Here is a 71370-nt window from a genome sequence, read left to right as displayed (position 1 = left end):
CTGCTCTTCTCTCCACTTATTGCAACTTTGTCATTGTACTCATGTTGTAGTATAACTCAGGCCAAATACTTCTGCTTTGCTGCGCTCACCTTTTGTCCTTACCTGAGCTTACCTTCTCCATCCTGTGGTACCACAATAATAACCTGCCTGACCCACTCTCGCATTCCTTCAGTTGGAGACCTGTCTATCTCTGGTCTATGGAAAACTGGAAGCTTGAACCTGTGCTGGAAAAGTAAAAATACCCACATGAATACCTACCTAAGGGCATTTACCTAATTGAAGTCTTTGCTTCTAGAAAAACTGATCTTGAGCATAATCTGTTGCACTTAGCTGAAACTTGTTAAAATCATTCATCTGTGTCCTGCATTTGAGTTCCTCAGGTTGCACTTTAACAGTTCTTCTTAATGAGCCAAATTAGCATGGCCTGCTAATTTTAGCAACTTGAATAAAAAATAGAAAACAGTGTTCTGTTTTTTTTGTTTTTTGTTTGTGAAAGAAAAGAAAGAGTCCGTGCTGCAAAGTCTTAAAATACAGAATATCACTCTTACAACAGTCTGATGCACACCTGTTAAAGATGTCCACTGAACGTTTGCTAGCTAATTAGTCACTGGTCAGTTTGAGGAAACGGTTACAGGTACTGTGTGAGAGCAATGCTAAAAGAATGAGCAGCAGTATGAAGTTGGAGGCAGAGAACAGTAAAATAAACCATGATAATCTGATAATCCCCAAACACAACATAACAAATCTGAATCTATATGGCATGGGCATCTGCTGTTTTTGACCACAGCTGTCTCTTTGTTTGAGGAGGGATGATCACTTAAAGCCCCAAGCAAAGTCAGATCGAGGCTTATTTTGAGAACAGCAGGAAGTGCAGCATCACCATCTATAGGCTGGTACGGCAACGACACTCTTGAGCCTTAACAACAGCTGCTTTTTACACAGTGCCTGCTCACCCTGCAGACACACATTTTGCCCACAAACACTGCTTTCAGAATCAATTACTCACACACCACAGGTCACATAACAGTTCATTACTGTTCAGCTACCAGTGATTGTTCAATAGTGAGCCTATTACAGAGATAAACCTCTGCCAAGACAAGAGGAGAACAATTAAGACATTTTAATGATGTTTTTAATGTAGATGAAGAGATGAGTAAAAATAAGTAAATAAAAACAGATGACGTGGTTGAGAAAGAATAGGTGAAAAAGGTAGGAGAAAGATTGTAATCTGTTTAATAGAGAAGCTGGATTCTAAATTGTTATTGATCAGCTGTATTATATTAAACTTCCTGACCTTTAATCTCAGTATCTCTAATATTCTAATGATCAGTGCTGTTTCCTTTGTAGCAGAACAACATTTTTAAAACTCCTAAATGAAAGAAGCTGCATGTTTTTCTCCACTGACTCATACAGGTAGTTCAGTTCAGCAATCTCTTCGATGGCAATTCACTTGAGAGACAGTCTGCAGCGTTAAAGTCTCTGCTGTAGCTAATTAGGTCACACTTGACACACCTTTTCATATCTTTCTCCGTGGCAATTATTCTAGCAGAACACACTCGTGGTAAACAGAAAGTTTACTCTTCGACTTCCTCCAGTTTTTAAATTTACTTTTTCGTTCCTTCACTTTCTTTTTCCATTCAGGTCTCCAGATTCCAAAGTCTGCCTCCTCGGTGGAAAACCACCACACTTACTTTAGGTTTCATCAGATGAAAATTGAGTTGTTGGAAAGAACATGAAAGAAAACAACAAAATTGCAACAACACAAAAAAAAGCTTCCGAACCAAAGAATCACCATGCCCTCATATAGATAACATCCATGCAAATGTTGACCTCCTGCAGCATTTTTACAGAAATACAGAACGGTGGGTCATGAAATCATTTAATTTTCTTCCAGCCTGAATGCAGCATTGAAATTTCTCTACAAACAGTTGGTCTGGTCACAGTATACTCAATGATGGGTTTTAGTGTGCTCTGTAATGTCTGTTCTCTTACCATTGCTGGTATGGATTCCAAAATAAAAAAAAAATAAATAAAGTGTGCGTATGTATGTACATATATGTACTTGTGTGTGTAGATATATATGTATGTATATGTATGTGTGTTTGTTACTTGTAGTTATTACTGCCTGTTACCTGTGGTAATGCAATTTATAATTTATATATTCTGTATTCAGTAACTAAAAACCAGCAACAAACAACTTAAACATAAACAATCACAAAGAAAGAACAATACAGTATCCACATCTGAACCAAAGAGTAAAACAGTGAAATGTGGATTATTAAATATTAGGTCTCTCTCCTCCAAGTCTCTGTTAGTACATGACTTAATAATTGATCAACAAATTGATTTACTCTGCCTTACAGAAACCTGGTTGCAGCAGGATGATTATGTTAGTTTAAATGAATCAACACCCCCGAGCCATTCTAACTACCAGAAATCTCGAAGCACAGGCCGAGGGGGCGGTGTGGCAGCAATTTTTCACACCAGCCTATTAATTAATGAAAGACCAAGACAGACTTTTAATTCATTTGAAAGCCTGATGCTTAACATTGTCCACCCCAGCTGTGAAACTCAGAAACCAGTCTTACTTGTTATCATCTATCGTCCACCTGGGCCTTACACAGAGTTTCTGTCTGATTTCTCAGACTTTATATCTAATTTAGTTCTGAGCTCAGATAAAATAATTATTGTGGGTGATTTTAACATCCATGTAGATGCTAAAAATGACAGCCTCAACATGGCATTTAATCTGTTATTAGACTCAATTGGTTTCTCTCAAAATGTAAAAGAACCCACCCACCACTTTAATCACACTCTAGATCTTGTTTTAACATATGGCATCGAACCTGAACATTTAACAGTGTTTCCTGAAAACCCTCTCCTGTCTGATCATTTCCTGATAACATTTACTTTTACAATAATTGATTACACAGCGGTGAAGAGTAGACTTTATCAAAATAGATGTCTTTCTGAAAGCGCTGTAACTAAGTTTAAGAATATAATCCACCCACTGTTATCATCTCCAATGCCCTGTACCAACACAGAGCAAAGCAGCTATCTGAACGCTACCCCAACAGAGGTCGATTATCTTGTTAATAATTTCACCTCCTCACTACGTACGACTCTGGATACTGTAGCTCTTGTGAAAACTAAGGCCTCAAATCAGAAGTACCTGACTCCGTGGTATAATTCTGAAACACGTACCCTAAAGCAGATGACTCGTAATCTGGAGAGGAAATGGCGTGTCACAAATCTAGAGGATCATCATTTAGCCTGGAGAAATAGTTTGCTGCTTTATAAGAAAGCCCTCCGCAAAGCCAGAACATCTTACTATTCATCACTGATTGAAGAAAATAAGAACAACCCTAGGTTTCTCTTCAGCACTGTAGCCAGGCTGACAAAAAGTCAGAGCTCTTTTGAGCCAACCATCCCTTTAACGTTAACTAGTAATGACTTCATGAACTTCTTCACAAATAAAATTTTTATCATTAGAGAAAAAATTACCAATAATCATCCCACAGATGTAATATTATCTACAGCTACTCTTAGTACCATTGATATTAAGTTAGACTCTTTTTCTCCAATTGATCTTTCTGAGTTAACTTCAATAATTACTTCCTCCAAACCATCAACGTGTCTTTTAGACCCCATTCCTACAAAACTGCTCAAAGAAGTCCTGCCATTAATTAATTCTTCGATCTTAAATATGATCAACCTATCTCTAATAATCGGCTATGTACCACAGGCCTTCAAGCTGGCTGTAGTTAAACCTTTACTCAAAAAGCCATCTCTAGACCCAGCAGTCTTAGCTAATTATAGGCCAATCTCCAACCTTCCTTTCATATCAAAAATCCTTGAAAGAGTAGTTGTCAAACAGCTAACAGATCATCTGCAGAGGAATGGTTTATTTGAAGAGTTTCAGTCAGGTTTCAGAGCTCAGCACAGCACAGAAACAGCTTTAGTGAAGGTTACAAATGATCTTCTTATGGCCTCTGACAGTGGACTCATCTCTGTGCTTGTCCTGCTAGACCTCAGTGCAGCGTTCGATACTGTTGATCATAATATCCTATTAGAGCGATTAGAACATGCTGTAGGTATTACAAGTACTGTGCTGCAGTGGTTTGTATCATATCTATCTAATAGACTCCAATTCGTGCATGTAAATGGAGAGTCCTCTTCACACACTGAGGTTAATTATGGAGTTCCACAGGGTTCAGTGCTAGGACCAATTCTGTTTACATTATACATGCTTCCCTTAGGCAGTATCATTAGAAGACATAGCATACATTTTCACTGCTATGCAGATGACACCCAGCTCTATCTGTCCATGAAGCCAGATAACACACACCAATTAGTTAAACTGCAGGAATGTCTTAAAGACATAAAGACCTGGATGGCCGCTAACTTTCTGCTTCTTAATTCAGATAAAACTGAGGTTATTGTACTCGGCCCTGAAAATCTTAGAAATATGGTATCTAATCAGATTCTTACTCTGGATGGCATTACCTTGGCCTCCAGTAACGCGGTGAGGAACCTTGGAGTCATTTTTGACCAGGACATGTCCTTCAACGCACATATTAAACAAATATGTAAGACTGCTTTCTTCCATTTGCGCAACATCTCTAAAATTAGAAATATCCTGTCTCAGAGTGACGCTGAAAAACTAGTTCATGCATTTATTACTTCCAGGCTGGACTACTGTAATTCATTATTATCAGGATGTCCAAAAAACTCACTGAAAAGCCTTCAGCTAATCCAAAATGCTGCAGCAAGAGTCCTGACAGGGACTAGAAAGAGAGAGCATATTTCTCCTGTTTTGGCTTCCCTTCATTGGCTTCCTGTTAAATCCAGAATTGAATTCAAAATCCTGCTCCTCACATACAAGGTCTTAAATAATCAGGCCCCATCTTATCTTAATGACCTTGTAGTACCATATCACCCTATTAGAGCGCTCCGCTCTCGCTCTGCAGGCCTACTTGTTGTTCCTAGAGTATTTAAAAGTAGAATGGGAGGGAGAGCCTTCAGTTTTCAGGCCCCTCTTCTGTGGAACCAGCTTCCAGTTTGGATTCGGGAGACAGACACTATCTCTACTTTTAAGATTAGGCTTAAAACTTTCCTTTTTTCTAAAGCATATAGTTAGGGCTGGACCAGGTGACCCTGAATCCTCCCTTTGTTATGCTGCAATAGATGTAGGCTGCCGGGGGATTCCCATGATGCATTGAGTTTTTCCTTTCCAGTCACCTTTCTCACTCACTATGTATTAATAGACCTCTCTGCATTGAATCATATCTGTTATTAACCTCTGTCTCTCTTCCACAGCATGTCTTTATCCTGTCTTCCTTCTCTCACCCCAACCGGTCGCAGCAGATGGCCGCCCCTCCCTGAGCCTGGTTCTGCCGGAGGTTTCTTCCTGTTAAAAGGGAGTTTTTCCTTCCCACTGTCGCCAAAGTGCTTGCTCATAGGGGGTCATATGATTGTTGGGTTTTTCTCTGTATCTATGAAGCGCCTTGAGGCGACTTTTGTTGTGATTTGGCGCTATATAAATAAAATTGAATTGAATTGAATTCAGCCGGAAAAGGGTGGAGTGCCCACTCCGGGTCGGGGATGAGTTCCTGCCCCAAGTGGAGGAGTTCAAGTATCTCGGGGTCTTGTTCGCGAGTGATGGGAGAAGGGAGCTGGAGATCGACAGACGGATTGGGGCTGCGGCTGCAGTAATGCGGACGCTGCACCGGTCAGTCGTGGTGAAGAGGGAGCTGAGTGTAAAAGCGAAGCTCTCAATTTACCGGTCGATCTACGTCCCTACCCTCACCTATGGCCACGAGCTGTGGGTAGTGACTGAAAGAACGAGATCGCGGATACAAGCGGCGGAAATGAGCTTCCTCCGAAGGGTGGCTGGCCTCTCCCTTAGAGATAGGGTGGAAGTTCGGCCATCCGGGAGGGGCTTAGAGTAGAGCAGCTGCTGCTCCACATCGAAAGGAGCCAGCTGAGGTGGTTCGGGCATCTGGCAAGGATGCCCCCTGGGCGCCTCCTGGGCGAGGTGTTCCAGGCATGTCCCACCGGGAGGAGGCCCCGGGGCAGACCCAGGACACGCTGGAGAGATTATATCTCTCGGCTGGCCTGGGAACGCCTTGGTATTCCCCCGGACAAGCTGGAGGAGGTGGCTGGGGAGAGGGAGGTCTGGACCTCTTTGCTTAGGCTGCTACCCCCGCGACCCGACCTCGGATAAGCGGATGAAGATGGATGGATGAATTATGAAGGCTCTAATTGTTGGTTGCGAGCTGCCGCTTAGATGCTTGTATGTGCCCGGAGCTGTTGATGGGTCTGTATGCAATGATGGGCGTAGCTGCGGGAAGTTTATTGTTTTTTTTGTTGATGAGTGAGTATAGGGGTGGGATTTAATAAGTTTTCTTCGTCCCACTCCTTTTTCAGGCAATTTTTGTTTTTTGTTTTGTGTATTTTATGTTCAATATAGGTATTTGTTGTGCCTGAAAATGAATAAATAAATGAAATGAATGAAATGAAAGAAAAGGTCTCCGTTGCCTCTCTGAGATTTGCGCTTGACATTTGAGAAACATATTGCATTCTGTTTTTTATGGTTTCTGCAGTCAACAGACACGAGCTGTCTCTGACAGTTACACTTTTTGTTTAATAAAAAAAACATCACATGCAGGCTGTCTGTGGAAGGATAGAGAGGTAAATCTGTATCCAAATAAGTGCAATGGCATTACTATTAGGATCCTTTCCTGAATGAAAAGTGCCAGTGCAATAAAACATTTGAAATGTGTTATGGTATGTGCTTTAGGTATCAAAGGTAAAGGACTATCTGATGTGATTATTCTAATCGGTTATTCCGAAGTACCAAATCAGCATAAAGTAAAGCATAAAGTCGGCTAGCTTAGTCCACCGATTTCCAACCTGATTGTAAGTCCCCTCTAAGGGTCACAAGTAAATGTGGGAGGTCACAAGATGATTAATGGGAAAGGAAACAAGGGAACATAAACTGTTGCCGTACACATTTGTATTAATTTTTGAGAGTTTTTCTTACTGTCTACCACTGATTACCTTCATAATAGAAACACAGCTATGAAAGAACGCATTGTCACTTTCATAAAGTTCACTTTTGCTATACGCACATATACATCATCTTTCACAAGGCCCCATTAAGCACTGACCTGGTGACTAAGATGATATATCATCTATCTGATATTGGTATTGTACTTTTCCATCATGTGAATGACACACAGGCTTTGCTGCCAACGTGAATGGATCCATTCATTCTTTTGTCATATTTGAAAAATGACCACTCATCATAAAGACTTACTGAAACCTTGGGCTGCACTTAATGACCACTGAATGGTTCTCGGTGTGTCTGATAATTTGCAGCAGTATTCAAATTGACATGCACAACTTACTGCAACATGTTCGCCATTAATGATGACCAAGAGCTGTGCTTACTCTCTGCTAGGTGAACCTGAGTTCCAGTTGACATAATAGAAATCACTACAAAAAATGCACAGATAAGTGGAGAAAAGAGCAATATTTAGACTCATTGGTTAACAAAGTCCTGCTGGGAACCCTCAAGCTGATGGTTTTTGCCTCCACCAGAAAGCGAAGGACAAGCGCACTCATACACTAGCATTAGTCACCTGGTAAAGCATAATCATTTATCCTCCTTTGGGACTCTAATGGCGACCATAATTTATTAAATCAACACCATATATTACTTCAAATTTAAAATTAACATACACTCATCAGGAAAAAATGTTGTATGGTTAAAGGCTAAGGAGAAACAAGTTCTGTTTAAGTACAGACAAATGGACGTCTTCTCGTAATCATCAGAGTCGCCTCCTGATGGTCATTAGAAATAATACAGGTACTTCTGCATTAGCTTTACTTGTCAGACCCTGACGTTAGCAGTCTTTTAGGTGCAGTCTATGGGAGAAACCTAGGGCAGAGAAGTCTAGCTAGACAGCACCAAGGATGTAATAAGGAAGGTAAAATATGTTTTGTAATTTAAATGTTGAACCTATAGAGGCTGGACACAGTTGTGGGCATTGATAGTTATTTGTCTTTCTGAAGTAACCCCGTGATGGACCGGTGGCCTGTCCAGGGTGTATCTCGAGCTCTTTCAAAGCTAGGATAGACTCCATGAGTATGGATGGATGGATGTATTCCTTTAATATTTAGGGGAGCTCAAATGTGTGCTCATAAACCAGACCGAATGGCTAATGATTACTGGTATCATGTCTTTATCTTTTATCTTTGCTGCTGTGCGGTGTGTAGCGCCCAGATTGTGAAAAATCCAAGTATTGACAGAGCTGAATTATCAGACAGACATTATCTACATTTATGTGAATGCTGAATTCTTCTGACAGGTGTAATTAGCGTCTATTGTTGCAGTGAAGAGAAGGCTGACAGATGATACTCGCGATAACACTGTTATCAGAGCTGTTAATGCAGTCATTATGTAAAAATGATAATGGCTTTTATTTGTCATTGCAGAAATCATTCAAAGAGGTTTTTCTTGCTAGAAGCTTGCTCATTAAGATGTTTTGCATTAAAGAGTTAAATAATGTGTATAAACACAATCATATTTCAGAGAACTGTAAAAAAAGACTGAAACATGAATATGTTATGAGCCTGAGAGCCATAAATCAAGCAAAAGACAATGTAAGTGTCATAATGTTGAATTATTTCAGAGAACTCTGTATGTTTGATCAATGCTTTGAATCTACCATGAAAACGCATTTCCCTCTTCAAATGCTCCCCGCAGAGCGTGGTCTCGCAGTGAAAAATAAGAGAGAAAGAGCGACAAGAGAAAGTTGGCTGGCAAGTACTGGCTCCCCTGGCGTCTTTTCCAGAACACAGCCAAGATGGCCATATTGTGTCTCTAAACAAATCGAATGGTTGGCACTGTGACAAGTCTGCCTCTGTGGTGTTCAGATTTACAGAGTCAGCACGACTGTGCTCCTTCATTCCCAGGTCACCACATGCAGCAGCCAGCAGGGAGTCTTGGTCGTGTTTACTCTACTGCTGGATGGCAACTGTCATTAGTCTTTTGGCTGCAACGTAAAAAAAATAATAAAAAAAGAAGGATTGATTACTTTGTTCAAAGTTTATAAACTAAATGCATCTCCGCTTCTTTCCAGTTCATTAAGCTATATTGTGACAAAAGGTTCCTGCTGGGTTGAGGCTGAGCTGTTTCTATATAATCGCATTTGTCCCCAAGCTTGAAGGTTTCACCGAACTCTTTCTGTGTCTGCACAGAAGACTTACAAACACTTTTCAGTGTGTAGTTTTGTTGCTTGCATTCACCAAATTCATTCATAAAATGAAAAAAATATTCTGCTAGAAAAAAAAAGCATGAATGGTTTGGTTGATAAAATGTCAGAAAACTCAAACAAATCACAAGATTTGTCCGGCCAGCATAGAGAGCCACAACACTGAATTAAAGCTCATATTAATTGCTTTACATTTTATAAAATGCTTACATTTTACAGTCTGCAGCTATTTAACAGTAAATTGTACTGAATCAAAGAAAAGAATAATTGATTCTAAAAGTAGTATTTTACATTTACTCATCAGTTAAACTACAAATCCTTTCACAGGTTTGGTTAGATTTAGACTACAGAAGGACTGGACTGAAAGAGCAACAATCTGAAACAATAAACCACTCTGAAAAAATCATATGTATATGGACCTTTGAGGACCTCTTATATATTGCCATTTTTTCCCGCAGAGGATAGTTTCATAATCATGAACAACTTGTTAGGTAATGACCAGGGTCACAGCTGAGATAAACTAAAAATCTTTAGTCTCCTGTGGCAAACAGCCCGTGCATCCACCCTTACTCTCTCCCCTGCAGACTTCATAGCTCTGTGAGTCACCACCAATAAAGTGACTGATGCTAAAAATGACTGGTGCTGTCATTTGTCTTGGGATGTCTCTATACAGCTTCTATAGATGGACCATAGAGGTTGTATCTTATTGCTGTACTGATTTATATTAGATTGCTTATAATTGTTCATATTATTTTATGAGCGCAGCTTTCATATACGCTGTGAACCCAAAACATGAGAAAATACTTGTCAAAGTCATCCAGTACAAGACCATAAACTTCCAGCTTATGTGAGCACAGAGCTGAATCAGCAGCTCTCTGACACTGCGTGAACAAAAACGAAGCATTAAACTTTTATTTGGTATTTATTACAGAACTGTTATGTTGGGGGTTCTGCTTTTGTGGTCACTCAGTGTATATTCTATAGTGAATAAATACAATTTGCCCACTTTCATAAGGAGACCATATAAAGAAGCTCATGCTGTCAGAGACAATTACTGCTATATATTCCCATATAAAGCTGTTATCTCTAAAGAGTCCAGAAACCTTTTTGTCTATGAAACAGAAATGGCTTCTCTCTCTGGGGCAGTGAATGTCTATTTTTTACGACAGCTCTGCAAAAGAAATGTCTCTGCAACACACACCTACACAAACAACATACACACACACCACACATTCCTATACACACACACACGGCAAGGATTTGACAACCTTAGACGCATACATCCATTACCGACTTCCCAACAACAGCCCTTTACAGGCAAATAAAGGGTATTTGTGTAAAAGCTGTAAAAACCTGTCACACCTCCAGTTATGTGTGTCAAGCTCTGAGCAAAAAGAAAGAAAGAAACATGTCCAGCGGGAGATAAAAGAATCGATAAAGGAAAGAGAGATAGTGAAGAGAGAGAGAGAGATTAGCCACATATGTGCTGTGTACTGACTGGGATGCAAGCAGGCTAATTGCTCGGAGACCAACATGAGGCACTGGGATGAGAGGATGAGGAGCGTCAGCCTGTTGGATCGATTGTGCTGGTGATGTGTGTGTGTGTGTGTGTGTGTGTGTGTGTGTGTGTGTGTGTGTGTGTGTGTGTGTGTGTAGGAGAATAATGATCAGTTACTAAGCACATGTACACAAATATGGAAACAGTATTCTGATCATTCACTTGCTTTAGTTACATCAAAGTAAAATTACCACAATGTATTTACATTTAATTTAATGCAGCCACTGCTGGTTGTTTGTCTGTCTATCTCAGCCAGGGCACACTTAAAATATATATATTTTTAATTTTCCTGTTTAAATAAAGAATAAAGGGGTTTTTTTAAACTCTCTATTGAAATATCTGAAAAAATATATATTTTTCTGTTGTCTATTAATTATATTAACTATAAATTTAGCCAGTGCAGAGCTACCTTGAGCTTGCATTATTCCTAATGGTCAGCAGGGGGCAAGTGTTCTGGTTTCAGCTCCCTTACCTGACTAGTGATGTGTCGGTCACGAACGGAATGGCTCTTAGAGCCGGATCTTTGACGTGAACGACGCGAACCGGCTCCTTATCGCGAGCCATGGGGTTTTTTTTCTTTCTCTCACCCTCTCTCTCTCGCACTTGTGCTTTACGCTGGGCAGGGGGCGGTAGTTACACTCAGTAGCACAGGAACAGAGCAGGAGGGAGAGACAGAGAAAGAGCCAGGGACAGCAACGTCACATTAGAAAGGTATAGTAATCATCCACAACTAGTATTTTCAGTTGCAGATGATAAAGGATTCAGAAAGTTTATTCATGCAGGCCCATATGACAGAGAATATGCATGTTCTTTTTGTTTTCACATTATAATTTATATTTAATTGTGTTGTGGTTTGCAGTGTTTTGTGTTGTTTCACTTTAAATTTGTAAAAGGAAAAAGCTGAAAATTTAAATAGTTAAAAGTTGAATTGTGAATAGTTGATTTTTGTATTATTTGATTTATTTATTACATTTTATGTGTTGAGCTTTTGTTACCTAGTGGCTACATAAGCCATCAAGTACCAACGACCGGATTTGGTGTGTGGTAATAACAGGTAAATGAACTTTTTTTTTTTTTTAAGGATTTGACTATATATGAATGCTTGTGTATAAATACACAAACAATACACATGTGCTTTCATGCTTTCAATTGTGTAATTTAAGTGATCTAGGTAGCTCTGTTTTGGAAGTTCAGTTCATGCTAGAAATGTGTTTTGGAGTTTGTATGTGCTTTTTGGAGTTTGTACGTGTTTTGTCTCTAGGCACCGCATATATTTATATATAAACATATATAAATAAAACCACTTTTTTTTTTACATTAGTAATTCCTTTTGTGCATAATTTTATATTATTGATAATAATAAATTAATTAAAGCAACAAAACAACCTGAAGAGCCGGTTCGGAGTCGAAGGAGCCGGATCTTTTTAGTGAGCCAAACCGAAAGAGCCGGTTCTCTAAAAAGAGCTGGAAATCCCATCACTATACCTGACCCCGGTAAACGCTTTTCTCAGGATTTCAGTTTCGAACGCTACTTTCAAGACTTATTTACAGCATTATGTTAATTTTGTAAACTATACGGCCTCATATAGAGTGGAAAATGATAAAGAATCACTTGCACATGAACTTTGGGAGTTCTTTCATTTTGCTGGTAACATACAGCCTGCTCTGAGAGATTGCTCTTCATCATAGAGGGCCCACAGCTAGAGACATGTGGTTCGCTTGTACATGGGAATTTCGGCTCTTTTTAGAGAACCGACTCACTAAAAAGAGCCGGCTCTTTCGGCTCCCAACCGGCTCTTCAGGTTGTTTTGTTGCTTTAGTTAATTTATTATCAACAACAATATAAAATTATGCACAAAATGAATTACTAATTTAAAAAAACAAACGTGGTTTTATTTATATATGTTTATTAATAAATATAATAAACTTTTATTTATTCAATACACATAAAATGTAATAAATAAATTATAAACAGAAAATCCAACTATTTACATTTAAATTTTTAAATATTTAAATTTTCAGCTTTTTCCTTTTAAACAAATTTAAAGTGAAACAACAGAAAACACTGCAAACCACAGCACAATAAAATATGTGCAAAAAATATGCAAAACAAAAAGAAGATGCACTTTCTCTGTCATATAGGCCTGGGATGATTTTTTGGGAGAGTGTTTTCCTCCTTGGAATTGCATACATAAGATTCACTGCATGAATAAACTTTCTGAATCCTTTATCATCTGCTACTGAAAATAGTTGTGGATGATTACTATACCTTTCTAAAGTGATGATGTTGTCTCTTGATGTTGTCCCTGGGTCTCTTTCTCTGCTACCTCGAGTGTAACTACCGCCCCTTCCCCTCTGCTCAGCGCAAGCACAAGGCTCATGTGCAGAGTGAAGCAGAAAAAATGTGCGGCTCGCATCGTTCACTTCAAAGAGTCGTCTCTAAGAGCCATTTCGTTCATGACCAACACATCACTATTGTACACCCACTGCAACTGGATGTATGTACTTTGATTTCATCCGACGCAGTGTGTGCTCATGAGTTCATAATAATCCAAGAGATTTTTGGCTACACCCGTAAGCTAAGAAAATGGTGAAAGAATAATGGAAATTCCGAAAAAGTTGACATGTGGGAGTCCAGGCGGATCAGTCAAGGCCCAGTGTTTCTGACATCCAAATATTTGCATTGATGAATTCTTTCTGTTGTCACACAAAGGTCCTTACAGAGTTCACTTGTACATTTTCAATCAGACTAGCTTGCTTTTTAAAGGCTTATGGTGGACTCTTGTTGTTTATGTTTAACTGTATTGACATGTTGTAATAGTATTTTAATTTCATAACAGTGACAAGCAAGGGTGTATCTGGGCTAAATGCTACCATCGCCTTATTGTCATAAAAGCAGGTCAGACACATAATGCTGCGCCTTACGACTTTGCTTGTGCATACCTGGTTACGATGACAATGAATTGCCAAAGAGGTTTTTAAGCTTTTAATTAGGAACTGATGCCACGGACCAAAAGTAAAATTATAAAATAGAAATTGAGGGAAAAAACTCTTGAAAAAATTGAACTTACCAAGTGAAAAAGACCAGAAGGGCTGGTGCTTGAGCACCACCTGGGGTCCATCTGAAGATTTTCATTGGGAGTGACCAGAAGAGAAAGGACTAGAATTAGTATATCACAGGGACACAGAGAGGCAAGGCTGAGATGGATTGGGCATGTGCAGAGGAGGGATAGTGCATATACTGGATGAAGGATGTTGAAGACGGAGCTGCCAGGCAGAAGAAAAACAGGAAGGCCACAAAGAAGATTCATGGATGTAGTGAAGAAGGACTTGCAGAGGATGCTATGGCAAACCCTGAAAGGACCAACAAAAAGAAGAAAAATGTTTTAAAAAATCTATTTTTTAACCCTAAAGTCTCAAGTATTTAAAATGAAAGTTTAATACAGTAACTGGTAACATGGTGATGTGACTGTTTTGCTTGTAAAGAGTGGACCGTGCAAAACTACAGATTGAACGTAATTGCAGGTAAAGGTCAGGCACGTAGAAATGTATTTAAAAACATATAAAAGAATATAAGTAAAATGAACATATAAAAAGTAAAAGTACTCTTAATGGCCCTTTTTTCAGATGGTTTCACTTATGTGCACAATTTGTGGGAATGCATTTTATGTAAAACCTCAGTTTTTACAGTAACCCGTGAGAAGCTGAAAGTGGAATAAAAAAATATTTATTTTCCTTCAAATGTAGTGGAGCAAAAGTACAAGAATGCAAATGGCCTCTGATCACACATTGGCACACAAATGGTGACAGAATTGCTATGCAAGACGCCGACCTTCCCAGTGGGAGGATCTTGGGGTTCAATTTCTTGCTCAAGGACACTTTGACAGGAGGAGGTGTTGTCTCCTCAAGTACTCCAACCCTGTGATTAATAGACAACCTCCAGAGCCGAGGTTTCCCCACAAAGTAACAAGTTTGGTTGGATTATATTGGACGGCTTTACCTCCTTCACCTGTGACAAGTGACCGGCACCACCTCTGTCAGATGACAATGGAGATTTAAAAGTCATGTGATGAAGATGACTCTTGAATATTTGTCAAAGACAAGTAAAATGTGAGCTGTCAGTGTCATTTTTTAACCACCAAGCAGTAGGCCTAGACAAAAAAGCATCATTTACACTGCCACCATGAGCAATGAGAATTGGTTATAAAATATTCCACTTGTCATCCTCATCCACTTAACTCCATTTCACACATGGATCAGTTCTATCAGTGGCAGCTCGTCCTCATTTAAAACCATTAATGACTTTCCTGCAGAGAATTTAGCAGGATGGATGAGATTACTTTGTCATTTTTGCACGTGTGTATGCGTGTTGGTGTCCTATTCATTTGCTCACATATCTATTTGAAGTAAGTGTTTAATTATTGTGGTGTTTGAGCCCCTGCTACAATGTGCTCTGTCAACATTTGTATTGAAATGAATGATGAAAGATTTAGCACATTAAAAAAAATCACATTAATATTGGCTTTTCCTTTTGTATCCGTTTAGGAAGACCCTGATTGTTATTCATCATCACTTACCTCCATCTCATGCTTAGCTCAGTAGTGGCAATAGTAAAGAGGATGGGGAGATTGGGAGTTTGGGGGGAAGTGGGGCGGTTGGGGTAATGACAGCACACAAGCTACAGCTGGGCAAACATAGGAGGTGCATTGTGTAAGCTATCTAGTGTGTCACTGCCTCTTAGTGGTGGCTACGAAAGCTGCATGACTGATTCATCTTTATTAAAAGCTCATCCCCTTCCTAGTTTCTGCGACTACGTGTGCTTCTGTTAATTAAAAGACCATCAAAAGGGTCCTTTGGATTCCTAATAGAAAAAAATAGAGCATATGCTTGAGCTCTGGTCCTGTAACCATCAAACTCCCAAAAATAATACATATGTTGTTTATATGTACACCACAGCATTTGTAATGCCTGTCTCTCTATATATATATATACACATAACAATACTCTTAAACAGGGGTGTCAAAGTCATTTTAGTTCATGGACCTCGTAAATACATTAAAAGCTTGGGCGCGGCTCCTTGGCTAAACAGTCTTACTGCATCGTGATTTCTCAGGCAATTGAAAACGTCTTTGTCAATAAGAAGGCTATAAAGCTCACAATGACTTAAACCTCTGGTTATTAACAGCTCAGGCCACCATTCTCATGGCTTGATCCACGGATAACACCTTGAAAAATGATGCTTTCTAATATAAGAGGATGGGAAGATCAAAATTTAGGCCTTAGTTCTCTGCAGTTTCACACGTTGGCAAGCGGTCCAACAGACCAGTTCTATCACATGGACTATTGATTGATTGATTGATTGATTGATTGATTGATTGATTGATCATACTTTATTCATCCCGAGGGAAATCGGGTTAAGGCTGCCAGCCGTGCCAGCGCCATCTTACCCTTCCAACCATACATACATTACACAAACATCACATGGGGAAGACAGGTCAGAGAGGTATAACAATGGAAAATACACAACATGAGGAAAGACGAGGAGAAAAAAGATCTCCCCCCAGACTGAGCTCCAACAGGGAGATCAGTTTGAGAACAGAAAAAAAAGACCTCAGCGCATACAAAAAGCACATGACTATCAATACACCATAGAAACACAAGACAAGCAACAGGGGCGGGTCCGGTCCTGCAGCATATCTGCGCTGGTCCAGTCGACCGCCATCTTCCCCGGGAGGGGACAAGCATCAAAGGCATTTGGAAAGGGAGGGGGGATGGGTGTATATCAGTGTTGCACTCTCCTGCTCTAAATAAACAACATAAGAATAAATTCAAACTTTAGTAATGCAATAATCCTTGCAGGAAAATCCAGAAGGAAAAGTTAGAAAGTTAGAATGAGTCTAGAAGAAACCAAAATGTGCATGTGTATGATTTTGAATTTCATTATAATTTAATATATTGGAAATACAAACAGACATATAATTATAAAGGAAAATGGATAACACTGTAACAAAAACAAACTGGAACAGGAACCGTTGCCTGCGACCCATGCATGTAAAGAAAGTTGCGTTAATCCTATCAAATTATCAAACCAATAATCCATCAAAATATGGAGTGTGCTCCCTGTTTCTGTACTGCAGTCCTCTAGGATACGTCTATAGTTTGATTTATAGAGGCCCTGGGCTGTATGCGGCACATGTTCCTCATCATCAGTGTCACATCTCACATTAAAGAGATCAAGCAAGCGAGAAAGCGTTATTTATTTTTATAGCGCTTTTCACAGACAGGAGTCACAAAAATGCTTTACATCAGGCAGGAGTTTGCTGAGTGATGGAAGGAGAGATTCGGCTTTAAAGTCTTTGATGCATGTTTTCTTGCCATCATCAGCTGCTAAAGAGAACAGATGCTTTAAAGCAGCCCCATTATCCACGTGAGCTTAGATTGAAGACAGAACAATAAAGTGACCAAAACTTTTTTTGCATGGTGAATGCTAATTATGTATTCACTTCCTAGAACGGGGGGGTCTTAGACCTAAGGCGCCGGCCTCCTGTTACATTTCAAAAGACTCAAATTTTCAATTAATTTGCAGTGACCATCACAAAAGTATAATAAGCTTTTCAAATGCTACCAGCACCATCTCCTATTTTGATGAGTCTCTATTTGATTATCCCTTTCAAGATCATTCATTTTAGCAGGAGATGTAGCACCTTACTTTGATCCATGTCCTCAGGCACAAGAAACCTTGTAAAACCCAAAATTGTTTGGGCGGATCATAAAATAGGATGAAGGGATTCTCCTGTCACCGCGGGGAGTTTTCTTGGGTTTATGTAACACTGATGTGTTAGGAGAGAAATATCACTCTCTCTGTTTCAGCCCACTTCAGCCGGGATTAATTTTACCTTTCGGATAGAATGAAAAATGTACAGTACAAAAAAAAATTTAATTAGCAATACGCTTAATCTGAGGTTATTTAAATTCATTTAATTCAACTGAAACCTCTTATCCAGAGACATCCAAATGAGACGTGTGAAGTGGCCATCCATAGCACACCCTGTCATATTTCTAGCTGTTTTATGTTCCATGTTCTAAAAGTTTGGCCATCTTGGCTTTGTTCCATCATCGTAAAATTAATCATGTCCTGGTTTAAAGCCAATACTTTCTTTGTACTACTCATGCAGTTCATTTGATAACTGGTTCCTGGAAAATTGATATTTAAATCGATGGATTCAGTAAGAACTGTGCAGTGGATTAGAAACGATAGCTACAGATGTTGATCCGACAGATATTGATAATCAAATGTAATTATGGCAACGTGGCCAGTCAAAGAGAAAGTATATACATGTGTACAGTACAGCAGCACGTTCAGCAATATCACCTTACATCTGTACATTTCTATACGTCTCTGTGTAACACTCACACTTGACAGTTAAAGGGATGTGGGGGAGTGTCTGTTCCTGGGGGCATGTGAGATGACATTTGAGGCAACATTCCTGTGGCTGAAAATGGGTTTAATTTATCTTGTCAAAAGTATCAATAAAACCAATATATAACATTGTTCTGAGTTTCGTTATCACTGTCAGTATTAGCAGAGCTAACTCGCCACATGGTAAGAAACACTACAGGCACTGCTACTGAACGCAGGCATGCATGGAGCAATCATATCCTCAGTTTCATTACATTTTTTCATTGGGTATTTGTTTAGAATACCTTATCTGTAACATACACATATGTTACATACATGTTCAGTGAAGTAACTGAGACTCGATAGTAAAAAGAAGAGCTACGTCTACGTGTCGTAATGGTGACATTGGAAGAACCTTCAGCTTTCAGGCCCTTCTCCCAGAACCAGCTCCCAGTATGGATTTGGGGATGAGACATCCTCTCTGCTTTTTAAAACCTTCGTTTTTGGTAAAGCTTATAGTTGGGACTGGATCAGGCGACCCTGTATTCACTCTTAGTTGCTGCAGTAGGCCTAGATGGCTTGAGCCCTCCCATGATGCCCTGACTGTTTCTTCTTCACTCACCTCTTTCACCATGTGTTCATACACCACTCTGCATTTAATCACTAGTTATTTTTAATCTCTGGCTAGCTACCACAGTATGTTTTTTTATCCTCTACCCCTCTCCTCACCCCCAGATGGCTGCCCCTTCCTGAGCCTGCTGCTGCCCTAGGTTTCTTCCTGTTAAAAGAGAAGTTTTCCTTCCCACTGTTGCCAAGTGCTTGTTCAAAGGAAGTTGTTTGATCGTCAGGGGTTTTTTCTGTGTTATTGTAAGGTCTTTACTTTACAATATAAAGCCCGCTGAGGCAACTGCTGTTGTGATTTGGCGCTGTATTAATAAAACTGAATAGAATTCAAAAGGAAATAATGTAACCTTTTAAAATACTGACATGTAGCAGGTTATTATTTTTGATCATTGTTTCGATACAAAGTAATAAAACTCACATCTTTGCCTCTCCTTTGTTTGTCTCTCAGCTCTCAGTTCCTCAGGGTGTATCTTTTCTTTTCCCATAAGTGTGAAAGGTATATTTCTGTACATTCTTTTTTTATATCCTTTTTGGATCAGGTATACCCGTACCTGGCATACCTGTTAAGCAAGAGCTGGAAGTCGTTTGTCCTCCTGGATCCATATTTTCCATCGTTTCACAATTCATCAATAATATTGTCATCTTGTATTCCGTGTATACTATCAATAAATTCTGTTCGTGTGACCTCTGCTGCATGTCTGAAGGATCCATCCTCTTTCCCCATTTTCTTCCAAAGATTCCTTCCGATTCTTTCCTACTGGAACTCTCCTGGGAATCCTTTGGGTTTCCATGATTTTTTCCTCAACCGAATTGGGGGTCAGATTATAGACCGTGTCATTTGCTGTACAGATTGTCGAGCTCTAGGGGGTAACAGTAGGAGGTGTGATTCCTGATGTCGGTGTACTGACTAACAAGCTGCTTGTGCTGCATTTTTTTAATGTCTTTGATAGTGCAAACCCAAACACACTTAAGTTTTTAGATTGCTAGACTCTTGATTTATATAGTTCAACCCTATAGATATCAGATAAAAACACAATTTTCATAAAAATGACAAAATAATGACATGTCTGTACGTGTCATGAGGGGGGGGTTTGGAGTGCATGATCCTGTTCAGTATATCTGAGTTTACTCAAGCTACACTTTAACAGATGAAAACATCAGGGGGTTCACTGCCTTTTAAAAGACATACACTGCCCCCCAGTGGCTAAAGGTTTTTTATGACTTTACTTACTTCAAATAGCTCCAAAAACTGTTACCACCTTTAGAGGGCCCCCTTGTCAAAGGTATTGTAGCAGATTTCCCCTCCGTTTTCTCTGCCATACAGAAAGATCAAAATACTTCATATTCTAAAGTATGAGACAAACAAATTGTGTGATTGGGCTTGTTGTACTCAGCGAAGAAAGGATGAGATTTAGTGATGTGACAATATAAGAAAGAGCGTAAATGCCATTGTGTGCATTCACAAGCAGCAGGAGCAGATGGCATTTCAGAACCAATCACCATTTCAGATTCTATTGCCCAATCAGTTTTACATTTATATGTAAAGTAGCTTTCTGTTCCAGCAGACCAACAGATGGCTTGAAATGTAAGCTCAGGGACACTTATGTAAAGACTTTATGACTTCTGGTTTCCCATTCCAAACCAAAAACAGGTTTTAAAAATAGCAAATGGAGGCAATGGGCAGACATTACGACACGTAATGTGATTTTATCTCATGACAGTGGAGAAGACGTAGTGTTTAATGGCTTGAAATATTGGGTGCTCCACTCGAGAATGTAGTTTTATTTATTATTTTTGTTGTTTATTGCCACTTTTGATTTACTCCATATCTCAAATAGACAGGGGTACTCAGGAGAGTTAGAAGTATAAATAACATAAAAGGGCTCCTGGGCTGGATTTAATGCAATAGTCTCAAGGGAACTACATATGAATAGTTCATATGTATTTAAGTCCACAGGTAGTTATTAACTTGCTTTTGGGGGTGGTGTTTTAATATAATATGTATGTAATTTAAACTTTTTTACAGTGTATATATAAGTGTATGTGTGCGTGTGTGTGTCACACATGGTGACATGATGAAGAGAGCATTCAGAAACTATTTTTGTTTTATTTGTTTTTTTTAATATATTTCTATTTATTAGGTAGTTTATTATCTAACAGCAGAACGGTGCAGTTTAATAATACATCTTAATTTTCTTAATGTAATGTAATGTAAAATCTATGCAGTACACAAAGTACACAATGTGTAAAGTGCATTCACTGAATCAGAATTTCAGTGGCTCAGTGTAATTCCAGTAACTGGATCAAGTAAGTTACAATGCATAAATATAGGCTTACTTTTATTAAATTCCACCACAGTATGCTGTTGATTTGCACTGTTGCCTCATGTTGGGTAAATTGGCCATAGATTTCCATTTGTCAGCAGCCTGCAGTTGGTAGTTTATCCACCTTGGACAGACAGCTGACCTGTCCAGAGTGAACACTGCCTCACACCCTATGGTAGTTTAGATGGATGGATGATATTGTGAAATACCTTCAAATTTTTAACACAACTGGGCAACCGTTTCATGAGTTGCAGAACAAACAAATGGTGAAGGTACAGTTAAACTGGATACAGATTAACAAAAATATTTATGTTACCAGTGCTTTAACAGCTGTAATTGAGTGTAAAGCATGCACTTGATATATTGAAGCTGACATAACACAGAGAACTAAAAAATCTTGATATTTCAAATAAATTTGTCTAATTTTAATCTTGTCTACTGACCTAAAATAAATAAGCCAATGGACTAGGTTGTTTTTTTCTTTATGTAAACCCTATACCATCTTAACAAATGATGAAGTATCACCACAGTAAGTGCCTTCATTAAGGCACCTTTTTATATGCCTTTGCTCAGATATGTTTCTGCAGATAAAGGGAAGTCAACAAAGAGAAAACTGCTTCTTTCCTGCTTATTTTTTTCTTTTCTTCTTACCACATATTGAGATGTTCCAGTAGATTAAAAACTGATCAGTGGAAGACAAGTGAAGGAAAATAACTGCATACAAAGAGGAGCGATTTTGTTTGATGAACAATAAGTTTGAAAAAAGTAAAGAAAAAGAAGCCACTCATTTAATGGCCCTTTTCTTTGGTTTAATAAAACAATAAAACAGACATTCACATTGAATACAAATCAAGTCTACAAAGAAACAGCACTTCCTTTGCTAAAAAAAAAAGTTTTCCAGTTTCACTAAAAACCTGCTACATATACGTTTCTGTTGTGTGCTACATTCAGATTAGTCCTCTAACAAGCGTAATTTCTTTATATCAGAGTGCAGCAGTGCATCCCACTTCACACCTGCAATGCTCGATGAGTAAAAAGCCACATTTGTCATGTGCTTGGTCAAAGTTCCTTAAGGCATTTATATGTGTATATATATATATATATATATATATATATATATATATATATATTATAACCTGGATGTCCCAGGGTCAAAATGGGAGATGCCCCCAAGGGTGGTGGAGAATGACCAAGCTAAGATCCTGTGGGACTTCCAGATACAGACGGACAAAATGGTGGTGGCTAACCAACCGGACATAGTGGTGGCAGACAAACATGAGAAGACGGCCGTAATGATCGATGTAGCGGTTCCGAATGACAGCAAGTCAGGAAGAAGGAACACGAGAAGCTGGAGAAATACCAAGGGCTCAGAGAAGAGCTCGAGAAGATGTGGAGGGTGAAGGTGACGGTGGTCCCAGTGGTAATCGGAGCACTAGGTGCGGTGACTCCCAAGCTAGGCGAGTGGCTCCAGCAGATCCCGGGAATAACATCGGAGATCTCTGTCCAGAAGAGCGCAGTCCTGGGAACAGCTAAGATACTGCGCAGGACCCTCAAGCTCCCAGGCCTCTGGTAGAGGACCCGAGCTTGAAGGATTGACCGCCCACAGGGGCAAGTGGGGAATTTTATTTTATTTTTTTATGACATCTTCCATCTATGGCACGAAAAATTTAATTCTCTCCAAACCAGGAGCAAATTCCACTGAGGATTGTTCACATATCTTCACCAAACAGTTATACAGTCATAACCCTCATAGCCAAAATACTTTTGATTAAAAGTGTAGATTAAAAAGGCTGACTTTTTACATCTTTACATGGCACTCGTGCAGTCACCTTTTGTGCTATACATTCTCTTTAGCATGCACTGCACTGTGCCTAACATGCATGCAAAACAGCAGAATCACCAACAGAAAAAAAAACAGTGAAAGTAAAGAAAAAAAGAAAAAAAATCCTTCTCGCTTTAGAAATAAAATTATTTTCAATAGCCACAACAGACAACTTATTTACTAAACAGAACTATTGTCTTCATGCACAATGGAGAAGTAACACAAAATACAGTGTCTCTGAAAATACTGTTTACAGTTTGTGCAAACACAATAATGCTCCTTATACTGACTTTCTTCGTAAATGAGGGAACTCCCGGAAACTATGGCCAAGTGAGATCCTGCTTCCTGGCGAAGTTAGTCCAGTGTTGTCCCTGGAACTTGGTGAACAGCCCTGAATCCTGTAGGAAACTGAGTTGTAATAAACAGAATTAACGTGGCAGCCACGATGTTCACTGTGGGACATAAGAGGGCTATCGCAAATCTCTAAACGGTAGCACATGCAGGAACAGAGGGAGCTAAGGCTCGACTCCTGTCTGCTTCTGCCTGCCTTTATCTGGAAATGCAACCTGTGCCTGCAGGGGCTTTTTCGTCTTTCCTGATCCACCGGAGAAGAGATGAGGTTGGTGCGACTGGTTCCTTCCTCCATCGGGAGGAAAAGTGTGCTATGGCTGTGCACCATGTTGCTCCTGTTCCTCTCACTGTGGCTATCTCTGCTTTGTTCCCCTAAAACACCAAGGCCCAGGGTCCCATCCAAAAGGCCTCTGTCTCTCTTCATTGAAGCCCTTTCTTGTGCATCCCGTCGCTCATCCTCAGTGTTCATGGTGAGAAAACGGAGCACCACTAAATTAAGAAATGCCCCGATAACAGTTAATCCCACCAGAATGTACATAAAGCTGAAAGCGACATAGGGCGTTTTCTCCTGGAGGTCCTCTTTTTTCTGCAAAGCCACAAAGTCCCCAAAGCCAATTGTGGTGAGTGTGATGAAGCAGTAGTAGTAAGCATGGAAGAAGCTCCATCCCTCAAAGTGGGAAAAGGCTGCGGCGCCCACACACAGTGTTCCGATGCAGGACAAAAAGCCCACCAGGACCATGTTCTCCATGGACACCTCAGTGCGTCGAAAGCCCAGGCATTGTTTCAGCTTATGTAAGAGATAGCGGACAAATGTGTTCATCCTCTCTCCCAGGCTCTGGAACATAACCAAAGTGAGAGGAATGCCGAGTACAGCATAGAACATGCAGAAGATCTTTCCAGCATCTGTTCCAGGGGCTGCATGTCCATAACCTTAATGCAAAGAGATGGAAAATGTAATGACACTGTGACGCATCATGAAGCAACGCTTAGTTGGTAAAACATGGAGCAACTGTCTATTTTTAATCAACACGTCATTAAAACCAAGCCTCAAATATTGCATTCTTGCAGAAAAAATAATGTTGTGCTGTGAATTACGAAGCAAGCAAAGTGACACATCACCCGTCATTTCCAAAAACATAAAATAAAAAAGCAGAAGAAGCCTTACATTGACTTACCAATGGTAGTGATTACTGTTATGGCAAAGTAAAAAGAGCCAGCAAATTTCCACTGTCTCCCGGCGCGATGGGGCTCAGCTTGCAGCACTACTCTCTCGATTTCGCGGTAGTCGTCCTCGGAGAAGCGGTACTTCTTCTTCATTTCGTTGCGCTTCTGCTCCAAGATGCGCCGACGGGAGCTCTCCGACTCAGACTCCAGCGCGTCAAACACCGCGGCGCCCACCAGCAAGTAGGAGAACATGCAGAGGATGAGCGACAAGGTCCGGACGTTTTGCTTCTTCATTCTCGGCATCGGCACGAAAGTCGGAAGCACGAGCACGGTGTTACAGGTGGTACTGTTCTTCAGCTTAGACTCCACATTGGTTTTGCAGCCTGTTGCGTGAAATGTAATTTCACGAGGGGCGGGTGGGAAAATAACGCCTTTAACTCTTGACTGTGTTATGGTTCAGACGTCTTCTTTGTTTTTAAAACGCGCATATTTTCCTGTGCGTACCGAGAGCTATCGGCTCTCTGCGCCGTTATCTGTTTTAGTGGCCTCAGCTTGCCTTTTCGCATGCGCAAAACAATCACCAATAAAGAAGAAGAAGAAGAAGAAGAAGGAAAAATGTTTGTGTATATCTATATAACATAGATATATAAGACATAGCACAAAATAATAGTAATATTTTTCGCGGATGTTCAGTTATGTTATGTGCAGCAATTTCTATGCCTATTTAATATGAAGAGGTTTGCTCAGCACCATGGACAGCAACCAGTGGGATTTCACATTTGACCTGGCACTGTGACTGCACATACTAAGTGGAGGCTCAAGAGGCTGTGAAGCAGGGAAAAGGTTCAGGTGCGTTTAATATGACTGAAAATCTTTGCAGACACCAAATCTGGGGAACAACATAACCATTAAAAAAGTTTAAAATAAAAAATAAAAAAGCTCAAAGTTCTAACATCTGGTCGTGAAGTAAGTAATCCCCAGGTTAAACGAAAGTTAATTAAAATCCATTCAACTGTACTAACATTAAAATGAAAGCCTAATTTAAGCCTTAAATAATAAAAAATAAACATATAAAGGTCCTCATGAGCTAAAGACATGGAAACAAATAAAATATCAGGTAAGACAGTGTTTAGAAATCTGGCGTATTGGATTTGTTCTGTAAAATAGATCAGTAATAAAACAGCGAGAAAAATGAAGTAATAAAGATATCAACAACAAAAAAATTAAGGAATCAAGTTAACAGTAAAAATTAAATAAGACTGAAGGAATAAAGTAAATATATACATATATATAGTTTATCCCAAATTACAATGTGGTCAAAAATACAAACGGAAGTTAATACAATCTTAATTCCTTTTTTAAATCAGTTTCCTTAGAGCGTTACTTATGTGAGAGAGCTCTTGCGTTCATGTGCAGTGGCTAAAGAGAAAAAAAAAGCACTGCTATTGTAGACGCTTCTAGAAATTTTTCTGTAGGTGATGCTGGTTGCTATGGTTACTTGTACCAGTGGCACAGACTTGGACTATCAGTGAGGTTGACACTAATAAGTTAACAGTAATGAAGCCGGTTTCGTTAATAACGTTGTCACAGCATCACAACATAAATTATCCTTATTTAGACCTTTTTTTAAGTTAAGCAAGAAGAATCCTCTGTATGTCAGTACAGGGCAGCAGCAGGTGGATTATTGTGTGTGCTTTTGTTCCTGTCAAACAGAGCAACCTGCTCTCCGTGGTCCTGTTTTTGTGGCAAAATCAGCGCACTTACATCCCTGTTTTGATTCAAACCAGCGCTCCATAAATCAATTACATCTCAGCTGATAAGAGAGGAACACAAAGCCCCAACAGCCACCCATCAATCCAGACAGCTTGTATTCACATCGTTTTCAAAGCCCAAGGACCTGGAACAAAGCGAGAAGGCCCATCAATCCCCACAGAGTTGAAGGATAACTGTTTAGACTTAAACAGAAGCTTCATTAATCGAGTTATACCTGTTGTCTGTTTTCTCTAAGGTGTATTTTATTATAACCCCGCAGACCTACAAATTAATATGTCAGGAAAATATTAAGTAGACTATGGTGAGGTCATATTTATACACATTCAGCAGGATGCATTAAAGGCAGTGTTTTCCTTTGTTCCCTAAACAGTACTTGTGTTTTGCTTTTTTCAATCTAATATTTATGATACTACAGTATGACACATCACAATGAAAACTTGAAATCAAGTAGTACATGTTCAAGGGCTGGATTATACTGTGTTTGCGTCCATATTCATTACATTAATATTAACTTTCTGACAGCTGCCACATGACAGCTGGTAAGTTTATAAGGCTAAATTATTTGTGGAGAAAAATGTGAACATAAACAGCTATGCTATGCAGAGCTGTGCACTGTCCACGCACAGCATTTGCTATTTTTGTTTTGTTTTTGTTTTTGTTTTTATCTCACAAAGTCAGTTACACCCACAGTGCATGTGGTAGTTGGTAAGTGTATGCAGATTTTGCAAAACCTTGTTAAAGCTGCACATGGCATGCAGTGAAAAGAGAACCTCATGCCTGAAGGCCCATTTTTTTCCACTAAATAAAACCCATCTGTCAGCTCTACAACAACAAAAATGCAAATCTGTCAAAATCCTGGAGGAGAGATTGTAAAAATTAATCTCCTCTACAAAAAAAGAAAAAGAAAAAAAACCTTTCAGGGTCTTTTTGTTTAACAGGCTGCAAGGACAGAAGAAAGAAAATTATCTAGGGACAATACGTGTGATGCAAGAAGCAGCTAGACACAAAGACACGGACAGCTGTGGGTTTTTGAATCGAGATAATGAATTTCTTGTTTCTATAGCGTGGCGATTTAGGACAGCAAATAAGAAATTGTAGCAAAAAATCTAAATCAGATTGCTTGACAGCCTGGACATGTCATACTCTAATTTCTTTATGTCTTATTAAATATTTAAATTATGACCCTTAAAAAAAAAAGAGATGCTGACATAACCTTCTTATATAAATTCTATATGTGAGAGCTGTGTCACAATGAATTGATTGAGCAGAAGTCACATCGGTTAAATCAGTGTCAGCACAGTATAACATACTGTCTTTATCAATAAAGAAAATACACTGCAAGAATAAAACAGTGTGTTGATCTATATGTATATATAAAAAAAAACCACCCAGCACGCCCCTGCGGGCGGTTTATCCTTCAAGCTCGGGTCCTCTACCAGAGGCCTGGGAGCTTGAGGGTCCTGCGCAGTATCTTAGCTGTTCCCAGGACTGCGCTCTTCTGGACAGAGATCTCCGATGTTGTTCCCGGGATCTGCTGGAGCCACTCGCCTAGCTTGGGAGTCACCGCACCTAGTGCTCCGATTACCACGGGGACCACCGTCACCTTCAACCTCCACATCCTCTCGAGCTCTTCTCTGAGCCCTTGGTATTTCTCCAGCTTCTCGTGTTCCTTCTTTTTGATGTTGCTGTCATTCGGAACCGCTACATCGATCACTACGGCCGTCTTCTCATGTTTGTCTACCACCACTATGTCCGGTTGGTTAGCCACCACCATTTTGTCCGTCTGTATCTGGAAGTCCCACAGGATCATTCTCCACCACCCTTGGGGGCATCTCCCATTTTGACCTCGGGACTTCCAGGTTATACTCGGCACAGATGTTCCTGTACACTATGCCGGCCACTTGGTTATGGCGTTCCATGTATGCCTTGCCTGCTAGCATCTTGCACCCTGCTGTTATGTGCTGGATTGTCTCTGGGGCATCTTTACACAGCCTGCACCTGGGGTCTTGCCAGCCTCTATGGATCTTGTACTCAGAGCTTGTTCTTGTGCTGCCATGATTAGTGCCTCTGTGCTGTCTTTCAGTCCAGCTTTGTCCAGCCACTGGTAGGATTTCTGGATATCAGCCACCTCCTCTATCTGCCGGTGGTACATACCGTGCAAGGGCCTGTCCTTCCATGATGGTTCCTCGTCTCCCTCCTCTTTCTTGGGTTTCTGCTGCCTGAGGTATTCACTGAGCACTCGGACAGTTGGGGCCATCTTCCCAATGTATTCTTGGATGTTCCTTGTCTCATCCTGGACTGTGGTGCTGACACTCACCAGTCCCCGACCCCCTTCCTTCCGCTTAGCGTACAGCCTCAGGGTGCTGGACTTGGGGTGAAACCCTCCATGCATGGTAAGGAGCTTTCTTGTCTTTATGTCAGTGGCTTCTATCTCCTCCTTTGGCCAACTTATTATACCAGCTGGGTACCTGTTCACGGGCAGGGCGTACGTGTTGATGGCCCGGATCTTGTTCTTACCGTTCAGCTGACTCCTCAGGACTTGCCTGACCCTCTGCAGGTACTTGGTGGTTGCAGCTTTTCTAGCGGCCTCTTCATGGTTCCCATTCGCCTGCGGGATCCCCAAGTACTTGTAACTGTCCTCTATGTCTGCAATGTTGCCTTCTGGTAGTTCAATCCCCTCACTTCTGACTACCTTCCCTCTCTTTGTTGCCATCCGACTACACTTCTCCAGTCCGAACGACATTCCAATGTCATTGCTGTATAGCCTGGTAGTGTGGATCAGTGAATCGATGTCTCGTTCACTCTTGGCATACAGTTTGATGTCATCCATGTACAGGAGGTGGCTGACAACTGCTCCGTTCCGTAGTCGGTATCCGTAGCCAGTCTTGTTAATGATCTCACTGAGGGGGTTCAGGCCTATGCAGAACAGCAGTGGGGACAGAGCATCTCCTTGGTAGATCCCGCACTTGATGGTGACTTGTGCTATGGGCTTGGAGTTGGCCTCTAGTGTTGTACGCCACATCCCCATTGAGTTCCTGATGAAGGCTCTTAGGGTCCCATTGATCTTGTACAATTCTAGGCATTCCAGTATCCAGCTGTGGGGCATTGAGTCATAGGCCTTCTTGTAATCAATCCAGGCAGTGCACAGGTTGGTCAGTCTGGTCTTGCAGTCTTGGCTGATTGTTCTGTCTACCAGTAGCTGGTGTTTTGCACCTCTGGTATTCTTGCCAATCCCTTTCTGTGCCCCACTCATGTATTGACCCATGTACCTGTTCATCTTAGCCGATATGATGCCTGACAGGAGCTTCCATGTAGTACTGAGGCAGGTTATTGGTCGGTAGTTGGATGGGACCGGTCCCTTCTTGGGGTCCTTGGGGATCAGGACCGTCCGACCTTCGGTTAGCCATTCCGGGTGTCTCTCGTTAACTAGCAGCTGGTTTATTTGTGCTGCCAGACACTCGTGGAGTGCAGTCAGCTTCTTCAGCCAGTAGGCGTTGTAACGTCGGGTTGCGTTTAGTGGTTGAGAGGAGGCGACAAAACACTTAGCAGGGTAGCCAAAAGAGTACACACTCACGCTGGCGTTGGGAATTCCACAGTGTGTTCTTTAATATACCTTCTCTTCATCAACCATATAAGCCCGGTTGAACGGCTGCGGCTTAACAAACATAGCGCACAGTGTTCGTACAACCCATAACGTTGCAAACAAAGGTGTCTGGAGAGGTAAAACATGAAATCCGTCCCTCCTCATACACTAGCGTGCAAGCACATGTCCACACAATCACAGAGAGAGAGACCAGTGGCACAAACTGATGACACCATCAACCCTCGACTTGGGTGTCTTAAAGGGACACCACACCATAGTGGCTGTTACATATTCCCCCCGGGTTAACAAAGGCTGCCTTCAGCCGGACTCAGATGACCCTCCTCCCGCTACCCCCTTTCACCACACATAGCTACTTTAGGTAGTAAGCAGGTCGTGGAGGAATTGTTACACACCTGTACAGCATTGGTACAGTCCAGACTTAACCAGCCTCCATACATGGTCAGCAGGATAAGAAGTTAAAACCAAAACAGGGAAATGTACAGTGCAATATTGACAAACTGGCATACATGACAGTGTCCCACATGGTGAATGTCCATTTAAATAAATGTTAAAGAAAGAAAATAAACTTAGGATAGCCAGGACAATTACAGAATGAAATTCCCTTTTTCTTTCATTGCGTTTCTTCTACTTCACAAACTTGCAACAGACAGCATAATATGTGAAAACAGTACCAGAAAGTACTGTAGAAAACCTAAACAACAGTCATGTTACAACAGTAACCAACACGAAATACATAAGAAAAAAATGCAAATTCAGGAACTATGGCAAAGCTGCATCGAACCCATGCCCAGGAAACGCAGGTCCACGCACATCCAATGGAGCCACGACGAAGAGGCCAAACAGAGAACGGCGCCACAGTCCACAAACCATGCTGGAGCAGCTCCAGTCGTTGCCATGGAAATGCACCGCCGCGACCCTTTGATCCTCCCGACGTCCTCGTCCAGGCCAGCCTGGTCCGTTCCCGCGAAACATGGCGAACAGCCACTTTGCCGCGTCGTACCTTTTTATGTACCAATCATCAACTGCTCGAAGATACTGCATACTGAGGTCCAAGAGAAGATGTTCGGGCGCCATTTTGTAACGTCGGTTTGCGTTTAGTGGTTGAGAGGAGGCGACAAAACACTTAGCAGGGTAGCCAAAAGAGTACACACTCACGCTGGCGTTGGGAATTCCACAGTGTGTTCTTTAATATACCTTCTCTTCATCAACCATATAAGCCCGGTTGAACGGCTGCGGCTTAACAAACATAGCGCACAGTGTTCGTACAACCCATAACGTGGCAAACAAAGGTGTCTGGAGAGGTAAAACATGAAATCCGTCCCTCCTCATACACTAGCGTGCAAGCACATGTCCACACAATCACAGAGAGAGAGAGACCAGTGGCACAAACTGATGACACCATCAACCCTCGACTTGGGTGTCTTAAAGGGACACCACACCATAGTGGCTGTTACAGCGTGAACGATGTCGGGCCCTGGTGCTGCCCAGCTCTTCATACTGGAGACCCTTTCTTGGATATCTGCCACTGTGATGGTTACTGGACCCTGTTCAGGGAGGTCGCTATGGTCTGCCCTCAGATCCACTAGCCACTGAGCATTGCCGTTATGGGTTGTGTCCTTCTCCCATATGCTCTTCCAGTATTGCTCCGTCTCCAGCCTTGGTGGTGCTGTTCTCTTATTGTTCCCTTGCCACTGAGAGTACACCTTTGCTGGTTCTGTGGAGAACAGCTGGTTTATTCTCCTGCCTTCTATCTCTCTGGTGTACCTCCTCAAGCGGCTGGCCAAGGCTATATATATGTATGTGTGTATATATATATATATATATATATATATATATATATATATATATATATACATAAACACCCAGCACGCCCCTGCGGGCGGTTTATCCTTCAAGCTCGGGTCCTCTACCAGAGGCCTGGGAGCTTGAGGGTCCTGCGCAGTATCTTAGCTGTTCCCAGGACTGCGCTCTTCTGGACAGAGATCTCCGATGTTATTCCCGGGATCTGCTGGAGCCACTCGCCTAGCTTGGGAGTCACCGCACCTAGTGCTCCGATTACCACGGGGACCACCGTTACCTTCACCCTCCACATCCTCTCGAGCTCTTCTCTGAGCCCTTGGTATTTCTCCAGCTTCTCGTGTTCCTTCTTCCTGATATTGCTGTCATTCGGAACCGCTACATCGATCACTACGGCCGTCTTCTTCTGTTTGTCTACCACCACTATGTCCGGTTGGTTAGCCACCACCATTTTGTCCGTCTGTATCTGGAAGTCCCACAGGATCTTAGCTCGGTCATTCTCCACCACCCTTGGGGGCATCTCCCATTTTGACCTCGGGACTTCTAGGTTATACTCGGCACAGATGTTCCTGTACACTATGCCGGCCACTTGGTTATGGCGTTCCATGTATGCCTTGCCTGCTAGCATCTTGCACCCTGCTGTTATGTGCTGGATTGTCTCTGGGGCATCTTTACACAGCCTGCACCTGGGGTCTTGCCTGGTGTGATAGACCCCAGCCTCTATGGATCTTGTACTCAGAGCTTGTTCTTGTGCTGCCATGATTAGTGCCTCTGTGCTGTCTTTCAGTCCAGCTTTGTCCAGCCACTGGTAGGATTTCTGGATATCAGCCACCTCCTCTATCTGCCGGTGGTACATACCGTGCAGGGGCCTGTCCTTCCATGATGGTTCCTCGTCTCCCTCCTCTTTCTTGGGTTTCTGCTGCCTGAGGTATTCACTGAGCACTCGGTCAGTTGGGGCCATCTTCCCAATGTATTCTTGGATGTTCCTTGTCTCATCCTGGACTGTGGTGCTGACACTCACCAGTCCCCGGCCCCCTTCCTTCCGCTTAGCGTACAGCCTCAGGGTGCTGGACTTGGGGTGAAACCCTCCATGCATGGTCAGGAGCTTTCTTGTCTTTATGTCAGTGGCTTCTATCTCCTCCTTTGGCCAGCCTATTACCCCAGCTGGGTACCTGATCACAGGCAGGGCGTATGTGTTGATGGCCCGGATCTTGTTCTTACCATTCAGCTGACTCCTCAGGACTTGCCTGACCCTCTGCAGGTACTTGGTGGTTGCAGCCTTTCTAGCGGCCTCTTCATGGTTCCCATTTGCCTGCGGGATCCCCAGGTACTTGTAACTGTCCTCTATGTCTGCAATGTTGCCTTCTGGTAGTTCAATCCCCTCAGTTCTGACTACCTTCCCTCTCTTTGTTACCATCCGACTACACTTCTCCAGTCCGAACGACATTCCAATGTCATTGCTGTATAGCCTGGTAGTGTGGATCAGTGAATCGATGTCTCGTTCACTCTTGGCATACAGCTTGATGTCATCCATGTACAGGAGGTGGCTGACAACTGCTCCGTTCCGTAGTCGGTATCCGTAGCCAGTCTTGTTAATGATCTCACTGAGGGGGTTCAGGCCTATGCAGAACAGCAGTGGGGACAGAGCATCTCCTTGGTAGATCCCGCACTTGATGGTGACTTGTGCTATGGGCTTGGAGTTGGCCTCTAGTGTTGTACGCCACATCCCCATTGAGTTCCTGATGAAGGCTCTTAGGGTCCCATTGATCTTGTACAATTCTAGGCATTCCAGTATCCAGCTGTGGGGCATTGAGTCATAGGCCTTCTTGTAATCAATCCAGGCAGTGCACAGGTTGGTCAGTCTGGTCTTGCAGTCTTGGCTGATTGTTCTGTCTACCAGTAGCTGGTGTTTTGCACCTCTGGTATTCTTGCCAATTCCTACCAATATATATATATATATATATATATATATATATATAAAACACCCGGCACGCCCCTGCGGGCGGTTTATCCTTCAAGCTCGGGTCCTCTACCAGAGGCCTGGGAGCTTGAGTGTCCTGCGCAGTATCTTAGCTGTTCCCAGGTCTGCGCTCTTCTGGACAGAGATCTCCGATGTTATTCCCGGGATCTGCTGGGGCCACTCACCTAGCTTGGGAGTCACCGCACCTAGTGCTCCGATTACCACGGGGACCACCGTTACCTTCACCCTCCACATCCTCTCGAGCTCTTCTCTGAGCCCTTGGTATTTCTCCAGCTTCTCGTGTTCCTTCTTCCTGATATTGCTGTCATTCGGAACCGCTACATCGATCACTACGGCCGTCTTCTTCTGTTTGTCTACCACCACTATGTCCGGTTGGTTAGCCACCACCATTTTGTCCGTCTGTATCTGGAAGTCCCACAGGATCTTAGCTCGGTCATTCTCCACCACCCTTGGGGGCATCTCCCATTTTGACCTCGGGACTTCCAGATTATACTCGGCACAGATGTTCCTGTACACTATGCCGGCCACTTGGTTATGTATGCCTTGCCTGCTAGCATCTTGCACCCTGCTGTTATGTGCTGGATTGTCTCTGGGGCATCTTTACACAGCCTGCACCTATACATATATATAGATATAGATATAGATATATATATAGATATAGATATAGATATATATATATAGTAGTGTAAGTCTATATTAAAGTTTTTATTGCAACAGCAGGGCCAAAATAGACACACATAGCCCAGGTATGGAAATAATCTGCAGAGTGATCTGAAATTAAATTCTTCAACACTTGCTGAAAACTTGACTGAAAGAATTTTATCACAGGATAACAATCAAAATATAAGCTTTTATTCAGGGTACTCTGCACACATATTTACAAAATGTTACGGGAGCTGCTTTCTTCCTGGAGGTAAGCTGAATCTCCTAAAAATACTTGCACTCCACAAAGTGACACAAGACCAGCATTAAAAATATTTGACCTTTATCTCAAGAGAGGAACACAGCCGGTAAGAAGGCAATAGTACGGATTATCCCCCTGGATATGTCTCTAATTTACAGTTATAACAACTGCTGGGGTGTAGCAGACACACAGGCCTGTCATCTTTGTGCTGTACACAAGGGAGACCAAGGGTTAAATGCATAACACAGACTATTTGATCATACCTGATTTCATCAGTTCTCTTACTTAATTAATTCCAAAGGGAAATTGCACATGAAGTCACAGTCTATGCAGCTCTCCAAGAATAGTTTTGAATGTTCATCCTTCAGTCTGTGACTTCTGTCTGATATGAGAATTGATCTTTTTTGGCAGCTCTCTTTTTTCCTGTTCTTACTCTTCGCTTAAAATGAATAACTTTTCTTTCCTCCGTGTGCTTTATCAGAAATTAAACCATTTTTGTGAATTCTGTACCGCAGGTGTAAATGCATACTATTGATTCCCATTTTCCCAGTTCCCTGAAATAAAAGCACCCAGATATGATGAGACTGAAAAAAAAAATATGACTCATGGTAATACCTCTGCAAGGCTTTCCCTGTTAAACAGCTGAGGGAGATATGGATTCTCTTTTTCCACAGAGTCAGGCACCAAGAACTAAAGATGTTCAATAAAGGTTGAGCTAAATCTTCATTTCCTTTGTGAAAACCTAAAAGGCATCAAACATTTGTATTACTCTTGATGGACACTTTATAAAGTGTGCCCTTTGACACTTGAAGCACAGAGTTCTTAAATGGCCAGCGAAAGCATATTTTGCACGTAATTAGGATTTTGATTTATTCTGATAATATGCAGTCGATACATTTTAACACACAAAGTCTGCACATCATTTGGTGACCACATTTAATGTCAGAATTATTATAACAGCAAGGTCATTATTAAAGTTAATGCACTCAAACTTAATCTTTCAGTGCTCCATTAACATGTGTAGAATACAGTGCATAAATGAGTATGTAAATGCTAAATATAATTATATTTAGATGCCATAAATAAATTAAATACTACATTTTAAAATGCTGGGACTGGGTTTTTATCAGAGATACAGGGTTTGTGCATAAAGGCACACATTTTTCAACATTTACATTATTTGTATGAGGAAGGAAAGGAAACAGAAACAGCTGTGTATTAATGATATCAACTTGTCCATAAGGCACATTATCTTCTCCTCATTGTAAGACTTATAATGCCTGGCTAACCATAGTAAAGTCAACAACTGGCAATTAAAATAAATACATACACCATGATTGTGCCCATTTGAAACTTTAATTGCTGTAAACCATCCACACAAACGTCATAGAGCCACTAGGTCCTTATTAGTAGGTTTTCAGATGGGTTTTCAGAAGTGACTGTGTGCATTTGTCCTATGCTTTAAGATGTAAGATCATTAAATAGCCACTGGTGAACAAACTATGAGCCATGCAGGGATCAAGAGAAACACATAAATGTCAGTGGTCTGGCAGCCGGGCCATGAGCTGTGTGCCTGCTTATGTTGGACATGTTGGATTACCTTGGGAGAGTTTAAGTCTGTCTTAAAGGAACGAGAGAACAGCTCTTTTACTCAGTGTGATTGTTTTTAATGTACTCTTAATTTGATCTGTAATTGTATATTTTACACATGTTTGTATGGGATATTGTATTTGTTTTAAATGTTATATACCTATGTGGTATGTGACTTTTGTTGCTATGATGCCAGGTCTCTCTTGGAAATGAGATTTTTAATCTCAATGAGATTTTTTACCTGAATAAATAAAGGATTAATAAAAAAAAAAGGGAGCAAATTAGCTAAAAGAAGTTTCTATGCAAACTTTGCTCCACTCTACTTTCCACCAGGTTTCATGAATTTCAGCTTCATTTTGCATAATCTTGCTGAAAAACAGACATGTCAGGACTAATTATGTACCTCCAGCTGCTAAGCACCTGAATTACTACCTAAAGTTACCAAACAGGAGTATTGCAACACAAAAAAAGAAGAACTTGCAGATCGATCACAAATGGAAATATGACCATATATACTACTGGTAAAAGTGCTGTTGCCCAAGAAAATCTGTGTACTTACTGTGAAAAGAAAGTCTTGCATGCATGCCTTTATGTTTCTGGATGGCAGTGCAACAGATTTATTGAATTTGTGTTTTTTGTGGGGTTTTTTTTTAATCATTTCTAGTTAAGTAAATTAGTTTAAAATTGGCTTAAACATATGGTGCTTTTTGCAGAAGTAGCCACAAATGTTCAGCCGGGTGTCTTCTTGTTCTGTTGCAGATGATCCTTAATTCCAACCACCAGCCTGTTGCCGGAAGCTCATAGTCAGAAGGGGTGGCAAGGGTTAGGCATTATATTACTATCAAATCTCTGACAAACACAGCTAGATGGGCTTACATGCTTTTTCTAATCTCTGTGTAGAGCTTCTCATCTGTACTGAACTTGCTGGGGGGGGAAAGGCGACAGAGAATCTGTTTTATGAGGCAGAGGTACTAAATAGCAACAGCAAATACTGGATGCCTGCAGAGCCCTCTGGTTTCCACAGTAACTGAGACCAAAAATAGTAACCCACACCAGCGGCTATTCAACACTGAATCCCCTGTGATAACACATGATTCTATTTATACCTTCTAATGCTGAAATACTGGCGTCTCGTATAAATAACTCTGTCCAATTACTGTCAAAAAATGATATAATGGTCCAATTATATGTTATCACCTCTTAATCCTTGTTTATGCTGCAGGTTCTTATTGTATGAAACCTAAATGCAAGTTATTAGACCGTTATGCTGAAGATATTGCACGAAAGAAAATACACAATCACATAACTTGTCAGTGTGCATTTTCTGGCATCAATTAAATAACTAGTTAGTAGACAAAAAATGTCATGATCTAATTGATAATGTCATTTTTTTAAGCTGAAATAATAAAACAAAGTTGCACTGTTTAATAACTAGTAAAAGATTAACTTGGGATTTTAGGCTGTTGGTCAGACAAATAGTAATAGTAGTAAGTGATATCATCTCACCATAAGAAGGTTCCCAGTTTTCAAACTTCCTGGTTTGCTGAGGGATTTTTGAGTGGGTTCTCATGCCTGCAAGGGTTTCCTCCTACGGTCCAAAGACATGCTTGTTGTTATGTTAATTGGTTGTTCTAAATTGGCTGGACTGTTGTGTGAGTGTGTGTGTGGTTGTCTGGCTTGTTGTGTGATATACTGCCCCCCTGCCCCAATGACAACAGGAAAAGTGTGCATCCTTATAGACAGAATAACTCCCTCCTGACCCAGAAGTAGATGGCTTTGTGAGTGAGTAGGAAATTGAAAGATTGCCTTTTTTGTTGCTATTGCTCAAAAATATATATAATAATCAAGATTGCAAATAACTGCTCATTTTAAGCAAACCTTCACATTTATAAAAGTTGCCAGATCACTATTGTTGGATTTTTGACCTTCCTTTAATATCTGAGACATTCAGCTACCAGACAGGAGGGGCATTAGATTCACATGTCATCTACAAATTAAATGAGATAAATTAGTAAGACACATTTTAGGTTTATTGGTCTGGTTAGTTTTCCTATTTTTATATCGTTTTTCTTTATGTAGAGCTGTTTCTTTTTTCTTTTTCATTAATGCGTTAATCAGTCCTCATCTCTCATTCCTGCCCTGTTGCTTCGTTATTATATAACAGTAAAGTGAAAGTTTTTTCTGCATTTAAGATATGCTGTCTGACTCAGCTGGTTTGCGGGTTTTAACACCGCCAACCAGCTCAGTAAGCTGATGTCTTCGGGGTGTATCGGAAAAGCGCGTTGCTAATGAGTATATTTAAAAACACAAACGATTGCAAATAACACCAAAATGGAGTTAGATTTATATGATAACAATTACTAAGAGAGGGTTTTTAGCAATGCATAGCTTCCAGAATTAATAAATATAAAATATAGGTGGATTAAAGTGCTAGTAAACGTAGTTAAGTCACGTGGTTGATTTTTCAATGAAGCTCCTGAAAGCAGCACTAGGACTGCAGCCGCCAGCGAAGCCGCTATCTGATGATGGTAGACCTGAAAGACGGATGGTCAGGGCCGTCCTCGTCTAACCTGAACATGCAAGTGTAGCTTCATTCAGCAACGGTTGCAGCGCTAAACCAGGCTACTCGACAATTTAGCCTTAGCTAGTCGCATTTTTTTTTTTAAATTAAAGCATGGAGGACGATTGTGTTTGTGAGTACGACTCCACCTGGGACACAGAGAGTGATGGAGACGACCCGGCCGGAGAGAGCCAAACCCGTCGGTCAAATCAAGACAAAAACAAATCGAGCTGGGCTTTAGTACGTGCTTTTATTATTACTCAGCCAGAGGACAAAGGACAAAAAACCCTACTGTACCTTAGTGTAGCTCGTTTCTTTTACATGCAATGCTACGTTTTCTGTTGCCTGTTGTGGAAAGCTAACGTTAGCTTTACGCATCACTGCTGCGACTTTGCTAACTAGCCTAGCTTGCTGCTAGTTTACTTTTTAGTTGAAAATCGTCGTCAATGTTTACTCTGGCCTGCTCACAGTTAGCAGTAGTCTGTGAGTCATAGTTAGAATGGAGGAGGAATTAATTAACATCTAGACTTAATTCATTGCAACAGTGGGAATTTTATTAACCCGACCTTATATGGCAACTCCTATGACGTTATCAGGAACAGCATAGGTCGTGACACAATTATTAATGACCCCTTGATTTGTAGTATATCAGTTCAGGTTGTTTATACTTTTAATGCAATACAATGCAAGACCTGTATTTAATTTATGTGAGACGCCTGATGCATATCAATGTTTTTTATTATGTATGCTTAATATTTGCAGTGGCACCACACGCCCAGAAACATGAGAGCAGCAAAGGACATGCAAAACTACAGGAGAGGATACCCCGTAAGTTACACCTCAGCTCATCTCTTAAACAAAAAAACAAAAAAATCGTGCTCATAGCTGAAAGATGTTAAAGTCTCCTTTATTCTGTTTGGACAGAATCTTGCAGACGAGGAGTGCTCAGAGGACAAAATGAACAATCTGCAGTTTTATCTCAATAAGTTTCCCTCTGCTCCTGATGGTAAAATACTCATATGTTTGCATATAATATAATATTTGCTGTATGCGTGAAAGTCGTGCTTGTGGTGATGATACCAATATTTTGTCTCATTTGTCGCAGATATCTACATTGAATCCTTTCTTAAAGAATGGAAAAACGACTACAAACGGCTGGAGAGAGTGCACTCGTACATCCAGTGGTATGTACTGTTTGACACTTTGAACTTTGTACTTTAGCCATATCCAGCCTAACGGCAACAGAACTGACCACAGCTTACTTTTGCCATCTTGATGAACTTGTAGTCTGAAGCCTGTTACGCATGCACACAAACACATTCACTCGTTTCTCATTTTGTACTTCCTTCATTCCTTGCTTCCCCTCCTCGCAAACAGGAAGAGACATTATTAATTCTCAGTAGGGTTGATTAAATAGGAAATGAGCCACACTTGCATTATTTTCTGTTATTGCCCAACTTCTGCTTTATTTTATGATGTCAGATGTAACTGTCTTTTTTTTTTTTTTTTAATTTTCACTAAAGCTGGTTACACAGTCTACTGTATTTAAGTAACTAACACTACTCATGAATACTGATTGGACTAGTTGTTTGTAGCATCCTTCCATCTGTGCTGTGCAAAAGTCCTAAGCCACCTGTCATTTCTTTATATTTTGCTTTTAAGGAGACATAGTTAGAGCAGGACATCTATTAATGAGAAGGCTGGTAGTTTGATCCCTGGGTGCTCCAGTCTGCATGGCGAATATCCTTGGCTGGATACTAATCTCCTAGCATCTATCAGAGTTTGAATGTTAGATAAAAAGTACTTAAGCATAGAAAAAGTGTTTGTGCAAAGGAGACATTTTGTATAAAGCACTCTGAGTGCTCCGGTAGAGTAGAAATAATATAAGAATCAGTCTATTTGTTAAGCCTAAAAAAGCATCTACTTCAAGGGGTGATCTACTGCTGTCTACACATAGCAGACAACTCAGCAAAGAACCAATTTTGAATTGTATCTGTAAGCACTTTAGTCCTCACAGCCTGTCACAAAAACAGATTTTTTTCCTATTTCTTTTGTTGAATCTAGTGGAAAAGCCAAAAATAACAATTCGAAAGGCATAAAACTGTATTTTTGCAACGAACAAAGAGAGCTATTAGCCAGAAGCCTGGCATATCTTCAGTGTGTGTGTGTGTGTGTGTGTGTGTGTGTGTGTGTGTGTGTGTGTATTTTTAAAAACAAATTGGAAGAAACTAGATAAGTGAAGGATACAGTAGGAGGTGAACTATATCATAAAAGTATGCCTTTACAAAATATGAAACAAATCTAGCAAAGACCTGGCACAGGAGATGCATCTGGTGCTTTGGTTGGTCAGTCTATTGTTCACTGAAACCTTATCAGAAATGGCCTCAGTGAAAGGGAATTGGGGAGAAAAGGCTGAGGTATGCCAAATTACACAAGAACTGCACTGAAAATCAATGGCAATGGGTCTTAAGGTTCAAATATGTCAATATCTATGGAGGAGTTAAGGAGACAGACTCGATGGTGAGTGTCTACAAAATACAGTGGAGGCTGTGTCATGGTTTGGGGCTGTCTTTTAGTCAGTGCTGTTAGCGATGATTTTAAAATTGATAGGTGGATGATTGCAGAAAAGTACCCTCAGATTTTGATCCACCATAAACTACCATCTGGAAAGAGTCTTATAAGCAACGCTTTCATTTGGCACCATGATCCCAAACTCAGTGCAAATGCACTAAAGGCGTACCTGGATAGGAATTGTAGTGGAGAACTATCAGTCATGTTTTGGCCTTCCCACAGGCTGGACATCATTGAAACAGTGCAAGATCATCTTTACAGAAAACTGAACAGGCAAGAAAGAAGCCTGGAAAACAATTCCTGAAGACTACTTAAATAAATTACAAGAAAGTTTGTTTATATACCAGATGCTGACTGTCAAAAAACTCAGTTTTTGCTTTTTATATACTGATTTTCCATGCATGTTTGCACATTTCAGTAAATCGCTAACACCTATTTTCCTAGCAAAATATAAAGAAATAAGGGCTGACTCGAGACTTTTGCAAAGTACTGTATATTCCAGCTGCGTGCCTAGGACACACCTGTACAACCTCAGTTATAGCTACATCGATACGCCTCTGTTCTCCTGACACGTTTTAGGATTTGAGATATTTTTGAGCATGGAGTACTGAGATCGATTTCCAGATCACAGGCAGGAGGATTGAGGAGACGGAGAAATGAGAGAAGCCTACGCTCTACATGTGCACAAGATGTCAAGTAGCAAATGCTTTTCCACATCCATAGTACATACCAGAAATAGATGGAGTGTTCACAGTGGGAAAAGAATTGTTACATATACCCTTTCCTTTCGTGGCACGTTAATAGTTTTTACATTTGTTACTGTAAACTGCCAAAAAATAAACGTTAATACACTGAAGGATGTCACGTTTGTTTACACAGTGGTGTTTTGTTTAAAAATGTTTTTAAGAACGAGGCAATTTATGAAATTATAGGATATACATGTTCTTTTAAAGTATTGGATGAAGGCACTAGAATATATTATATTTGGGTCATAAACTGTTCGCAGGGACATCTGGCGTCAGCACCACTGAATTAAAGTGTCGTGTCATTAGAAGTTAATTGGTCTTCTGTTGTTTCTCTCTTGAACTGTCTGCTGTTGCAAGGCTGTTTCCACTGCGAGAACCAGGGGTTAATTACATGGCTTCAGAACTTACCAAGAAGGAAATTGAGGTAAGTGTAAAATGGAAAGCGCTCTCACCAAACAGTAGCAGAGTTGGTCAACAGTGACTTTCTATCACAACACAAAGCAACTGAAAAAGAATTAAGGTTAATGCCATAAAGTTGTCAGAGTCCAAAGTCGGAATGAAATGAAGTCTATTGAATCTGGACTGGAACTGCCAGGTTAAATCAACCAAAAGACTGCTATAGTTTTCCTAAAATTACTGTCTTGGTCAGGTACTCTGACTTCCTCACACAGTCCAAAGACATGCAGTTAGGTGGGTTACGTTAACTGGCGATCCTAAACTGACCGTCGGTGTAACTGTGAGCATAATTAGTTGTCTCTCTGTTAGCCCTGCGACAGACTGGCGACCTGTCCAGAGTGTACCCCGCCTCTCGTTCCAGCCCCCCAACCCACTTTGTTTGACCATTAACTGTGAAACAAAGTCAGTTTGTTGGACAGGTTAAATTTCTTATGTTTTCCATAATAAGTTCATCACATAGTAATGTTGGCTGTTTGTTTGGTAACTATTCCTAAAAAAATGTAGCATGAGAACTGTCAGTGTCTACAATATGGCTGCAGGTTGATGCATTGGTTTTATCACTTGGCTACAGGTCTGTTGGTGTCTCCACAGCCAAATTTATTTAATTCTTTTACATTGTAAGGAAACAAAAGAGCAAATGCAGTGGCTATATGCATGTCACTAGGCAAGTTCTACGATTCTTTCAACAGCATGTTGAAAAAGGAAACAAAATATGTGATGTAACCTCTTTGCAGCATTGTGGCTTTCCTGCCTCTAGGAGCGCCCAATAAAAGGTTACCGTAGAGGTCAAAAGGTCAAATAAGATGCATCACTGAAAATTTGACAATTTCATTTCATATTTGATACAGTTCTAGCCAGTAAATCTATTTTCCTTTTTCTTTTTTCTTTTTTTTCTTTTTAAATGTGCTGTAAATTCTCACCAGGCCTTCAAGAAGAATGAAGATGCCAAAAGGCGACTAGTCGAGTCCTATGAACTCATGTTGGGTTTTTATGGAATCCGTTTGGTTAACAAAGAGACGGGTGAAGTGAAACGTGCAGAAAATTGGAAGGAGCGCTTTGGAAATCTGGAGCGGTAAGTATTATTATTCTCATGTCAGTAATTTCCCGCATATGTAGTAGTTGTTTTTGTGATTACAGCTTCAACTGCCTTGTCCTTTGCAGGAATATGCACAACAACCTGCGGATAACTCGCATATTGAAAAGCCTCGGGGAGTTGGGCTTTGAGCACTATCAGGCTCCTCTGGTGCGCTTCTTCCTGGAGGAGACTCTGGTCAAAAAGACTCTGAGCAGTGTTAAACGGAGCGTGCTCGACTACTTTCTGTTTGCTGTGCTGGACAAGCATAAACGTCAGGAGCTTGTGCGCTTTGCTTACCTTCACTTTGAGCCAAAGGATAAGTTTGTGTGGTGTCCCAGAAAGGTTCAGAAGCTATTCAGAAAGGCAGAGAAGAGACCTGACACTATAGGGAATGGTGATGGAAAGGAGGAAGTCTTTTCACGTGTTAAAGGCAAAGATGGAGAAGCAGCCCTGCAACAGAAGGAAGATGGACTGGATAGTGTTGCAAAGGCTCAGAAAGGAACTGTTAAAACTGCAGTTAAGGACAAAAGCAAACCATCCGAGGCATCCCCTGAGCCTAAACCAGAGTCTGAAGTAATCGAAAATGGAAGTGTGGAGACTGAGTGTAATAATGAAATTTTGGGTAATGGAAATGACTCTTCAGATGACGTTAATGAAATGGAACATTCGCCCAGTAACGACACTGTGACAGGGAAAAGCGAGTCCTGTGCAGACAGTGAGCTGAAATCTACAAGTAACTCAAATGACCAGGATGGAGACATCAATATGCAAACGGAAGAGGATGTAGAACCCGAAAAACCACCGAAGAAGAAAAGAGAAGATAACAAGGTGCTGCCAAGCAATGGCCTGGCTGGGGGCTTAGCCGGTGGGCAGATAGAGGAAAAAGCTGTTCCTAGTAAAGCCACTGGTCAAACGAGCCCGTCAGTGCAAACTCCTCATAAGACTTCAAAACACCCGCCCTCTCTGTCTTCAGAAAGGGAGGAAAAAATCCCTAGGACTGATTTTAATCAAGTGTCACATAAAAAAGAAGCAGACGAAACGTTGCAGGACAGTATGTCTGCAACAAACGGGTCACTGATGAAAACCGACAACGGTGTGGATGAACAGACAAATGGGAAGGAACCCGAGGATATTGACATGGAATCGAACCCCACGAGCTCAGACCAGAATGTGGGGAACTCATTAATGAACTGATTCATATTAAATTAAATGGAAAAAATGTAATATAGGGACAAAGTATGGCTTAAAATCTTTCTAGGCCTTATTTCTACTATATTTAATGTTAAGATGTTAACTTTGAAGGACTATACAGCTATCAGCCACAACATTAAAACCACTTTGAGGTTGAAGTAAATAGCACTGATCTTACAGTTTCTGCGGCGAAACATTACGTCCTGGCTTTTATATATTTTGATACATATCACCTACCTAAACATTGTTATAGAACACGTACATGCCTAGTTGATGTACTTCCTCACCCAGCAGGATACGTGACCCAACACACCACAAAAACTGCTCAGGAAAAATGACAAATCACCCATAGTGTTGACCCAATCAACACCAATGTCCCCAGAACCCAATCCAACATGCCAGATGGAGCCCAGACTATGAAGGACCCAAACTTCTTTATGTCAGACACCACCAGACTGTGTCCATGCTTTGGATGAGGTTGGTCAGAGCTGTTTGGTGGAATGAGGAGGACCTGCACAGTGTTATGTAGTTAGTTGTAATGTTGTGGCTGATGGGTATATGAATTGATTAATTTGTTAAATGTGGGACCGGATTCGACTCTTATTTCTACATGGCCATCAGACAATATTAAAGGATAAACACGACGTATTGTATATTTTTGACTTTTAAACCAATCCCAAAAAAAAGGACCAAAGCGTCACCAAAGTGTGTGATTAGTTAAGCCTCAGTCACACAGGCCTAGAGACCGATTGGCAACTGCCTGGCAACCAGTGGTTTCTATAGGAAAATTAGTATTGCTTGACCAGTTGCAAGCAGTTGCTGTGAAATTGTTAATGAAAGGCCCACTTTCATGAACAAGGGGGACCTCGAGACCCCCTCTGGTAACCAACGGGTAAATGTGCAACAAGTTGATGGGTGGTTGCAGGAGGTTGCTTGCTGTTGCTCAAGGAAGCTGGTGGCAGAGAGATGTACAGTGCTGCACCAAAGGTTTGTGTGCGGGTGCTTTGGTCACTAGCAGGTTGCTGCAGTCGCTAGTAGTTTGCATGGATGACGCTGGCTTGCAACGCAAAATATAGAACATTCGCCTTTAAAGTAACAGTTGTGCCTTTTGATGCTCAAACCAACAAGATGCAACTTTTACTTTGATACAAACCTTCTCAGTTTCTGGTGTGCTAGCACCCAAAGCAATCACAAGGAGTTCTTTGATGCCACCACGCTCTTTACAACCAATTTCACACAGCAACAGTCAGCAGCTGTTCACCAACCAGTCAGGTAATATATATTTTTCCCTAGAGATCAGGCTGGTCGCCAACTGGTCTCTAGGCCTGTGTGACTGAGGTCTTAGACTCTGAGTAATTTATATACTCTGAGTATACTGTATGTTATGTACAGTAGCAGGAGAGTGTCTGGGAGATTGAAATGGTGGGTCACTGATGCATTTTCAGTAGTTTTAGAATGACAGTGGAGCTCTCTGGCACCTAGAGCCTGACTGCAATATGCAAGTTGGATAAATCTACTGCTATTTTTGGTCTTCTGCTTTTTGTCAACAGTAAAAATATAGAATATGGCCTGTCTTATCCTTTAAAGTCGTTATGACTAAGACTGTCAGCAGCAGATACTTAATAATTTTGCAGAATTCATAAAGTACTATTATTACTGAATATCAATGAAATGAAGTTTTCAGCGTTTTTAACACCTTAATACTTTGAATTTTGAACATTTTTTTTGCACTGAGAAATAATGAATTTGAAGAGCTTTTTTCCCCTCTTTGAGGTGTGTGTGTGTGTGTGTGCGTGCGTGCGTGCGTGCGTGCGTGCGTGCGAGAGAGAGATTCTTGTGTTTCTGCTGGATCCTGCTGTTAAAATGGAATTAATACTCGGTATCATTTAAGTTATATTTCAGTAGTGTTGCACAGTCTGTATGTCTCCATGCGGATTTGGGAGGTAGACTTTTGAACAACTGAAATCCTTGCCAAAAATGTGATAAGACTGGTTGATTGTACAATGTGTAATTCTTTGTGGCAGAATTGATAAAGCTTTGGATATAATTTAAAGTCTGCTGTATGTTAATTTGAAATGGGTACAGTCTGTGAACTTACAAGCCAGGGTGATTATATCGATGCATCTTTTTATATTTGCACTTAATTTCCACTGTTATTGTTCAAGTTACTGTATTTGCAAAATGAAATGGCTATGACTTTATATATTCCTTTTTTTCCCTCCTGACTTACCTGGCTGTTAATGAAGCAGAATAAAGCTGTACTATTTTCTGATTATTTTTTTTGAAATGCATTTCTGATGTCGGAGTCCAGATTTTGTGTTAAAATTGCATTTCTTAAGAACACACCGAGATGGCAGACAGCATTTGCGCCAATTCCCAAGACCCTTGCTTTTTCTGTGAAACTGTTATGTCGACTGAAATATGAGTTGTTTTTAGTATACAAATTTGGCTGTGTGAAAAGATGTGACTCAAAGCAGCGACAAGAAGAAAAAGGATGGATATTGATGCACAACAACTTGTTCAGGACTCAGGAGCAGTGTGGAGTCGAGGGCGTAAGGGAGAGCTAGAGGTACACACTGCTGGAGTTTCAGCATTGTTTTTATGCCCACCCTCAGTCGTTACATATACCCTTCCCCTCTTTGGAATATTAGACATACCTCAATGCAATATTTTACATTTAAATTACACAAAACTTGCAATGTGTCACTAATTTTGTGCTGCTTTAGCTCATCCAGCTGATGGTGTCCGTCCATAATTTACAACAGTCACTACTTCTCTTATGCTACAGGTCAAATCTTTTAGAGAAGGTCACACACAGCGATCGCCAAACAGTTATTCAACCAAATTGCTCTCAAGGTCACATTTTATGATAACCTGTCAAATCTTGGCTGGTTGTGAGTGTTAGCTACTATGTCACTGATGAGATATGATGATGTTCTTTATCTGAAGTGGGGCTGAAACGCCTAATGGCTTAAATGGTTAAATACCAAATATTTACTTGTTCAAGCAACTGAATTCTGAGGATTTAATGCTCTTTCTAAACTGTTGGTCGATGATCATTTGAGTGTCTTTGGGTCTTAACAACATTTACACAACCTTCATTTTAAATAGGTTGTTCATTCTTATTTTTCTGTGCATTTCCTGATGTTCTATATAGCAAAGTGTCCATAGCTTGCGAGAATGTAGTTTATATCCATCGAACTGTTCTCTGCTTCAACAAGTGGTTAACGTGAATAGCTCAACCATGGATGCGCTTTGTTGTGCCCCTGTAAACTGTAATGGCTCAGTCACACTAGAGTAAAAATAGGACAACGGCCTTCTTGCAAATAGTTAAACTGGTTGTCCAGTGACTTCACCGATTTTGCATTTGGCAACTGATTTCAAGTAGTTGTGACAGCCTGCTGGCTAGCTTGCCTGCTGGGCTCCATCCATTGACTCATTTGGTTGTTAACTGGTTGTATTTGAGTACACTTCTATAGAAGAGCAAGGTTGCCTAGTGCTTACATCATTTTGCCTTAAATCGCCATCCTGCAGCCACTATGTCATTGTGAGGTTATGGCTGAACTCTGAAAGTAGCTGATGTTAGTTTCTGTGAATGTAGACCACAATATTGCCATTTCTCCAGCTCATCACAGTTAATTGCTGTATTATCACAGATAATAATACTTTTTTTCTTCATTTGTCTAAAGAAAAACTCCAGGGAAGCTTTGTTAAGACAAGTAACTCAAGTTGACTTCATTCAGTCGCAGACTGATAGACTGATTCCAACTTAGTGCCATTTTATCACCATGTTGCTGCATTGTTCATGCCACGGTCTTCAACCACTGTTGTCCTTCCAGCTACAGTCACACTAGACAAAACAGTGGTTGGAGACCACTGCCTGACCAAAAATATTGCACCTATGTGCAATCAGCTTGCAGTCTCCTGCCTCTGAAATGACCCTGATCACATGATCTCAGAAACCTGTGGAGGATGGATGGATGAATGCAAAAATACACTGGTGTTTGTCAATGCAGGGATCTAAAGCTCATAAGGAGAATCTTAAGGTGGACTCTGAATTAATAGAGAGGCAGTAAAAATGAATTAGCAATGATGTGACATGTGAGTACTTAGAAGATTTGGTTAGAAGCCTCGCAGGGGCATTCTGAAAAACCTGCAAATGTTTTGTTCACTTCACAACCTCCAAAGAAGTTTTCTTAATTGCACAATGACTTAAAAATAAAACCCAGAGATGAAATAAAGGGAAGTAATAAAAGTAAGAGCAAACCAGAGATTAGAATGAGAACATCCAGAGGGAAAGCAGAGTCAAAACTTATCCCCAATGTTCTTGATAGAAGATTTAGCAAAAGTAGCAAGGGCATCTAGAGTTTCTGTTACCATCAGCGCAAACGAGGATTTCTGTTTTCATTAAGATGGAGAAAATTGTTAGCCATCCAACTTTTGGTAGCACTTCATAATCATGTTAAACTATTAAGCATCATTAAGGTATTAGTAAGTATTTGTATAGCAATACTCCTCCGTAGTATGCCACTTCTACATACAGATACTATTATTATGATGATGATTATGATTATTACTAGCAGTGATAGCTGTACATGGAGTAACAGATGAATAAATGTCTGTATTTATGAATAACATACTGAGGAGTAATGGTATATAAATGATGAATTAAGTACTTGCACCTTACTGATGCTTAGTGTGACATAAAGTGATACCCAAGTTTCAATAGTCTAAGCACCTGTGCAATATCTGTAGTAGGACTTAATAGCTCTAGATCGATCGATCGTGTGGTATTGATAAGAAATGTCCTTAAAATGTTCAAAATGTGCTACAGAAGATATAACAGAAATGTTAAAGGCCCCAAAACAAAACCATGTGGCAATTTTTGTCAAATTGATGAGAATCACTCCAAAGCAGACCCCAATACACCCACCCAGTATCTCAACCTATCAACCATAGCTTGGTCACTCACTGGTGACACGTTTCAGTGGAATAAGCTCTAAAAGCCAGACTGAAATTTATCAAGAATCCTGTATTTGTATCAAACAGCTGTTCTCTCAGATGCTGAGGGTGAAGACTCAACCAGCTGTTAACTATTCTATTCGACTCCTAAAAAGACAAGAATCTAAAAAGAAACTAAAAACTCATGGAAAACGTTTGGATACATCAGGAGAGCAGCAGAGCTTTCCCCGTTTACTTCTGGATAATCAGGCTCCTTTTAACAACCAGAGGTGTTGCCCCTGCTGGCCAATGGTTTTTTTTTTATTTCCTGTGTTTCTTCCACATACATTTCACTGTGTGAAGTTTTTTTTGGGGGGGGGGTTCTGGGGGGTAATTCGGCCCACATTTTCAGAGTCCGAAATCTTGTCTCCCCTCTGCATACTACCACCTTCTCCACCTCCCACCCCCCTCTCGCCTGTGTTCAGCCAGCTAGATTGAGTTCAGCCCCTTCGGCTGGAGGCTCGGGTTTATCTGGAACTAAAGAGAAAGCTATTCAGGAGCTGTGCACCGCCAGGTGAAGGAAGGCTCCGTTTTGGACGCTGGGGGGGAGCGAGAGAGGACCGAGGGCCGGGGATTTGACTTTTTCTGTATAAACTCGGGTTTGTGAGGGCGAGTGGGGAGCTATGGCGGTGCTTTCTGCGCTTTGGGTGGTTTTATTGTCCCAACTATTGATATCATCCTCAGCCCAGGTAAGAGTTACTAAGTTATTACCCTTCTTTTTCTTTGCGCGTCATTGGTGATGGGTTTGTTTTTTACCTGCAGATCTCATGTAGTAAGCCAGTAATTTAAAAAGTGTGTCTTTTGTTTTGGTGACAGTGATGATGATGATGATGATGACAGAAGTGACTCTCTTCCGGCAGGTTTCAGGCAGACATTTACACACTACCTGAGAACCTGATGCTTTCTGTAAACCTTTTTCCTTAGTTGTACATATATTGTAATTAATCCTGACAAATTAAAGAGGAACTAAAATGAACAGGGGTCTCTCTGGTTCTGCAGGTTTGTTGCTCTGCAGTGTAATTGTGTGCAGGTGGCTCTCTTTTGCGCTAGTTAGTGAAGTCAGGCCGAACCTGTGGAATGCGCGGATTGGAGATCAGTGCGCACAATGAAACCTCTGTTCACTCCCTGACTGAGCTGAGCTGTGGAGCAAGTCTTTAGAGCAAAACTGTTGTATTGGGTGATCATAGCAGTACAGGTTTAATTGAAGAGGATTCTCATAGTGTTCTTACAGCACTGATTTGAATAATGATTTTCATCGTGATGTATATGGTTGCCGTTACATCGTTAATATCAGTTGTATTATTTTCTATCTCTCTCCCTCTCTCTTATTCAGTCTCACAGTCACTGTGTCAAAATATGCCAAACATTTATCACCACTTTCTGTTGCCTCCAAATTTTTACTGCATTCCATCAAAAGAGGGTTGATTCTCATTAATTTCATGTTCCAGAGGCCAGGCCTCAGAGGAGCTCCTGGCCTACAAGGACCCCCAGGGCCACCAGGAAGGGATGGCACTGACGTGAGTAGACCAAGGGTGTCTGCATATAAAAACACCTCTCTGTCACTTAGACTATTAAACATGCACCAAAGTTCAAGACGATGGGAGTTAAGAGTAGATGGTAAGCACTTGTATTTTTGTGGGTAATAAACCCACATATATTAATTTATTTTAGATTTATTTTCATATTTTAAGCAAAATTGGGAGTAAAAGTACAGAATAAGAATACAGACAGATGTTGGGGTTTTTTTAACCGAAAATTTAGTTTATATAGAAATTCACACTCAGTTACGTATGGTATACTATGGTTTGCTTGTGTTTAGGTGTGGATAGGTGATATTATTTATTAGCATTATTTGAGTGACTCCTCCCACAACCCCTCCTACAAGTATTAAATAATGATGGCTATTAGGTAGGCAGGCTTTAAGTTTATCTTGTGAACAGAGTTGTTCTAAATTAGAAAAACTTATGTTTTCTTGAAAAAAAACATTTTATTTTGTCTACAGTGCTCCTTAAGATGATTACAGGACTCATACAGTGTTAAGGCCATTATAGCATGTAGTTAGACAAATCAGAGAATACAGACAATGTTTTTACATTCCCCTGATGCCTTGCCTTTAAGGTTTTTATTGCAGGTAAGCATATGATGTTATAGTAAAAAAATTAATAGAGAGTAAAACAATAAAACAAGGCTTTATTTGCACAGGGATGAAGAGGAAATTGGATTACAGGCAAGCTAAGTAAAAAGAACAACTTTGCTAACGTTGCAGAGTACTCCCTTATCCTTTCTGATTTTTGTCAAACTAAACTAAAAAAAGAAAAACACTGAAAGCAAATGTTGTCCATGCCTGTCAGAAAACTTTTAGTTGTGACTCCAGTGAAGCTTAGGCTAACAGAGGGCCCATTCATACATTCCCCAACCCCGTGAGACCATCTGAAGTTACACCTCATACCTCCTGCCTGCACCTTCAGCACCCCTCCCCTATACAAACCAAACTGTCATGTGACCGGTCAGCATCAGGTCGCTGACTGGTTTGGTAGTGTTTGCTCTTCCCCAGTCACAGCAGAAGCTAAACATTGTATAGAGTGAAGCAACCCACAGTCTCACTGCTTCAGTTACCTACAACACTAAGTTACTGATGAGTATTAAAGATGGGCTAATGCTAGCTCTCCAATAAAACACTAAAGTTTTTGGGTCTGTGTAGCAGTGGCTTTGAAATTTGTCTCTTTCAAGATTAGCTTGAAAACAAATTTACTTCTTTTTTTTTTAAATCTGATTAACAGGGTAAACCAGGACCTCCCGGTCTGCCAGGGAAACCAGTAAGTATTCCAACAATTTTAGCAAAGTGCGTTTTATTCAGCCACAACTATAAGCATGCACCTAACTGTAAGTGTTTTTCTTGCACCTTTTGAGTTCCTCAAAATAGGTCAAATTATTGTAAAATGGTGTTAAATAGCTGCAACTTGTTTAAAGACCATGATCCAGAGACAGAATTGTTTCTCCTCCACTTGAAGTAAAATGCATATCCATGAACTATGGAGCAAAGAAAGGCTGCCATTTAAATTTAAATAGTGAATATGCAACTCACTAACAATTAACTAGATGTGCAAAACAAATAAATTAAGCGTAACATTATTAGGAGTCTTTCCTACTGCTTCATAAGTAATCAGACTAACCTGCCTTCAGTCAAAAGAAAACATCACCTTGGTGCCTTAAATAACCTGAAATCAGAAATGTGTTACTTTACAGTCTTTCTTTTAGGTTTTCCCTTTAACGTGTTTACCTTTATTTTAGTTTGATGATGATTTTGTGACACAAGAAGAAGAAATCAGTTGTTTATCTGGGATGTAAATTACTCACTCTGCTTTTGTAGGGTCCCAAAGGGAAAGCAGGAAAACCAGGGGGACCAGGACAACAAGGACTGCCGGGACTTCCAGGTGTCGATGTAAGTGTCTGATAAGCAAACACAGCCAGTCCTTAAACTAACAGGACACCAGCTCTGTTTTTATCTGTACACAAACATAGAGATGCTATAAAATGACCAGTTACTGTTTAAAACATCATTGCACTTCCTCTCCAGGGTTTGACAGGTCCCGATGGTCCTCTTGGCAGGGATGGACCCCCAGGAGAACCAGTAAGTTTTTCTCAGTTTTATGAGCTTTCTGGGACACTGCGAATAAATTTAAAGATGCACTAGCTGGGTTTAAAGACCTCCTATCTACTTCACACTGGCCTTCATAATTTAGCTGAAGTCAGCCACTTGCAAGACACATATAGGAACGTATGCATGCAAACTCTGCATGTTGATTCTGTTGCATGAAGATGCTTAAGAGGCCTAACAGGGACAAGGTCTGTGCTTTCTCTGTCAGCCTGGATTTGTCAAGCTGGCTCAGCCTCCTAGTGGGAATATTTTTAATGAGGGATCAGAATCGGATTTATTTCTACTGCTTCCATAATCCGGCTAGGAATGCACACAGTTTCCCACCAATCTGTGAAACCATGGGAGATAATGAACTCTTGCTCCAATGCCGAGGGTAAACTGGTATTATCCTATCAGAGGCACAAGAGAAGACAGAATTACAGCACCTATGACATCAACTGCTGCTGCATCTTAAAATGAAACAGGAAGGCTTTTCTTTACCATTGTGAATATATTAATATAACATATGATATGATAAAGACCGTGTGGCCACTATAAAATGGCTTCAAAGTGACCAACTAGACAGATAATGCTCTCACTCTCCAAGCCCCTTAGCAATTCCACTAATTAGCCAACTTAATGAGGAAGCTTGTGTCAACCCATGTCACTGATTACTCAGACGACTACACTGTTACTGCTGGCTCATAGTACTGAAGAGTCATGCAAAGACAAACAGGATTAAAGTGCTAAAGTCTTTGACAGAGTCAAAGTACAACTAACTGAATCAGACAAAGTAAAATCTGTGTGAGTGTATACACAGCAACATCACAACCATTTGTTTATGATTTGTGTGACAGTATGTCCTATTACACGCTGAGGAATGGAGCGAATTAGTGTAACATTGCTGTGTTACATCTGTTTGTTTGGAGTCATTTTGCCAATCGTCCTCTGAGGCACCACAAATACAGCTGGGAGGAAGTAAACAAAGGAGAACTAAAAGAAAAGAAGACGGGGCACCTCAGCAGACCACAGTTTGATCATTTAGTCCAATAACTTGAAAAATAATTATTGAAAAAGCATCTTATCACTGTGTCCTCCACAGCTAGCCTAAATCTTGGCTAGAAAACCAAACTTAGGCCCAGCCAATGAGATTATCTGTTTTTATCTTTCTATTGCTCTTTCTTTCTTTTGTTTGTTTGTTTGTTTGTTTGTTTGTTTGTTTAGTTGGGAGGGCATCATTGTATAAATATTACACATGAGTTCAAATAATATTTTATTTGTAATGTGCAATACTAAATATTTGACGATATGCTTTTGTTCTGAGACCTCCCCGTCCTCCCATGCACGTGTGAAAAAGTGTCATAACGACACACGAGATGCTCACAAAAAAGCAGTCTTTACAGCTCAGCCCAAAAAAGCCCTTTAGCTCACATATTTCACACGATTCACACGTTTTTTTTGCCGACATCTTCCAGTACTGATGATGGGAGAGTCCATCTGCTAAAGTCTTCTGCAGTGCATCCCACAGATTGTCTCTGGGGTTGAGATCTGGAATCTGTGGTGGACAATCCACGAGTGAAAATGATGTCTAATGCCTCGTGAACCACACTTTCACAATTTGAGCCAGAAGAATCCTGGCACTGGCATCTTGGAACATGCCTCTGCCATCAGGGAACAAAAAATCCATTGATGGAAAAACCAGGTCGTTCCACATATTCAGGTAGTTAGCTGATCTCATTTTTTCAGGTACATAACGTTGCTCAGTGTACGCCTCCAATTCAGTGCAAGAATCTCATATTTTTTCTATGTTCATGTTCATGGACATTAATTCTAATATTTTGTCATGTGAGCACAAATTTTTGAGTGACATATTTAGAGATAATAAGATAAGATAAGATAACCTTTATTAGTCCCACATGTGGGAAATTTGTTTTGTCACAGCAGGAAGTGGACAGTGCAAAAGTTATGAAGCAAAAATTAGAATACAATAAGAATAAATAAAGTCCACAACTGTACAGAATAGAATAAAATAAAATACTATATACAGTAGAATAAAATAAAATATACAATAGAATAAAAATAGAATACAAATGCTGTTTACAACTGAGTAAAAATACAACGATGCCAGAAAAGAGTATTGCATTGTTGTAATTGTTTGTATTGTATTGTAATTGTTGTGTCAGAGGCACATATTTTGTCCAGAGAAAGCAGGAAGGAACCATCATTGCAAACAAGAAATCAAACCTTTAAAAGAGATCACAGCCATTGAATTTGAACCCAGACAATAACCTTTTTCTAAATCCAAGGTAGTAATTCTTAATGCCTAACTTAAACCAAGTTGAATTTAGGCCCCTTGCATGAGCAGTGAAATGATTTGCTCCATCCCCAACCCATCCAAGTCCTCCAACCTTTATTTTTCATTTATATGCCATAAATAGTAGCAGATCACAGATCTGATACAGCATGACAGCAGGTGTTTGGGTGGGCACGGGTTGCAAAGTGGCTTGCAAATGCACAAAAACGGCAGACAGACCAAGACAAATTCAGCACTGCATGATATTAACCAACTGGATGCATAAAGTGGCATCAGATGAGTGTTCAGCTGATGTAGCTCTGTTGTTAAGATCAGGTGATCTACCAGAACTGTGGGCTGGCTCTTCCTGACCTAACACTAGGCTGAAATGTATTGCCAAAACTATGGAAGCTTGCGTCGAGATAGACGTTGTACTGTTTGAAACTATTTTTTTCATTTAGAATAAGTTGATGTTTATCACCAGTACTGTTCATCCTGCTGGAATAGCAGACTTTATTAACACATAAAACACAAACTGTTGCAGACAGGCTACTTTAAAGCTAAAGTATATATATAAAAAGGAAAAAAATCGGAATTTCTGTTATGTCTATATGTGAGCATTTATTGTAGCGTCTCTACTTTACAATATAAAGTGCCTTGGGGTGAGTGTTTTTATGAGTTGGCGCTATATAAATAAACTGAACTGAATTGAATAGAATGGGCCTTAAAAGTTTCTGCTAGGTGTGATTATGCCTGAGAGGCTGATTGTGATTTTGTGTATCTACAGGGTGAAGCAGGTCCTCCTGGGCCACCTGGACCTCCTGTAAGTAACCCCACATGTGTAAAACCTAACAAGCCTTTATTTTCCTCTTCTCTTATAAGTAAGCGCATGACTGAAGCTACTGTTACACAGAATATTTCCCTAAAATACTTTTACCCACAGTAATTATTAAACCTACAGCAGTTGCTTTTTTCCGACTTTATTATTTCATGCTGAGAGAATACCTTTCTGTACTTGTGCTCCTGTTAAGTCAGGTTTATGATCAGCTCTTGCCTGACTCGCGACAAAATGTGACACTCAGTGTCACATTTTGTCTTAGGATTACTCAGATGTCATATACATAAGCGCACACTAGCCTCAAAGCAACAATCCATGAGAAATATTCTCATGGTGGATATTGTTTCAGTGTGTGAATCTAATCATTTCCCAGGTGTTTGTGACTTAATTTGCCTTCCTGTGTCTTCCGTAGGGCAGAGGGAGACCAGGAGCTTCAGTGAGTACACAGCACTGTCTTTTTATGTTGTTCTGGGGGAGTACACCTGTGGTGTCCTTTTTTTATTTATTCATTTTTGCTTATTTGCATTCTGCGATTAGATGCTCGTTATTCTTTGATGTAGTTCAGACAGTGTGCGGCATATGTACTCTGGTGGCATGCGAACACCCAGTCTCTTTTGTTTCTAGGGACTTCCCGGCACCAACGGGTTGCCAGGCGGACCCGGACCCCAGGGCCCAGTGGTGAGTGTCTCTAATTAAGATCTCCTGTCATCATTAAGTGATTTCTTCATTCAAATAAGAATGAGGTAGTCTGTTTCATTTCTGTAACTACAGGAAACTCTTATGTTCCGCTTGATTTTTAATGTGAAAAGATAATCGCAGAAAATGTATACACGAGCCTCTGCAGCAGAAACAATAAGCTACAGTAAAGCTAACAGATCCTGTGATCTCAGCTTCAAATCAACCACGACAACATTGCCCTAAATTTCTGTATACTGTAGCAGGAGGATAAGAATAACCACTGACCGAGAAGGACACATCGTCAGTGTTTCTACTGGGTCACACTTTATTTAGGCTGAACTCAGCTCATTTGTAAAAGCTCAGTAGGTTTCCAAAGACCCCGCAGGCCTGTTAGACGTCAGTGCAATGTTCAGGCTACTCTCAGAATTACTATAGCAACGGGTCATCGGTTGTTCACTGAATAATCATAAATAGTGTTTGATATGGGTTTTCTACAAAAAAAGTCTAGCAAGACGTTTCCTTTTTAAATTAAATTATTCTGATTGCTCTAGAGGTTTCAAGTTTACTTCACTCTGTACAGTTAAGCTCAAACAACAGTGTGAAATGAAAACAAGAAAATCACTTTTTTTTGAGTATAGTACAAAGAAAATTCCTGATTTTAATCTAGTTCCATCACAACCTTCCAAATTAAATAATCACGTCTTTTATCCTGAGATGCTGAAGGTGCTTCTGCTTCCCCTGATGCTCCTCTGTGTGTTTCTCAGGGTCCTGAGGGTCTTCCAGGACTACCGGGACCTACTGGCCCAGATGGACTCCCAGTAAGTGCAGTTATCATTGTATATCTGGTGTTGGTACAGTAGCCACATTGTCATATTTTCCCAGTCACCCAGTGGATATCAGGAAAAGCACTAAAAAACAAAGAATGCAGCAAAGTCACGTTTAAAGTAAATGTCACCGTATTTCTCACTTGTGTGTGTTGTCATTATTCAATCTTTCAGGGTCTTCCCGGTACACTTCATGATCTCAATGGAGACCTTCTGGTAAGTGTTTCTTGTGAAAACGGTGTGATTGCAGAAAAATGAAGATGTGCTCTCTACATGCACTGGCTGTAGAGGTCTCAGTTTTTTGTCTCTGTACTCTGCAGTGTCCTGCAATCTGTCCCCCTGGCCCGCCTGGTCCTCCGGGAATGCCGGGATTCAAGGTAAACAGAGTTTTGGGGGGTTTTGTTTTGTGTTGTTTTTTAAGCACGATGCTAGACCAAAGGTGGCCGACAGGAAAGAGTCATACTATAAAAAGCAATTTAAGTAGCACTAACAAAAGTGTTTCAGAAATGTAAGATGACCTTCTCAGAATGCATCTGCTGCTACAGCCTATATCTACTAACCTACCAACAGCAATGTAGCATGGCATTGCTCATGAAAAAAACAATGTATGGAGTTAAAATGCACAAAACTAAATGTTTGGCATTCCATTAAAATTAAATTTAAAATGAGCTGAATTGTGGGAGCATTGCTTAAATGATCCGTAGTCCATCACAACTGCACAGAGGAAGCTGTGTGGTGAAAAGAAGAAGCAGAGGTGTTATTGTCATACAGTTTATTAGATCTAGATCACAGTAAACCCAAAATGTTGCTGAAATCTCCCAGTGTGTAAATATAAGCACTCGGCCTATGACGGCATTCACTTCTGTGTGTGTTTGTGTTCATTTAGGGTCACACTGGGCATAAAGGAGACAAGGGAGAACCTGGAAAAGATGGAGAGAAAGTGAGTTAGATATATGGCTTGAAGATTTTTTCCTGTTTCTGTTATTATTATTTTATATTACGGCGGAAATGAGCTTCCTCCGAAGGGTGGCTGGCCTCTCCCTTAGAGATGGGGTGAGAAGTTCGGCCATCCGGGAGGGGCTCAGAGTAGAGCCGCTGCTGCTCCACATCGAAAGGAGCCAGCTGAGGTGGTTCGGGCATCTGACAAGGATGCCTCCTGGGCGCCTCCTGGGTGAGGTGTTCCGGGCATACCCCACCGGGAGGAGGCCCCGGGGCAGACCCAGGACACGCTGGAGAGATTATATCTCTCGGCTGGCCTGGGAACGCCTTGGTGTTCCCCCGGATAAGCTGGAGGAGGTGGCTGGGGAGAGGGAGGTCTGGGCCTCTCTGCTTAGGCTGCTGCCCCCGCGACCCGGCCTCGGATAAAGCGGATGAAGATGGATGGATGGCTGAAAAGAGAATCAACATCTTTCTGTGATTTAATGTTTACATTTTGCCCTGTTTTGTCTGTAGGGTGATGCTGGACCACCGGGTCCACCAGGTCTTCCTGGCACTGTGGGTCTGCAGGTGAGATTTGCCCACATAAGTTTTGCTGATTTAATGCACTACGAAAAGGATTTTCTGAAGAATTATTTGATGATAATAGGTTGTTGTTGTCTTTTGTTGTGCTTTCAAAATGTTCAAATGCTGTGTTTCAGGGTCCACGTGGTCTAAGAGGTTTACAAGGCCCAATGGGACCTGTAGGCGACAGAGTAAGCAGCTTTTACCTGTTTTCACTCAGTAGATGTAGATTTGTGTCAGGGTGTTTCTTTTGACCTCGTTCTCTGTTTGTCCCCAGGGCTTCCCTGGTTTCAGAGGCAAGCCTGGCATCCCTGGCATTATTGGAAAGACAGTGAGTCTCCCAATGTTTATATCACAAAAATAGAAAGAGTTTATTAGTCCTGGTTAGTAGTTCACAGCTTAAATAAATGGCAGATCCCATCAATGAATAGCTGTGTGTGTGTTTAATCTGATGTTTCCAGGGTGGTGGCGGAGAAAAAGGACCACAGGGATTCAAAGGACCCAAAGGAGAAATAGTATGTAAAAGAATTTTGATCTGTGATTTGAGCGTATACATAAGATGTAAATATCAAGTCTCAATGTGTCTTTTAACAGGGTAAAATTGGTCCCAAAGGAGCTTCTGGTGGACCAGGGCCCAAAGGAGAGCCTGTAAGTGCAAATATACAGAATTTAAGATTCTATATTTATATAACCTGTCAGAACAATGCGAGTCATATCTGATGGATTCAACAGGGAATTCCTGGCAGAGATGGCAAAGACGGAACCCCAGGGTTGGATGGTGAGAAGGTAAGATGCTTTTTTTTTTTTTAAAAATCTTTTGCTTTAACTGCTTAATTAAAGAGATTTTACACCAACTATGACGTCTGTCTGCTGACAGGGCGATCCTGGACGCCACGGGGTAGTTGGAGAGAAAGGACCAAATGGCCTTCCTGTAAGTGTTATTAATAATCACCACTTTCATCACCTTCACTTTCTGTGCTTTATGATGTACATTCATGTCATTTTTGGGGGGTTCTAGGGTCTGCCAGGAAAGGCTGGTACAACAGGATCTAAAGGAGAAGCTGTGAGTATCACCACAAAATCTATTCTAACTTTAAAACTATGATTAGAAACATGGAGGAAAACTGTTATGTTCTCGTTCCTTTACACCAGGGTGATCCAGGAAAGCCCGGGGAGATGGGACCCTCTGGAGAGCCAGGGATTCCTGTATGTATCTGATGGTGCTTTTAGGGAGTTACAGTCTAATAAATGTGTCACTTGACCCAGCAGGTGAGCTCTCTAAACTTTTCTGACTTGTCTTGCAATTTCTTTCACTTCTCTTCAGGGTGAGATTGGCATCCCAGGAGAGAGGGGGATAGCAGGTCCAAGAGGAGTGGCGGTAAGTTAATGATCACGCTGTATATTAAGTGAAATCGTGCACTACCTGTTGGTGCATTGCTGAAATTCTAGCATTGCTATTTTAAAAAAAAAAATCAGAAAAAGCCTCAATATAAGCTCTGCCACATTATTAAAATTCCTGCTGCACATCTTTTGATTATAACCCATTTATAGAATTTAGGCTTAGGAGTTTCCAATACTTTAAAGTTTGCTTCTTTAATGACCAGTAGGCAGTTTTTAAAGCACAATGGCTGAAAAAGAGATGGGATTAACAGAGCCCAAAGTAAAAGGCTAAAACGAGGAGCAGTCTACAACATGGTACTAAATTGGAATTAAATGAACCACTGGCCTTCCATGTGAATGATAATCTCGAAGAGTGCTAGGAGTATTTTTCTCTGATTCAGTGACTTACTAAGGTGGAGTAATGGAGCGATACCTACAGGGAGAGCAGGTATTCATGAGGGAAGAATTTATAAACAGAGAGATCTTTGTTTTTCACATCAGAGCCTGCGGCAAGGAAAGAAAGATAAAACTCGCAATGGAATTAACACCCCTACTATCACACAACGCACTGCATAATAAATCCTGCCTCACATAACGACCTCCTGCATTTGTTTAGTTTCTCTTACCCGAATCAAAAGAAGGAAGCATCATTAATTTCCAGTGCTTTTTTTTTTTTTTTTTAGTGCTTCATGTTTTCTAGAAAAATGACATGACTATGTCTCTTTCTGACAGGGAGGTATTGGACCAGTGGGCAACCCTGGGCCTCGGGGAGTGAAAGGCTTCCAGGTAGTTGCTTTAAATGATTTATCATCATCATTTTTTCTTATTACTATTTCTTAATTTAATGACTTTGTGTCATGTGCTGCAGGGAGTCAAAGGAGACTTGGGAGATCCGGGTCTTCCAGGACCAACGGGAATTCGTGGAGAATTTGGTGACAGGGTGGGTTTTTAATTATTCAGGAGAATGATGTCCCTGTAACATCTTAAAATGTCTATTTTGTCACCCCAGTAGTCCAAAATGCAAATGTGACCAGTTTACAGCTGAAGTAGAATATGACAGCAAGAAATGTAAAGTGATGGAGTGACTGACTTATTTGTTGCTAAAAAAAAAAAAAACAACCCCAGTATAAAACAAACATGGACATGTGTGGGTGTGTCCCCGCGTATCTCCACACAATCACAGTGGAGACGTGTGACTGTCCAGCTGTGTTCACGTTAGGACACTGTATCCCACTGTATTACCATCCTGTCTCAGTCTTAGTGGTATAAACTCAAACTGCAGCCCAGCACAGACACAAAGTGGCCTCCTGTTCAGAACATGAGGACAGAACAAAGCCAGCCTTTATACCAGTCCTGGTTCCCCTCAACCAGCCCACCGTGCTTCCTTTCATCCCCCACCCCCATCCTTTTCCCAGCCAGCCGGCCTTCAATAAATATCTCTGCATGCCTCTTATTTATTCTCTCATTCTCTTTTTTTCAATCCTATAGGGCCCAGTCGGGGCTTCTGGACCTAAAGGAGACATGGTAAGTCACCAACATCTCCACTGATGTCCTGTGATAGTTTTCATCCAGCTTTTTGAAAAGTAAACTAAAGAAATGATTATTTTATATGTATAGTCCTGCAAATACATCGATTTTTCATAAGCTTATAAGATGAAAGACTTTCTTCAGTTATGAGTTATGTCACATGCAGTTCAGATCTCACGTTGTCATTTCAGGGTGTTGCAGGAAGTGATGGGTTACCAGGAGAGAACGGAGATCCTGTAAGTGTTTTCGTCATTGTCTGAATACTAACACTGTGCGGTGTTCGTAACCTACAGAGCAGTTACTGTGTTTGCAGTAGTTAGTTGTACTCTTGGTACAGAGGCTAAGACCATTCCACCTACTCAAGTACATGCACATGTCTTTAACGCACTTCATTGTTTTGTACAAGTGTATTTGGCTCTACGGGTCCTTTCACACGGGTTTTATGGTGCTGGACAAAAAGTTTTAGGGAGGTATCTTTTAGTTTTTGCTGCCAATGGATCAGAAAACACTGAAAATATGGATATTTGTACATAATTATAAACAATTATTTAAATCTACTTATTCTGATAGTGTATTTCTCTGTATTTTAGCATGACTTTGGGCTCTTATCTATTGTCTTTATCCCCTCTTTTTTTTTATTCAAAGCTGCATGAAAGATGCTGTACCAAACAATGTTTGACTGTTTGAATGCTGCATACTGTTCTGTAATATAACGTTTTCAGAATTATCTAAAACAATGTCCTTATTTCCAGGGTCCCTTTGGGCCAGTGGGACAAAAAGGGCAGGTGAGCTATATTTCCTGTCACATTTTGCAATGTTTTGTGCTTTTACATCTTAGAAATCAGCTTTTTATCACCAAACTATTAACATCTATTAACACCAAACATTTATCAGATGTTGTGTGTGGGTGTAATTAGCAGCAAGTTTGTTCCAAACTCCCTCTGTTTCTGCTCCCTCACTAAACATTTAAAACTGGCACCTAGCTCTGAGCTTTTGCCTACTTATCAGAGTCACTGCACATGATTCAGCCTCACATTCCATGTTTAATAGGATTAATTAGAGATAGGTATTGCTGCTTTAGCTTTATTGGCCTGTTTGCTGCTATGGCCACGAGGGAAAGGCGAGTAACATTAAGCTGCAGCACAATTTATGTAATTAGAGACAGCACTGATGAGCCACCCTCTCTTAGTCTCATTTACTGTTTGCTGTGCTAGTTGGAGTAATTATCAAGCAACAAGATGCCACCCTCGCGTTGTTTCAACAGACCCACTTTGCTCCTCATTTGGTGTTTAGTCAGCGATCAAATGTTATGGATGTTTTCAGCTTCAGTTTGGAATAAATCAATTTGTTTTTGCAAACATAATGAGCGATTTAACAGATAATTGTTGTTGATTGTAGCCAGGGAAGCGAGGTGAACTGGGGCCTAAAGGCGTGACAGGTCCACAAGGAGAGGTTGGGGGAAGAGGGCTTCCAGGAAAAGAAGGCCCAATGGGCTTCCAAGGGGAACAGGGTGTGCCTGGACTTCCAGGAAAGAGAGGTGTACCTGTAAGTGTGCTGTTCTTTTTTCTTTTTCTTTTTTGACTGCACAAAACTACCTGGTTAGAACATATAGATGTAAATGGTTTCATATAAACTGCCTCAAATCTGGTGTTTCAGGGTAAACTGGCAAGTGAGCAACACATCAGAGAGCTATGTGGCCCAATGATTGATGGTGAGAGATCCTAATTCAATCTTCACGTGTAACTCATTCTATTGTCAAATATATATATGTACCGGTATATATTTTTTTAAATGTGGGGTTTTTACCTTTTGGTGCTTCTCCAACATGTAGATCAGGTTGCACAACTGGCTGCCAACCTGCGAAGACCCCTGGCACCTGGAATGGTGGGCCGCCCCGGCCCTCCAGGGCCGCCAGGAAAGCCAGGAGTTGCAGGCTCTATTGGGCATCCAGGTGCCCGAGGTCCACCAGGGTACCGAGGCCTGCCAGGAGAACTTGGAGATCCAGGTCCCAGAGGTATGAAAAATAAAACATGTCACAGGAGCACAAAAATAATTTCACTGCTGTTTAGCCTTACGGTTGCATAATCAGATGGTTAACATCAATGATAGAAGACATACTCAGATCCTTCACTCAAATAGCAATAGTACACAAGTACCAGTAAACACGTTGTATTAAAAGACATATTAGCAACATAACAACTTAACTATTCAAAAATAAAAATATTCATTTTAGCTGGAAAGAGATTTAATCATTCATTACTTCAGTGTAGAAACAATACATGAGATATTTAAGGCTGCTGATTACCAGCAAAAGATTGTGAGATGATTATTGGGCTAAAAAAACTTTCTTGCTACCCAAATATGAATTCTGTTTTCTTACTTTTGTTTGCTTTTCCTTACTAAAATATTGGATCATTTGATCTAGCTAAGCCTCGAGCAGTTACTTCCATAAAACCATCCCGAGTTTTTGGGGTTAAGAGAGAGCCATATTTGGTGGAAAAGCTAATTAGTCATGACAAAAAGCCCCACTGGGATTTTTATAAGAGGCAGCAAGACACAAAGGTTTGAATTCACTGTAAAGTTTAAACTGGTATAAAAAGGAAACATGTAAACTGTACTTTAGCACAACACCTATGTAAATGCACTTTGTTTCCACCACCGATTGAAATTTTCTGCTTTCACAACAGGTAATGTTGGTGAGGCAGGTGATAAGGGATTCATTGGTAAAGCCATTGATGGGCCTCCCGGAGACCAAGGATACCAAGGTATGTGCTCTCATACGGAGAACTTCCATCTGAACCAGTCATTTTCTTTTTTATACCTACATTTGAACTACTGTTCTAAACATCCACTCATCTCAGACTTTGACTTGTCAAACAGACATAAGTGTATAAGTCTTCTATCACTCCTGCAACTTCTAACTACAGCACATTCCCACAGGTCTTCCAGGGGTACCTGGAATTGTTAAAGATGGGCGCGATGGCTCTCCAGGAGATCCAGGTGAGCCCGGAGAGCCAGGCAGAGTAGGCAGGACTGGGCACCAAGGACCTCCTGGAATCTGTGACACATCAGCTTGTCAGGGAACATCACCTGCTGGGAAATCCTCTAACCCCAAAAACAATTAAGCATAAGTTCCTGCACCCTGACACCATCCACTCCGAGGTGAGAGTTATAAGTGAGGATAAAAGGAATGAAAGAAGAGAGTGGCCACAAAAAAAAGTCCTCTTTATTTAAATACATGCATCACAAGTTGGGAAGAGTAACATCAGACGGTGTGATATTTCTGACAAAATAGAGGAACATCCAGCGAGTGACATGAACATCAGCGCAACTGAGAGACAAAAAAACAAACAACTTTATGATATGAAATGGAGAGAGGTAAGGAGAAGTGCAAGAGAACAACTGCATTGATCCAAGTACTATCACATGACAAGACTTGACTTACAAACACCTGGAAAGTGAATGATGAGTCCTTTGTGTATAAAAACTTTGTACATGTTGCTTCAACGCCCCAAACACTTTGATTAACATCCTTCTGCAGATAACACTAAAAAAATGGTGACTGTCTCTGATGTGAATGTGCATTTATCATGGCCCATTATGTAAATCACAGATGTTACCTCAACATGGAAATAAGTGCAAGAAGCATAAAAGCCTCTGTGGAGGAGCTGTGTATGTACTGTAAAAGGAATAAAAAACAAAAATCCAGGTTCCCAGACATTGTGTAGATTAATGCAAGACAAAAAAGATTTGAGTCTTCTTTTTTTTTACAGCTTGTTTTCTGTTATTGTTTTTTTTATGACATGTGAATTTGATTCTTCAGACTTCAGAATCAAAAGCAAAATAAACTCATGAAAGCATAAATCACACATTGTAAAATACAGTTTAAGAATATTAGGAACAAAGTATTTTATTTTTTTTCCCCAATCTGCAATGACCACATCCACTATGTACTACCGGTGCTGTAACTATTAAATATACATGACTTTAAATACTATTTATTATTTGTGGGTGACTGTTGTATGTACAGTAAGATGCTACAGCGACATGTTGTAAGAAAGAACAAATAAAGCCACTTTTCAGTAAAACATTACTCTTCTCTACATATCAAATGAACAGTCTGCTTTTCAGAATACTCTGCTGTAAACACTGAAATCAAAAAAGTCCATTAACTAACTAGGAAGTAACACTTACTTTGATACCAAACTGCTTAAATATCCAAATACAGAACAGATGTTGGCAGGCACTCAGTAGAAAACATTCTGAATGAATAAAAACCAACAGAAAACAAGACATTAAAGTGCAATTTTGAATACAGGGTATAAATACTGCACATATTATCAAAATAAAATAGTTGAAGGGACGGCATCTGCCAACTAGAGCGCCGCCTGTGCTTTTCGAAGAGAAACAGCGCCATCTGTGTGTGGAAAGCCCTTCCTTTCCAAAAGGTTGATGTGTTAAACTCGGCCCTCACACTACCTGAACTAATCCTTCCAGTTTCTAGATCGTTGCAGTGTGATCGAAAGGATATATTTTACCATGTCAACAATACTTCATCTTAACCCCACACCCACACCTCACTGGGCAAGCCTGAGCTACTCTGACAGTTGAATTTAGTTTAGTGGCTGACATATAGAAGAAAACAATGAGGAGAGGTCACTGCTCTGCTGCCAGGGAAATGCTGCTCAGTGTCTCATCCATCCTGTGGTGCACTGGGTCCTGACCTGAGCTGGACTTACCAAAGCGTTCTCTCTCATGAGCGAAGACTTTCTGGAACTCCTGCAAACAGAAGAATTGGAGGTTGAAGTGGTTCATGACACATAGTACCAGAGATGTTTTATCTTCCTGCAACTCTGTAGCTGTCTAGATCGCCCTTCTGGTGGCGGTAGTGCATGTTGTAAGTATGGCGTGATTTTATTTGCTGCGTTGTACATTTTTTTTCAGCATAATCTAACTGCAGCAGATGATTTCTCTCAGTTAAAACAATAAAGTTTATTTGATTTTAAACTGTAAAAATGTGAAGACTTTAGTTTGAACTCTAAATAACAAAAGTCACAAAGTTTCCTTCACTAATTAGACAGGCAGCAAGGGGAAATGTAATTAACTCTTATCTTCCAGCCACAGCTTTCTAGTCTCAGATAATTCAGTTAGAGGACACTTTTCATCAATCACTTTTCTACACATGCCCACCTCTTTAAAAGTGTCTCCATACGTTTTAGTAATGTATCTCAGGAAAGCTGTGGTCCACTGCAGGGTGGTGACTTTGTCCGTCTCCGAGTCACAGAACGGCACCAACGTGTTCAGTTCATCACAGCACAAACGAATCCTCTTCCTGTACGACAGCGCAGACAATGCAGATGATTTTGAGCGATGCAGTCCTGTATATTTAATAATCAGTCATCAGTCACTAAGAATTCTTTGGTAACTCGTCAGCAGTTTCAAATCATGAACCATTTAACTTCTGAGTGTATCGGTTTTAAACTGATTTAGCATTTGCATAGGAATCAGGTTTCTTTTCAGTCCTCAGTGACACTCTTATTTTAAATCAAAATAAATCAAGTTTCCACATAAAGCAGCTAAAACTAATGATCACAACCCAAAAGATGTTCAGTTCTGATGCGTTGCTGTTGCACTACTTATCTGAATATATTCAAACGAGGACTGAGTTCACTTAAATCATGCCATCACCACACTGTGAAGAAACTATGAATGCACTTTTGGTAAAAGGACTGGTTCTTATTTAGCACTTTTCTACTCTACTCAAGCACTCAAAGCGCTTTATACAACATTCGCCCATTCACGCAAGCACTTTCTATTACTGAAGGATGCATCAGAGTACAATATGGGGTTCGGTATCTTGCCCGGTGATACTTTGGCATGCAGACTGCACAAGCCATGGATTGAACCACCGACCTTCCAATTAATAGATGACCTGCTAAAACAGAGACAGACAACCACACATATTCAACTACAGCCACCGCTAACCAGTGCACCACTGTTCCACCCGAAATAGAGGACAAAATGTTTAAAATTTGTAAATAGTTTTCTTTTTGTGCCTAAATGCAACGCCTTTTAAATCTCTGACCTTGAAAGCAAGCACACTTAACACACTTTAAGCATCCCAGGATATTCCTAAAATGCAAATGTTTATCTTGTTGCACACTGGATGCAGGGACGCTTCCATGTGTAACCTTCGGCTGCTCACCTGCGCTCCCTCTCCTTACTGTTGTGTCTCTCCCGGCGCTGGCTGAGCAACATACTAGATCTAGCAATTTTCCTCCTGCTGCTCTGTGGCTCTCCAGCAGAGTCTGGGCCGGCTTTAGCAGCTTTGGGTATCACCGCAGCAGGTATCACCGCATCCTCTGTGGAAAAAACCCAAGCATGTGAGACCAAGTTAGACACAGCCTTTCAGTCCATAATTGTAGCCAACAACACAGTTATGGCTTATGAAGAAATATTAGAATACTAATTATTACTTTCTAGATTAACCAAAGGCAGCTCTTCTGCTGGGTGAAAATTTAAAACGCTCTTGGGGATCATAACCTGAAATTAAATCAGAAAAACCAAGGATTAAACAGTGGGCTCTGCTTTACCATTAAGAAATATTAAAAGCACATTGATTTGTTTTTTTTTCCCCCAGCATACCTGTCCACACGTGTTGGTGACTGGGCCATAAACACCCTCTATATATGAACTAGACACCCCAAAAGAATTTGCTCTGTCCATTTTCACCCACTTCTGCTTTGGAGGATGCGTGACTGTCTCTTGAACCTCTGCAGACTGCTGAAGTATTGTCAAAAAACTGAAACATGACATATCACACAAAATGAGTACATGTATGCTATACTTTAATAAAATGATAGTCACATATAGTATATACATATCTCTGAAACTTACTTGCTGAGAACTGCAGACTGTATATCTTGTTGTCTTGTGGTTTCAGCACACATGGCGCTAAATCTTTTCTCTAAGCAAACTCTAGCAGCTGGTCTGGTGCGATTCTGTACAGACTTCTTGTCACTGGTAAAAGGTTCAGCTGGGCTTTCTTCAGCTCTAATTCTGGCCAGCACAAAACCTGGCACCTCTCCATAAGACACTGGTGTCTTTTCTCCAGGCATTACTATACAGTGGTCTTCATTTGAAGTTGATAGATCAATAGCCTGAGCGCTTCTGAAGGGAGAAATCACTGTGGATGTGGCCTGTTCTTTGACCATCACTGTAGAGAGGTGACATCTGACATCTGGAAACTCTGACTGTGCCTCCACATGGGCTTGGAGAAGATGCTGAAGGTGAGAACAGTCAACCTCTGTCATCTCCATCAGCCCAAGCTCACTGCCCAATACCTCCCCATGTTCATGGGTAAAGCATCCACCTTGACTCACAATCATTCCAGCAGAGTCACTTATCTGTTCTCTCGATGAAGGTAACACATTGATGTTTTTACAGGTTGAAGAAAAGGACATATTTCCCTACAGATCAGGAAAAATATTAGATATAATACAGACCACTTACTCTAAATACTTTGTTACTTAAAGTTACTCTTAATGTTAGCTAAAGAAATTGTATAATTATAATTTAGGTCGTGAAGGTACGTTGTCGTGAATTTTAGCTTAGCTACAATTAGCAAAGGAGACGTTGGCATAACCTGGGCAAAATCAACAGGCTGTACCGCCATTTTAAAACTTGTAATACTATTAGAAACTCCAGGGCATTTAAAACAATCAGTCTTAAGTTATACAAATGCATAAAAGGTTGTTATTACTGAATTAATAAAGTCTTTGTACCGCTTTCTGTTCGGGGATTAGCACGTATTAATGCTTGGCCTCAGGCTGTAACGACGACCGTGTCCAGTTACCGGCGCTAACCTTCTCCCCGTCACAGATAAACCTCCGATTATCTCAGTATACAATCATTTCTTTAAGCTCGTAAGCGGAACTTTAAACACAAAAACAAGCGGAAAATATACGAGGGGTCCTAAAGAAAACCGACAGCTGTCATCATAAATTACTTATGTCAAATTAGAAAATGTTATTTTTTTTATTGATCAGTTAGGGGGCGGAATAGTCCTACTTTTTCCACGCTTTTCTGTCATTCAGTATCTTTTTGGCGATCAAAAATAGTTAAATATGTTACATTTTTATACAAAAAACAGAATATGTAAATACATTGATTGCAGCTTCTTGAAACTTCATGGTTAGACAACTACATTTATACATGCGCATAGATAGATAGATAGATAGATAGATAGATAGATAGATAGATTTCCAGATTTTCTGTTTTGATTATTTGATTCATAAAAACTGAAAGAGTGTCATTTTTTAAATGAATAAAAGCATTTGCGCCTAAAAAAAAATTAGCACAATAAAAAAATATCTTAAAGTCTTTAGATATATAAAATAACTATCTAGTTTGAACCTCGTGGGGTCCAAAACAGACTGTGTCTCATGTGTTAAACCTGTTATGGTCTGGTGAACTTTCCAGATTTACCTCATCTCCTGCTCTGAGCAACCTGGGATAGGTTTCCCCCACACAAATGACCCTACCTTCCATAAGTCGTTGAGAAAATGAATTAAATATATATTACAAAGAAAAAGAAGTTTAAGCACCACCCCTAACAGCACAACTGGCCAACATAGTACTTTTCTACATAACAAAAACTGTTCCACAATACTCATTCACATTGCAAAAACTGTAATGACTTCCTTATTTATTTTAAATAAAAGATTATTTCCAGTTGCAGTTCAAACTTTATACAGATTATCTCTTAAGACCTGAGAATAACACTACTATGGAAAACAGAGAAATTAATCCTAAGTAAAATGACAGAAAACAACAGAACAGCAGTAACAATGCTTGAGTTAAACTAGACTCCTGCAATACAAGTTTTATACATGTGGAGGGTTACAGAAAATATGTAGACC

At 40.6% G+C, this 71370-nt stretch overlaps 3 protein-coding genes across 9 annotated transcripts; 1 reads left to right on the top strand and 2 right to left on the bottom strand.

The window, feature by feature from the left end:
- Positions 1-21979: 21979 nt before the first annotated feature.
- On the bottom strand, positions 21980-24901 carry kcnk15 (potassium channel, subfamily K, member 15). The gene is made up of 2 exons (XM_085444503.1): positions 24535-24901; positions 21980-24289 (listed from the first exon to the last, which is right to left on the bottom strand). Exons 1-2 carry the CDS (start codon positions 24824-24826, stop codon positions 23289-23291), a joined length of 1293 nt encoding a protein of 430 aa, XP_085300629.1. The 5' UTR covers positions 24827-24901; the 3' UTR covers positions 21980-23288.
- A 13738-nt stretch (positions 24902-38639) lies between these two features.
- col9a3 (collagen, type IX, alpha 3) lies at positions 38640-66011 on the top strand. Of its 3 annotated transcripts, XM_085444128.1 has the most exons (36): positions 38640-38972; positions 39495-39560; positions 39657-39738; positions 39838-39916; positions 42407-42473; positions 51221-51289; positions 52553-52588; positions 53143-53214; positions 53350-53403; positions 56490-56525; positions 56953-56976; positions 57165-57218; positions 57983-58036; positions 58217-58258; positions 58363-58419; positions 58929-58982; positions 59495-59548; positions 59680-59733; positions 59820-59873; positions 60004-60057; positions 60137-60190; positions 60275-60328; positions 60420-60473; positions 60561-60605; positions 60695-60748; positions 60867-60920; positions 61655-61708; positions 61791-61862; positions 62411-62446; positions 62641-62685; positions 63202-63234; positions 63848-63994; positions 64106-64160; positions 64281-64463; positions 65137-65214; positions 65390-66011. In XM_085444128.1, exons 1-36 carry the CDS (start codon positions 38847-38849, stop codon positions 65572-65574), a joined length of 2391 nt encoding a protein of 796 aa, XP_085300254.1. In that variant the 5' UTR covers positions 38640-38846; the 3' UTR covers positions 65575-66011. The 3 variants fall into 3 exon arrangements, with proteins under 3 accessions (XP_085300254.1, XP_085300253.1, XP_085300252.1); XM_085444126.1 differs by lacking the exons at positions 38640-38972; positions 39495-39560; positions 39657-39738; positions 39838-39916; positions 42407-42473 and adding an exon at positions 50213-50461; XM_085444127.1 differs by lacking the exons at positions 51221-51289; positions 52553-52588; positions 53143-53214; ... (26 more) ...; positions 65137-65214; positions 65390-66011 and adding exons at positions 43429-43577; positions 43667-47046 and having other exon boundaries at positions 38653-38972.
- Positions 65658-71064, bottom strand: LOC146684695 (uncharacterized). 5 transcript variants are annotated; one of them, XM_085444131.1, is made up of 8 exons: positions 70937-71019; positions 69832-69918; positions 69347-69732; positions 69095-69251; positions 68926-68992; positions 68655-68811; positions 67640-67781; positions 65658-67228 (listed from the first exon to the last, which is right to left on the bottom strand). In XM_085444131.1, exons 1-8 carry the CDS (start codon positions 70997-70999, stop codon positions 67106-67108), a joined length of 1182 nt encoding a protein of 393 aa, XP_085300257.1. In that variant the 5' UTR covers positions 71000-71019; the 3' UTR covers positions 65658-67105. The 5 variants fall into 5 exon arrangements, with proteins under 5 accessions (XP_085300257.1, XP_085300255.1, XP_085300258.1 ...); XM_085444129.1 differs by having other exon boundaries at positions 69347-69918; XM_085444132.1 differs by lacking the exon at positions 69832-69918 and having other exon boundaries at positions 70937-71014.
- Between the last annotated feature and the right edge of the window lie 306 nt (positions 71065-71370).

Source organism: Copadichromis virginalis, linkage group LG20, assembly GCF_057382275.1.
Source record: "Copadichromis virginalis isolate Kocher_CV1m ecotype Utaka linkage group LG20, C_Virginalis_male_GT1.1, whole genome shotgun sequence".
In the NCBI taxonomy this organism is placed as follows: domain Eukaryota; kingdom Metazoa; phylum Chordata; class Actinopteri; order Cichliformes; family Cichlidae; genus Copadichromis; species Copadichromis virginalis.
Note: the sequence above shows the minus strand (reverse complement) of the source record. Positions and strands in the feature narration are given on the sequence as shown.

Coding starts and splice junctions, on each gene's coding strand:
- LOC146684695 (XM_085444129.1), bottom strand. CDS start 70,999: ATGGAAGGTAGGGTCATTTGTGTGGGGGAAACCTATCCCAGGTTGCTC. Junction 69,252..69,346: donor CAGTCTGCAGTTCTCAGCAA/GTAAGTTTCAGA, acceptor GTCATGTTTCAG/TTTTTTGACAATACTTCAGC. Junction 67,782..68,654: donor AGTAAGGAGAGGGAGCGCAG/GTGAGCAGCCGA, acceptor GCTGTCGTACAG/GAAGAGGATTCGTTTGTGCT.
- col9a3 (XM_085444128.1), top strand. CDS start 38,847: ATGGAGGACGATTGTGTTTGTGAGTACGACTCCACCTGGGACACAGAG. Junction 61,863..62,410: donor GTGGAGAATTTGGTGACAGG/GTGGGTTTTTAA, acceptor TCAATCCTATAG/GGCCCAGTCGGGGCTTCTGG. Junction 62,686..63,201: donor CAGGAGAGAACGGAGATCCT/GTAAGTGTTTTC, acceptor CCTTATTTCCAG/GGTCCCTTTGGGCCAGTGGG.
- kcnk15 (XM_085444503.1), bottom strand. CDS start 24,826: ATGCCGAGAATGAAGAAGCAAAACGTCCGGACCTTGTCGCTCATCCTC. Junction 24,290..24,534: donor AACAGTAATCACTACCATTG/GTAAGTCAATGT, acceptor CTTTGCATTAAG/GTTATGGACATGCAGCCCCT.